Here is a 72,089-nt window from a genome sequence, read left to right as displayed (position 1 = left end):
GGAGTTTTGCCCTCACGGACAGTGAGTTCCAAATTCTCACCACCCTCTGGGTGAAAAACATTTTCCTAACATCGCCACTAAATCCCTTGCCTTAAATCTCCCCCTCCATCCCGCCATCACCACCTTCCTGGCTTCCCAATTTATGCCCCACCCCCATAATTTTATACTTTACAACAACCATGAGCCTTTTCAAACGCTTCTGCACTAAGGGAAACAAGTACAGCCTATCCAATTTTTTCTGAAGAAGGGCCCCGACCCGAAGCATCAAGCTTTCCTGCTGCTCGGCCTGCTGTGTTCATCCAGCTTCACACCGTGTTATCTTAGATTGGCACCTCATTGTCATTCTCAAAATGTGGCTACCATATGTTTACAGTGGCTGTTAATTCATGTAAATACCAATGTATAGAATGATGCAACAAAAATGAAGGCCATTTATCTCATTATGCCTATGCTAGCCATTCAAAAGAGTCATCCATTTGATCCTACCCAACCTGAACTTCATCGCTGGCATTACAGATGTTTCCTTTTTTAAGTTTTTTTATGTTAGTTATGATTTAATCTGCTTCCCCCACCCTCTCAGGTACTGAGGCCCAGACCTGCTGCATAAAACACATTTTCTTCCTCTGATCCCTTAATTTTGTCACCTGGGTATTTCTAAGAAACAGAACATGTACAGCATCAACCAGCCTGGGTGTAAATCTTCATCAGAATTGTTATGCTAAATGCTTACACTTGAGTGTAAAGCCACCTCATTCAGATGTTAATGATTGCCCTATGCATCTCTGGCACTTTTTGATTAGAGATGCAGTATTTCAACTATTATCATCAGTTGGGTCCTCTGTGCTGCACACTGGGTTATTTGAAAATTGTATTGAATTCTGTGGGAACTCTGTATAGACAATATGCTCCTTTTCTGTTCTCACTGCATTGAGAAACTGCCTCTCCCACTGGAAACCTATCTATCTCCGTGGAGCGCATTCCTGCCTGGAGCGACTGTCAATAGAAACTGTCTACCATCAAGTGCATGACAAAGTCAAAACGAATAAATGCAGGATTGTTTGACTTAAGAATTATTTAAAGTTTACCATTGATAACATATGGGAGGTGTGGTTGAAAGCAATGATCATTGGCAGAGAGCCTTTCATTGACTGCTTGAAGTCAGTCTGTATGAATCATAGGAGAGAGCGTTACTATGGGCGAGCATGTGGGATTAGATGCAGGTGGGAGATTAAATCAGAAAAAAAATTGCAAGTGTGCCTTTTGGGTATTACAGAGCTAGGCCTGCTTTCAGGAGGTAAGTTGGCATTTTAAACATGGACCTAATATCTCTGCAACTTGGTTTAGAAGTTTGAGAGCGGGGCACAGAGCTTTGCCAGGCTTTGGGGCAAGGTGAGAAGAAGGTAAGGGCATTTGCATCACTGCTTGTGGAGCAGAGAAAGCAAAGCTTAGCAATCAGGATATCAGGCAGACCTCCAGGTGGGGAACCCTCAGGGCCACATGCTCATGTTATAGTGGTAAGACTTCCAGGTTTCCTGAAATGTAAAACCCACCCTCATTAAGAAGACTGTTAAATTTCCAGACCACAGAATCACATGGAACAGAAGATGGCTATTCAATTCATTGAGTGTTTTCTTTGATGGAGATATACGTTAGTTGCACAGTGCCAGGAACCAGGGATCAATTGGGCTGCTGTCTGTGTGGAGTTTGCACATTCTCCCCATGTCTGCGTGGGTTTCCTCCGGGTGCTCCAGTTTCCTCCCACAGTCCAAAGATGTGCAGGTTAGGTGGATTGGCCATGCTAAATTGCCCTGTAGTATTCAGGGATGTGCGGATTAGGGGGATGTATCTGGGTGGAGTGTTCTGAGGGTCGGTGTGGATTTGTTGGGTCAAAGGACCTGTTTCCACACTGTAAGGGTTCGATGATCTAAGTTCCCTTCCTTTTCGCTTGTCACACTAAATTATGATTTTTTTTTGTTATGAAGTCATTCAGAATGGAAACAGATCCTTTAGTCCAATCAATCCATGCCGAACATAATCCAAACTAAACAAATTCCCCCTGCCTGCTTCTGGCCCATATCCCTCCAAACTTTTCCCATTCGTGTACTTAGCTAAGTGTCTTTTAAACATTGTAGTTGTGTCCAAATCCACCACTTCCTTAGGAAGTTCATTTCACATGCAAACCACCTTCTGTGTAAAAAATGTGCCCTTCGGGTCGTTTTTAAATCTCTCCCTTCTCACCTTAAAAATGTGCCCCCTAGTTTTGAAATTCCCTCATCCTAGGGAAAGAAACACTTCCCATAAACCCTATCAATACTCCTCATGACTTTATAAACTTCTATAAGGTCACCTCTCAACCTCCTAAGGAACTTAAACACAAAATTAGGAAGGCTAAAAGGGTCCATGAAATGTCTTTAGTAAACAGGGTCAAGGAGATTCCAAAACTTTTAATGCATATAACAGAAGAAAGAGGATAGCGAGGGAAAGAGTAGGTCTCCTCAAGGACAAAGGATGGAAGTTATGCATGGAGCCACAGGAATGGGAGAGACCCTTAATGAGTACTTTGTATCAGTATTCACTGAGGAGAAGGACATGACTGATGTTGAGGTCGAGGATGAGTGTGTGAGCACTCTAGAGAATGTCAATACATTAAAGGAAGGAACTTTGGGTATCCTAAATTGTATTAATGTAGACAAGGAACCAGGGCCAGATGGGATTTATCTCAGGTTGCTGTGAGAGGCAAGAGAAGAAATAGCTGGGACATTAGCAGATATCTTCGCATCCTCTTTGAGCACAGGTGAGGTTCCAGAAGACTAGAAATTGGCCAATGTTGTTCCCTTGTTTAAGAGAGGAAGCGGGGATAATCCAGGAAATCATAGGCCGGTGAGTTTGACGTCTGTGGTGGGGAAGCTCATTAAGAAGATACTGAGGATATATGCACATTTGGAAGAAAACAGATTAGTAAGGGACAGGCAGCATGGATTTGTACGGGGAAGGTCATGTCTCACTAACCTGATCGAATTTTTTGAAGAGGTGATAAAGATAATTGATGAAGGGAAAACTGTGGGAAACGGTGATGTTTTCTAGTCTTTGCATGACTGCCTCTGCGATGATCCCTGAGATGGGTGATCCCATGGGTGTGCCATTTATCTTTTTGTATACTTGGCAATTGAAAAAGAAGCGTGTGGTGGGGCACAGGTCTAGTGGTTTGAGTATGTTGTCGTTGCTGATGGAACTGCTGGTCTGCATTCCTGCTTCTTCTAGTAATGTGGCCAGTGTTTCTTTAGCTAGTGGGATGTCAAATGATGTGAATAATGCTATGATGTCAAAGGATATCATAATCTCGTTGTCACTGACCTTTATGCTCTTGAGGATATTGAGGAATTCTTCAGTTGAGGGGATGGAAAGGGGTGATCTGTCAACTAGATGTTTCAATCTCTGTTGTAGGACCTAGGCCAATTTGTGTCAAGGTGTGCCTGGTAGGGGTCTGAGGGGGTATCTAGTTTGTGTACTTTAGGAAGTTCATAGAAGCGGGGAGTGTTTGTGCCTTCTGGTTTCATTCTCATGTAGTCCATCTTAGTTATCTGTCCTGCATCATTTAATTTCTTCAATGTCTCGGTGATCCTATTACCTGGCTGCAGTGTTGGGCCTATCTCCACCTGTCGGTAAGTGTTTGTAATGAGAAAGCATGTGCTTTCTCAACGTAGTCCAAATTGTTCAAAGCAATGGTTATGCGCCCCTTGTCTGCTGATAAGATTATAATGTTCTTGTCTTTCTTGAGTTTATCTAGTGCTTTTCTCTCTGATATGCTCAGGGTGTCCTATTCATTCTTTTGGTTTAGTATGGCGATTATAGTTTGTCAGATGGCTTGTTGTATTTAAATCCGTGAGCCTGTGGTCTTTTAATGTAATTTCCAGGGTGGCCATGAAGTCTGAGATAACACGGTGTGAAGCTGGATGAGCACACAGCAGGCCAAGCAGCATCAAAGGAGCAGGAAAGTTTGACATCAAACTTTCCTGCTCCTCTGATGTTGCTTGGCCTGATGTGTTCACCCAGCTTCACACCGTGTTATCTCAGATTCTCCAGCATCAACAGTTCCTACTCTCTGGTCATGAAGTCTGTTCTGTTCACATCTTTGTGGATATAATTCAGTTCATGTAATAGGACAGCTTTCTCAGTTTCTGTGAGTTGCCCTCTGGTTAAGTTTCTTATCCATGTGTCCAGTTTTCTGCTGTCTTTGTCTTTGTGGTGAATCAGTTGGTAAGTTTCTCCTAGAGCTTTTGTCTTTTCTTAGTTTTGGTTTTATGTTGATAGATGGTGATGGCCTGTTCTAGCAGTGTAGTCCACTGCTGGTCCATAGTGTTTAGGTGCTGTGATTTTTGGTGCAAAATTTCCCATTTGTACCTGTGGAGTCAGTTATAGGCATCAGTAGTCATTGCCCATAGCATTCTGAGATAATTCGGTTCAGCTATTTTATATGCCTGTGGGTTGTTGAGTGGAGGTTTTGTGTTTCACACTGTGGAGGCAGTACCTGGTTCCTGAGGCATTCGTGGAGGAAGTGAAGTTATTCATGGGTACAGCTCAATCCGTTGGTGAAGGTTTCCCATTGGCAGGCAATTTTCAGTGTGTTTCGCCCGTAGGACTTGAAAGTTTTAGCAAACGTTTGTAGCTCAGGTCGTGTTGTTGACTTGCTTGCCAAGCTGGCTTATTTTTGTTCGGCTGTTTCATCACCATGCTGGGCAACATCATCAGTGGAACCTCCGATAAAGCTAAGTGGTTCTACTCCGCTTGGAATTTATACTGTCCAGTCCGTTATGGCGAGTAGCGTCATTTCCGGTTTTGATCTATATGGGTTTGTACATGGGGTCCAATTCTATGTTTGTTGATTGCATTATGGGTTGAGATCCATGCCTCTAGAAATTCATTTGCGTGCCTTTGTTTGACTTGGGCATCTATAGTTATGTTGTCCCAATTAAACTGATGGCTTTTATTGTCCGAGTGACTTATACTGTTAAGAGTAGAACCCTTAGGAGCATTAACATGCAGATGGATCTGGGTGTGCAGGTCCACAGTTCCCTAAAATTGGCAACACAGGTGGCCAAAGTGATTAAATTTTTTTTTTGAGTCTTTAAACCTTGAAGGAGTACAGAGTGTCTGTAAAAATTGGAGAAAAGCTGTCAATTGCCTATATGTTTAGTTACACCTTTCAATGCATTTTCCCAATTCAGCTCATCACTTCTGCGTCATGCTTTCATTATTTCTCTTACTCAAAAGTAACACTCTTCCTTCAGATTGAACGACCTCACTTTAAAACATATGTAAAATTCTATCATATTACGGTGTCTCATCCCTGAAAATGCTTTTACAAGGAGGTTATTAAATAGTCTTTTTCATTTGACAATACAAGATCCAAAATAGCCTGTCCTCCAGCCAGATCTTTGACATGCTGCTCAAGAAAACTATGCTTTACATTTTCCAGAAATTCAACCTCCATGGTTTTAGTTCTCAAGTAGATTACCCAAGTTAAAGTTGCCCATGATTACTGTTGTGCATGACACAAGTTTCTCACATTTCCTGATTTCCATCATGCCCCACATTACTGCTACTATTTGATGGCATGGAAATTACTCCAACCAATGCCTGCTGTCCTCTGCTGTTTCTTAGCTCCACCCCAACAGATTCTACACATTGTTCTTCTGATCTGAGATCCTCCCTTACTAATCTATCGATCCCATCTTGTATTTTCAATGCAACACAATCTCCCTCCGGACCAACCTCAGGGAATCTCTCTCCCATTGCAACTCTCTTGTAATCTCTTCGGCCTTGAAACTGCTCGACCATGTCCTGAAGCAAACCAGGTACCACAGCCACATCACCTTCCTCAGCACCTGCCTACGGAACCAGATCATCCCCAAGGGGCTACAGTCCACATTTCAGCCTTCCCAATTTGGCCCCAACCGTGACCACCTCTACACCCAGAACATTCAGACCCTTCAGAAGCGGTTCTCCCTGCGAGTCCTGAAACAGACACTCGCAGCCATGTGCCGGCACCTCCAGGCACTGCAATCCAGCCTGCCCCAGCTCAGAGCCTCCCTCTCCCAGACCTGCACAGGACCCCTGCTGTTTTTTATCCTCCGCAGGATCCACAGACTGAACACCCAGTTCCACTCAGCTTTACTGGACACCAAAAATCGTAAGTACAACAAACTCACGGGCCCCTGCCACCCACAAGAGGATTCCTGCGCCTCCCAAATCCTGACTCTGTCCCTGCCCCTCCCCCACCATGCACCCGCCGCCATTGGCCATGAGGACACGGCCGGAGACCCCACCGATGACGTCACATCCGCCTCCGCCGGCCACAGAACTTCCGGAACCGCTGCTGCAGTCACCACCTCCACGTCCAGGTACTACAGCCCACACACCACCCTCACCTCAGCTGCTGCCGCCCACCCCGATCCTCCAACCGCCGACGCAACCCCGCCCACGGTCGACGCCGACGCAACCCCGCCCACGGTCGACGCCGACGCAACCCCGCCCACGGCCGACGCAACCCCGCCCACGGCCGACGGAACCCCGCCCACGCCGACGACCTCATCGCTCCGCCCACAACCTCCACAGCCTGCAACCCCAGAGGAGACAGCCACACTGAGCCCTGCCGCATCTTCACCATCCCCCCAGACCTCCCATTGACTGAGGACGAACGGTCAGTCCTTAGCAAGGGGCTCACCTTTGTCCCCCTACAACCACACATCAACGAATACCAGTCACGGTCGGACATAGAGCAGTTTTTCCGCCGTCTTCGCCTCCATGCCTACTTCTTCAACCGGGAACCCAACCCTCCTTCCACTGACCCCTTCACCCGCTTCCAACACAAGTCCTCCTCCTGGACACCACCACCAGGCCTCCTACCCTCCCTCGACCTCTTCATCACCAACTGCCGTCGAGACATTAACCGCCTCAACCTCTCCACCCCTCTCACCCACTCCAACCTCTCCCCCGCAGAACGGGCAGCCCTCCGCTCCCTCCGCTCCAACCCCAACCTCACCATCAAACCCGCAGACAAGGGTGGCGCAGTGGTAGTATGGCGCACTGACCTCTACATCGCCGAGGCCAGACGCCAACTCTCCGACACCACCTCCTGCCGCCTCCTCGATCATGACCCCACACCCGAGCACCAAACCATCATCTCCAACACCATTCACGACCTCATCACCTCAGGGGACCTCCCACCCACAGCCTCCAACCTCATTGTTCCCCAACCCCGCACGGCCCGTTTCTATCTCCTTCCCAAAATCCACAAACCTGCCTGCCCTGGTCGACCCATCGTCTCAGCCTGCTCCTGCCCCACCGAACTCATCTCCACCTATCTGGATAATAAAATGTGAGGCTGGATGAACACAGCAGGCCAAGCAGCATCTCAGGAGCACAAAAGCTGACGTTTCGGGCCTAGACCCTTCATCAGAGAGGGGGATGGGGGGAGGGAACTGGAATAAATAGGGAGAGAGGGGGAGGCGGACCGAAGATGGAGAGTAAAGAAGATAGGTGGAGAAGGTGTGGGTGGGGAGGTAGGGAGGGGATAGGTCAGTCCAGGGAAGACGGACAGGTCAAGCAGGTGGGATGAGGTTAGTAGGTAGCTGGGGGTGCGGCTTGGGGTGGGAGGAAGGGATGGGTGAGAGGAAGAACCGGTTAGGGAGGCAGAGACAGGTTGGACTGGTTTTGGGATGCAGTGGGTGGGGGGGAAGAGCTGGGCTGGTTGTGTGGTGCAGTGGGGGGAGGGGATGAACTGGGCTGGTTTAGGGATGCAGTGGGGGAAGGGGAGATTTTGAAACTGGTGAAGTCCACATTGATACCATATGGCTGCAGGGTTCCCAGGCGGAATATGAGTTGCTGTTCCTGCAACCTTCGGGTGGCATCATTGTGGCACTGCAGGAGGCCCATGATGGACATGTCATCAAGAGAATGGGAGGGGGAGTGGAAATGGTTTGCGACTGGGAGGTGTAGTTGTTTGTTGCGAACTGAGCGGAGGTGTTCTGCAAAGCGGTCCCCAAGCCTCCGCTTGGTTTCCCCAATGTAGAGAAAGCCGCACCGGGTACAGTGGATGCAGTATACCACATTGGCAGATGTGCAGGTGAACCTCTGCTTAATGTGGAATGTCATCTTGGGGCCTGGGATGGGGGTGAGGGAGGAGGTGTGGGGACAAGTGTAGCATTTCCTGCGGTTGCAGGGGAAGGTGCCGGGTGTGGTGGGGTTGGAGGGCAGTGTGGAGCGAACAAGGGAGTCACGGAGAGAGTGGTCTCTCCGGAAAGCAGACAGGGGTGGGGATGGAAAAATGTCTTGGGTGGTGGGGTCGGATTGTAAATGGCGGAAGTGTCGGAGGATAATGCGTTGTATCCGGAGGTTGGTAGGGTGGTGTGTGAGAACGAGGGGGATCCTCTTGGGGCGGTTGTGGCGGGGGCGGGGTGTGAGGGATGTGTCGCGGGAAATGCGGGAGACGCGGCCAAGGGCGTTCTCAATCACCGTGGGGGGGAAGTTGCGGTCCTTAAAGAACTTGGAATCCCAGATGTCCAAGTTCTTTAAGGAATCCCAGATGTCCAAGTTCTTTAAGGACCGCAACTTCCCCCCCACGGTGATTGAGAACGCCCTTGACCGCGTCTCCCGCATTTCCCGCGACACATCCCTCACACCCCGCCCCCGCCACAACCGCCCCAAGAGGATCCCCCTCGTTCTCACACACCACCCTACCAACCTCCGGATACAACGCATTATCCTCCGACACTTCCGCCATTTACAATCCGACCCCACCACCCAAGACATTTTTCCATCCCCACCCCTGTCTGCTTTCCGGAGAGACCACTCTCTCCGTGACTCCCTTGTTCGCTCCACACTGCCCTCCAACCCCACCACACCCGGCACCTTCCCCTGCAACCGCAGGAAATGCTACACTTGTCCCCACACCTCCTCCCTCACCCCCATCCCAGGCCCCAAGATGACATTCCACATTAAGCAGAGGTTCACCTGCACATCTGCCAATGTGGTATACTGCATCCACTGTACCCGGTGCGGCTTTCTCTACATTGGGGAAACCAAGCGGAGGCTTGGGGACCGCTTTGCAGAACACCTCCGCTCAGTTCGCAACAAACAACTGCACCTCCCAGTCGCAAACCATTTCCACTCCCCCTCCCATTCTCTTGATGACATGTCCATCATGGGCCTCCTGCAGTGCCACAATGATGCCACCCGAAGGTTGCAGGAACAGCAACTCATATTCCGCCTGGGAACCCTGCAGCCATATGGTATCAATGTGGACTTCACCAGTTTCAAAATCTCCCCTTCCCCCACTGCATCCCTAAACCAGCCCAGTTCATCCCCTCCCCCCACTGCACCACACAACCAGCCCAGCTCTTCCCCCCCACCCACTGCATCCCAAAATCAGTCCAACCTGTCTCTGCCTCCCTAACCGGTTCTTCCTCTCACCCATCCCTTCCTCCCACCCCAAGCCGCACCCCCAGCTACCTACTAACCTCATCCCACCTGCTTGACCTGTCCGTCTTCCCTGGACTGACCTATCCCCTCCCTACCTCCCCACCCACACCTTCTCCACCTATCTTCTTTACTCTCCATCTTCGGTCCGCCTCCCCCTCTCTCCCTATTTATTCCAGTTCCCTCCCCCCATCCCCCTCTCTGATGAAGGGTCTAGGCCCGAAACGTCAGCTTTTGTGCTCCTGAGATGCTGCTTGGCCTGCTGTGTTCATCCAGCCTCACATTTTATTATCTTGGAATCTCCAGCATCTGCAGTTCCCATTATCTCTCCACCTATCTGGACTCCATTTTCTCCCCTTTGGTCCAGGAACTCCCCACCTACGTCCGTGACACCACCCACGCCCTCCACCTCCTCCAGGACTTCCAATTCCCTGGCCCCCAACACCTCATATTCACCATGGACGTCCAGTCCCTGTACACCTGCATTCCGCATGGAGATGGCCTCAAGGCCCTCCGCTTCTTCCTGTCCCGCAGGCCCGACCAGGCCCCCTCCACCGACACTCTCATCCGCCTAGCTGAACTCGTCCTCACAGTCAACAACTTCTCTTTTGACTCCTCCCACTTCCTACAGACTAAGGGGGTGGCCATGGGCACCCGCATGGGCCCCAGCTATGCCTGCCTCTTTGTAGATAACGTGGAACAGTCCCTCTTCCGCACCTACACAGGCCCCAAACCCCACCTCTTCCTCCGGTACATTGATGACTGTATCGGCGCCGCCTCTTGCTCCCCAGAGGAGCTCGAACAGTTCATCCACTTCACTAACACCTTCCACCCCAACCATCAGTTCACCTGGGCCATCTCCAGCACATCTCTCACCTTCCTGGACCTCTCAGTCTCCATCTCAGGCAACCAGCTTGTAACTGATGTCCATTTCAAGCCCACCGACTCCCATAGCTACCTAGAATACACCTCCTCCCACCCACCCTCCTGCAAAATTCCATCCCCTATTCCCAATTCCTCCGCCTCCGCCGCATCTGCTCCCACGATAAGACATTCCACTCCCGCACATCCCAGATGTCCAAGTTCTTTAAGGACCGCAACTTTCCCCCCACGGTGATCGAGAACGCCCTTGACCGCGTCTCCCGCATTTCCCGCGACACATCCCTCACACCCCGCCCCCGCCACAACCGCCCCAAGAGGATCCCCCTCGTTCTCACACACCACCCTACCAACCTCCGGATACAACGCATTATCCTCCGACACTTCCGCCATTTACAATCCGACCCCACCACCCAAGACATTTTTCCATCCCCTCCCCTGTCTGCTTTCCGGAGAGACCACTCTCTCCGTGACTCCCTTGTTCGCTCCACACTGCCCTCCAACCCCACCACACCCGGCACCTTCCCCTGCAACCGCAGGAAATGCTACACTTGTCCCCACACCTCCTCCCTCACCCCTGTGCCAGGCCCCAAGATGACATTCCACATTAAGCAGAGGTTCACCTGCACATCTGCCAATGTGGTATACTGCATCCACTGTACCCGGTGCGGCTTCCTCTACATTGGGGAAACCAAGCGGAGGCTTGGGGACCGCTTTGCAGAACACCTCCGCTCAGTTCGCAAAAAACAACTGCACCTCCCAGTCGCAAACCATTTCCACTCCCCCTCCCATTCTCTTGATGACATGTCCATCATGGGCCTCCTGCAGTGCCACAATGATGCCACCCGAAGGTTGCAGGAACAGCAACTCATATTCCGCCTGGGAACCCTTCAGCCTAATGGTATCAATGTGGACTTCACCAGTTTCAAAATCTCCCCTTCCCCTACTGCATCCCTAAACCAGCCCAGTTCATCCCCTCCCCCCACTGCACCACACAACCAGCCCAGTTCTTCCCCCCCACCCACTGCATCCCAAAACCAGTCCAACCTGTCTCTGCCTCCCTAACCGGTTCTTCCTCTCACCCATCCCTTCCTCCCACCCCAAGCCGCACCCCCAGCTACCTACTAACCTCATCCCACCTCCTTGACCTGTCCGTCTTCCCTGGACTGACCTATCCCCTCCCTACCTCCCCACCTACACTCTCTCCACCTATCTTCTTTACTCTCCATCTTCGGTCCGCCTCCCCCTCTCTCCCTATTTATTCCAGTTCCCTCCCCCCATCCCCCTCTCTGATGAAGGGTCTAGGCCCGAAACGTCAGCTTTTGTGCTCCTGAGATGCTGCTTGGCCTGCTGTGTTCATCCAGCCTCACATTTTATTATCTCTCTCTCTCTCCTCTTTTCCTTGTCCATATTTCCTAAATGTTAAAAATCTTTGAATATTTAGTTCTCAATCCTGCTCACCATTCAGCCATATTTCCGAATGGCAATTATATCATAAATAGTTACCTCTACTAGACCATCTATCTTGTTGCAAAAGCTGTATATTAGGATATCCCAGAGGGTTGAAAGATGTGGCTATAGGAATACCTGATGCATTGTTAATCATTTACCAAACTTTTGCAGATTCTAGGATGATTCCTGCAGCTCACAAACGGCACCTCACTATTTACAAAAGGAGCTAGGAAATTAAATGGGGAACTACAGAGCCGTCAACCCTATTTTGATAGCAGGGAAAATGTTACAATCTATGTAAAAGATTTGATAAATGAACATTTGGGGAACAAATCTATTTAGGCATAATCAGCATAGATTTGTGAATGAAAAATCATATTTGTCAAACTTGGAGTTTTTTGATGATGTTAGAAACAAAATTGATAAAGAGGGATCAAAGAATGTAATATTTTCAGATTTTCAAATTTGTTTCAAATGGGTTTTGATATTGTTTTCAAATGGATTTTGATGAGGTCTGCCACAATAGGTTTGTTAGCAAAGTTACTGCACAATGAATAGGTGGTAATGGATGAAAGATTAGTTAACATGCAGAAAACAGGGTGTAAGAATAAATGTGTCATTCACATCTTGGCAGACTGTGACCAGTGGGAACCTCAATAATTTGTACTTAGGACCTGGCTGTTCATAATATATATCAAGGATTTGAGTGTGAGACCAAATGGAATATTTCTGCATTTGCAGATGAAACAAAGCTCAGCAGGAATGTACATTGTGAAGATGATGTAAAATGTTTCCAGGAGGATATAGACAAGCTTAGTGATTAGATAAGAATATGGCAGATGGAATACGATGCAGAGGAATGTAAAATTATCTTCTCTGGCAGGTAAGAAAGTGTGAAGCTGGATGAACACAGCAGGCTAGGCAGCATCTCAGGAGCACAAAAGCTAACACTTCGGGCCTAGACCCTTCATCATAGACCCTTCATCACCTCTGATGAAGGGTCTAGGCCCAAAACGTCAGCTTTTGTGCTCCTGAGATGCTGCTGGGCCTGCTGTGTTCATCCAGCTTCACACTTTGTTATCTTGGATTGTCCAGCATCTGCAGTTCCCATTTTCTCTGGCAGGTAGACTAGATGTGCAGTGGTGAGAGATTGGAAAGTGTAAATGTTCCATGGACTTCAGTGTCCTTATCAATAAGTTACTGAAGACTAACATGCAGGTGCAGCATGTTATTAGGAATTCTAATGGAATGTTAGATGTGGACTTGAGTACAGGGGTAATGAAGCCTTACTTCAATTCTATCGGAAAACCTGGAGTTCTGTGGGCAGTTTTAGTCTCCTTATCTCAGGGAAGATATGATTAACATAGAGGATGTGCAATAAAGATTTACCAGACTTATAGTGGCATGTCAGGACTATCCTCTGGAGAGAGATTGGGCATTCTGGATTTATATTTTCTAGAGTTTTAAAGAATGAGAGGTGATTGCAATGAAACTTACAAAAAACTTACAGCGATACACAGAGGAGATGCAGGTAAGATGTTATCCCTGCCTGGGGAGACAAGAATCAAGGGGCAGAGTTTAACAAGAGGGAGGGTACCATTTAGGACCAAGAGGAGAAATTATTTTGCTCAGAGGGTGGTGAATCTGAGGAATTGTCCAGCTCAGAAGGCTGTAGATGCTCAGTCTTTGGGTACATTTAAAGTAGAGGCGTGTACAATTTTGATTGTCAAAGCTGCAAAGAGTTAGAACGTTATTCTAACAGCAAACAAATAACTGTTCTCACCAATCCTAACCAATTCAAAAATAAAAGATTAACAAAACTAAGAGGTGAGCTGCATTTAAGTAATTCATACCACAAAAAACGTACAACAGTAGATACATTTAAAAATAACAAAGATAAGTTTAGACCTGGAGTGAGAATGCATCTGTGAGGGTTATTTTGAGGAACTATTCTTTACATAGCAGCCAGTTTAACACTAAAGTAGCAAAATATTTCCATGAAAAACATATCCTGTAAGGATTTTGCAGTAACTTAGGGCTTGAAATTTGGTTTGGAGATTAGTGCATTGAAAATATGAAGGATCACAATTGCATGTTACTTTTTTTTCAGTTAAGCAAGTCTTTAATCCAGATCTGCATAATCAAATGCTTGATTAGTTTATTTTGCTGTAATCACTCCAGGCTATCTAAAGTTCCATAAAAATGATCCAGTTCACTGCTGAGTTACCAATATTAAATTACTGCTGAATAAATCTAAGAAAAATAGAAGATAGGAGCAGGAGGATGCCATTCAGCCCTTCAACCCCCCTCTGCCATTCTTCACGGTCGTGGCTGATCGTCCAACTGCTTTTTCTCCATAACTTTTGATCCCTTTTGTCCTAAGTGCTATATCGAGCCGCCTCTTGAATACATTAATGTTATGATATCGATTACTTCCTGTGGTAATGAATTCCACAGGCTCACCACTCTTTGGGTGGAGAAATGTCTCATTTCCATCCTAAATGGTCTACATCGAATCCTTAGACTGTGACCCTTGGTTCTGGACACACCCACCATCAGGAACATCTTCCCTGCGCCTACTCTGCCCAGTCCTGTTAGAATTTTATAAGTCTCTTTGAGGTCCCCCCCCACCCCACCTCATTGGTCCGATCTCCACAGTAAACAATCCCAACTCAGCCAATCTCTCCTCATACTTCAGGCCCGCCATCCCCGGAATCAGCCTGGTAAACCTTCACTGCACTCCTTTGAGAGCAAGAACATCCTTCCTCAGAAAAAGGAGACCAAAACTGCATGCAATATTCCAGGTGTGCCCTCACCAAGGCCCTGTATAACTGCAACAACACGTCCCTGCTCGTGTACACAAAGCCTTTCACAATGAAGGCCAACATACCATTTGCCTTCTTTACTGCCTGCTGCACCTGCATGCTTACCTCCAGCGACTGGTGCACAGGGACACCCATGTCCCACTGCACACTCTCCTCCCCCAATTTACAGCCATTCGGGTAATAATCTGCCTTCTTGCTTTTGCTTCCAAAGTGAATAAAAGTTTATGTTAATCTCTGTTTGAGTGACATTTCATATTTTTTCTACAAAATTGTCTGCCTGTGTGGTTTTCTCCCTCATACCATTCTGCGGGTCAATTGTGAGTGGGTAGAGGAGAAACTTGCTCGGATAGCACCACCTCATACAGACTAAAATTGCTTTCCCCAGGGGCAGGCAATATCCTGGTCCATACCTGAACAGCCAACATGATATTCTTCATTATTATCCTCAACAAACCTTGAAGGGAATTTTCCCCCAGGGTCTTTGATTTGCTTCTAGTAATCTCACAGGTGCATGTGTGTTTGTTGTGGGGAGAAAACTTGTGTATAACTTTCCCAGTGGGATAAAAAGCTAGTATCTGTAAGAGAGATCACCCAACTGTCAGATTCTTATGACAAGTGATAATGGGAACTGCAGATGCTGGAGAATCCAAGATAACAAAGTGTGGAGCTGGATGAACACAGCAGGCCAAGCAGCATCTCAGGAGCACCGACCTGCTGAACCTTCCCAACAATTTCTGATTTTGTTTCTTATAATAGCCTTCCTGGTTCACGGGTGCTCTGAAGGGAAGAAAAGGGACCATCCTAACTTGGTCCAGCCAATGTGTGACACCATACTCAACCCAAAGTATGCTAATATTGACCCTTTACTGCCTTCTGAGATAATCTAGTGGTTAAGCCACTAGGCCGGCAGAAAGATTCAATATTGACATTGAAGAGGATATTTGTAGTGATTGCAACCATGGCCAGATAGATCTCATTGACTATGAGAATCTTGATTGGGGTTCTTAACTTGGGCCAGTCAGGGAGCTCTGGCTGACATATATAAACAGGGGATTGAGAAGGCCTCCTCAGTCTAAGGACTGGCTCTGAGCTGGCTGGTCATAGCCCATGCACAGTGCACATGTAAATAAAGAAATACTGACAGTTACTTCAGTATTGTATGGTTATTTCGATAGAAGTGGTGTTCAGGGATATGGGGAAATACGACTGGTACTACTTAATGGTCACATTCACAGTCAAAGGATACAGAGTAACTGGTTTAAGACTGAGATGAGGCAAAATTTCTTCACCTAGAGAGATGTAGGCCTCTGTGCCATACCACCAACATTTTTTAAAAGGGTTATTAGTGGGCAATAAATGCTTGCCATATCAGTGAGGCCCACGCCCTGGGAATTCATTTTTGAAAAGAAGGTAAGGGAGAGGAATGCAAGATTTCCTCTGCTGCCTCTCTTTCACGCACAGAAAATTGAAAACACTCTCTGTGACCGAACAGCATGATGTAGTATGTTGGATCATGTAGGTGGAGCGCCAATGTGTGCCATATAGAAGCATAAGAATGCAGAAAATAGAAGCAGCAGTAGACCATTCAGCCCCTTGAGCCTGCTCTGCATTCAATATGATCTGATCATTCACTCAGTACCTTTTTCTGCTTTTTTCCATACCTTTGATTGCTTCAGCCTTAAGAAATATCTAACTCCTTCATGAAAACATTTAGTATTTGACTTCAACTGCTTACTGTGGTAGAGAATTCCACAAGGTCACCACTCTCTGGATGATGACATTTCTCCTCATCTCTATTCTAAATAGCTTGTCCCGCATCCTTAGACTGTGACCCCTGGATTTCCCAATAATCAGAAATTTCCTTCCTGCGTTTGTCCCACCTAAGTCCTATTAGAATTTTACAGGTTTCTACAATTACCCCTCATTTTTTTAAACTGCAGACAATATAGTTTAACTGAGATAACAAGGTGTAGAGCTGGATGAACACAGCAGGCAAAGCTGCATCAGAGGAGCAAGAAGGCTGCCTTTTTGGGCCTGGACCCTTCTTCAGAAAATTCTAACTGATCTGGCTGGGTGGTTAACGCTGCTGCCTCTCATCGCAATGGACCTGGGCTCAATTCCAGCCCAACTGACTGTCTGTGTGGAGTTTGTACATTCTCCCCATGTCTGTGTGGGTTTCCTCCAGGTGCTCTGGTTTCCTCTCACAGTCGAAAGATGTACAGGTTATGTGGATGGGCGATGGGAAATGTAGGGTTACAGGGAGAGCATAGGATGCTCTTTGGAAGTTTGTTTCAATGGGCTGAAGGGCCTCTATCTGCACAGTATGATTCTGTGATTCTTCTATGATCTGTCTTTGATGACAGTCCTGCCATCCTAGTCCAGAAAACCTTTGTTACAGTCCCCCCATAGCTGGAATATGCTTCCTCAGATAAAGAGAACAAAATCACACGTAATATTCCAAGTGTGGTGTCTCCAAGGCCCTGAACAATTGCAGCAAGACTTCCCTACTCCTGTATTCAAACCCTCTCACCATGAAGGTTCTGTTTGCCTCTTCACTCCCTGCTGCACCTGCACACTTATTTTCACCCAACTTTCATTGCACCATTCAGATTATATTCTGCCTTGCTGTGTCTGCCACCAAAATGGGTAACCTCACATTAATCAGCATTTTACTGCAACACCATGCATTTGCTCCCTCACTCAACTTGTCTAAATTGCACCGAAGAATCTCTGAACCCTCCTCACAGTTCACCCTCCCTCAATATGAATGAGTACCTTAGATTCATCACAGCCTTCTGATACAAGAACAAAGGACAATGCAGCGCATGAACAGGCCCTTAGGCCCTACAAGCGTGCGCCGACACATTTTGTCCCCCCAAACCAAAACTGTCATCACTTACAGGATCTGTAGATCTCTGTTTCCTTCCTATTTATGTGTTTGTCCAGGTGTTTTTTGAATGTTGCTACTGTGTCTGCTTCCACCATCTTCTCTGGCAGCACGTTCCAGGCACTAACCACCCTTTGTGTGAAAAATCTGCCTCACACATCCTTTATAAAACATCCCCCCACCACCGCCTCCACCTTGAACCTGTGTCTCCTAGTAACTGACCTCTTCATCCAGGGAAAAAGCATCATACTTTCCACTCTATCCATGCCATTCACAACCTTACACACTTCTATCAGGTAGCCCCTTGATGTCCTATGTTCCACTGAAAATGAGCCCAGCCTATCCAACCTTTCTTCATAGCTAAAATCCCCCTTTGCAGAAAATCCTCTCCAAAGCATCGGCAATATTCACCTGCACATCTGCTAATGTGGTATACTGTATCCACTGTTCCCGATGTTGCCTCCTCTACATCGGGGAAACCAAGCAGAGGCTTGGAGACTGCTTTGTGGAACACCTACGTTTGGTTCATGATAAACAATTACACCTCCCTGGTGTGAACCACTTCAACTTCCCCTCTCACTCTTTGGACGACATGTCCATCCCGAGCATCCTCCAGTGCCACAGTGATGCCACCGGAAAGCTGGAGGGACAGCACCTCATATTCTGCTTGGGAGCCCTGGCAGCCCAATGGTCTCAATGTGGACTTTACAAGCTTCAAAATCTCCCCTTCCCCGACCTCATCCCAAGACCATCCCAGATTGTCCCTGCATCTTTGACCCGTCCATCTTTTCTCCCAACCATCCATTTCTCCCACCCCATTGACCAACCCCCAACCCCACTTCCTACCTACTAGCCTCATCCCCACCTCCTTAACCTGTCCATCTTCTCTCCCGCCTACCCACTCCTCCCTCCTCATTGACCAACTCCCATCCCAACTCCCTACCTACACTCACCTTTACTGGCTTCATCCTTGCCTCTTTGACCTGTTTGTCTTCTCTCCACCTATCTGCTCCTCTATCCGCCTTCTATCATCGCCCCTCCCCCATTTATATCAGAGCTCCCTTCCCCCCCCCACCATTTCTGAAGAAGGTTCCAGACCTGAATCGTCAGTGTTCCTGCTCCTCTGATGCTGCTTGGCCTGCTGCGTTCATCCATTTCCACACCATGTTATCTACATCATTCTGGTAGTGTAGTGACCAGAACTGTACACAATATTCCAAGTGTTGCCTAACTAAAGTTCTATAAAGCTGATGTGCTGAGATTAATGTTACCCATAGCCTTTGGTATTGGAGAAATAACACACCTCACAAAATATGCAAGGCATTTTATTTTAGAGACACCCAGCTAGTTATTATTGGAATCAAATGTTAGTTGCACTGTGACAGAATGACATATGTGCTCAAACCTCACTCCAGATTCTTAAGCATCATAAATTTAAGGCTGGTGCTTCAGTACAAGGACATGAATTAGGCCACAGATCATCCATGACCTCATCAAATGGTGAAACAAGTTCGAGGAGCTGAATGGCGTCCTCCTGTTCCTTGTCTTGTCTACCCTCTCAGGTGGCGATGTAACCCCATGGAATATTTTTGAGCTGGAACAGGAGTCCATGCTATACAAGGCAAGTACTCTGCGTTACCAATTCCATCTGCACCCCCAGTAAGTGGACCAAGGTGCCCCCCCGCCCCCCGCCAATCCAGTATGGAAAGGAGAATTCAGTTTGGGATCAATTATTCTCAGTAGCTAAAGGATAGAAGCATGGGAGCTCCGTTTTTTTTATTCATTCACTCATTCATCCCTGGCTGCGCCTGCGTGTATCCCCAATCCTTAATTGCCCTTAAGAAGGTGGTCATGAGTTGCTGTATTGAAACACTGCAGTCCTTGGGGTGTAGCTACACCCATAGTTTTGTTAGGAAGGAATGTCAGGATGGTGAGCCCCCTGCTGGGACAACTTGAGGCGGTGCAACTCCCATACATCAGCTGCCTTCCCAAGTAGCGCAGGCTATCAGTTTGCAAGGTGTCATCTAATACTTTGGTAAGTGACTGCAGTGCATCTTGTAGCTGATTTGATTTGATTTCTTATTATCACTAGATATCTAGATACAGTGAAAAGTTTTGTTCTGCATGCAGCACAGGCAGATCATACAATGCAAAGTGCGTAAGAATAATAGAACAGAGTGAGGAATACAATGTTGTCGATGCAGAGAAGGTGCACAAAGTGTGGGATCAACGCCAAATTTAAAATTTTAGAAGTCCATTCAGTATTCGAACAATAGCAGGGTAGAAGCTCTTCTTGAATCTGTTGATACATTATGTTTAAGCTTTTGCATCTTCTGCCCGATGGAAGAGATCAGAAGAGATTATAACTGGGGTGAGAGGGGTCTTTGGTGAAGTTGGCTGCCTTTCCAGGGCAGTGGGAAGTTTCGATGGGGTCAATGGATAGAAGGTTGGCTGATGTGATGGACTGGGCTGTGTTCACAACTCTCTGTAGTTTCTTACAGTCCTGGGCAGAGCCATTGCTGTACCAAGTCATGATGCATCTGAATAGAATGCTCTCTGTGGTGTATCTATGATGTAGCTGAAGCACACTGCTGTCCCTGTGCATCAGTGGAGAATGGAGTAAATGTTGAGTGTGGTGGATGTAGTGCTAGTCAAGCTGCTTTGTTCTGGACGGTGTCAAGCTTCTTGACTGTTGTTGGAGCTACACCCATCCGGGAAATTAGGCAGTATTCCATCATTCTGCTGACTTCTACCTTATAGATGGTGAGCAGGCTTTAGGGAGTTAAGGGGTGAGCTAAGAATCACAGCCCTTGACCTGGTCTTGTGTCTGCAGTATGTACATTGTTAGCCCAGGTCAGGTTCTGATCAATGGTAATCCCCAGGGCATTGATAGCTGGGGATTCACTGATGTTAATTTCAATTGAATATCAAAGCTCAGTGGATGGAATGTCCCTTCCTGGGGATGGCCATTGCCTGCTACTTTTGTGGTCCAAATATCAGCTCATTCCTGGATATTGTGCAGGTCTTGGATCATATGGACGCAGGCTGCTTCAGTATCTGAGGAGTCACAGTGTCATCTGGTGTCAAACAGTAAATTTGCATTTGAAAGGGTGTACTTGAAAAGTGTTTTGTAGTGGCTAATATGTGTCATTAATGGGGTGAGGGAGAAGTGGCATTTAATTTTATAGCTCTGGACATTTTTACCAGGCAGGGACTCCCAGGAGCCCAGCATTCCAAAGTCAATTCCAGACTGTGTGGAATTTTCACTCCATGTGGCGTTATTGGCTCCTCCCATGCAGAGGTCAGCCTGGTCAATAGACTTGGCTCTGAGTCACACATGGAATATTGGAGAACAGGCCATTGAGATCTAGCCAGTCTGATCTCCTACCAAGGAGAGGGATGGTTTGGGAGTTGTGGTCACATGTTTGGGTCCAGTCCTCCAGAAGATGGGGATGCAAATGTGGGTAGGCTGGGGTTTAGGTTGTCTGACTCTGGGGGTGAAAATTGACCTCAAATGCAGGTAGGACAGGTAGATGCTTTGAGGAGGGAAGTGTGCATGTCTGAGAGGGTAGGATACAAGTCTGAGGAGTGCAGAGGATGGATCATAGAATTTGGGATGGGTGGGGATTAGGCTCAGTGTCATTGGGATCAATACCTTTTAGTTTGTAATGAGTGATCTTGGACATGAAGATCAGGCATTGTAGGTTTGTCTTCTATAGGAAGGAATTTGTGAAATTTGAAAGGCTTCAGAAAGGACTCACAAGGATGATGCCAGGGTGGGAATGTTTGAGCTGTAGCGAGAGGCTGACTAGGCTGGGGCTATTTTCCCTGGAACATCAGAGATTAAAGGACCTTATTAAGGTTTATAAAATCATGAGGGGCCTGGGTAGGGTGAATAGCCAAGGTCTTTTTCCCAGGGCAGTGGAGTCCAAAACTAAAGGACATTGGTTTAAGGTGAAAGGGAAAAGATTTAAAAGGAACCTAAGGTGCAATTTTTTTCCCATAGAGTGTGCTATGTGTATGGTATGAGCTGCCAGAGGAAGTGGCGGAGACTGGTACAATTACAACATTTACAAGGCATTTGGTTGGGTATATGAATAGGAGTGGTTTAGTAGGATATAGGCTAAATGCTGAAACATGGGACTAAAAAGATTATTATAGGATATCAGGTTGCCATGGATGTGTTGGACCTGAGGGTCTGTTTCCATGCTGTACAACTGTATGGCTGTGACAATGACTGGAGTCCTTGGGATGGTGGGTCAGAGAACTCAGTGAGGAGATGTGAATCATCAGGAATTGGAGAGGTAAGGAGGAAATTGAAGGTTTTGACAAGGGTGGCCAGAGGGAGATTGGTGAGAAGGGTTGGTGGGTAATGATGGACCCAGGCAGAGAGTTGATACTTATCTACTGAATCCAAACTTCACTTCAGGAAACCCAACTTTGCAATTATGTGTAAAATCCTGCCTGAAAATAGAATATGCAGTCCTATTATGCTGCTCAAATTACCAATTTTGTTTTAGGTTATACTATTCCAATTCTCTCAGTGTGTTTCTTTCAGGTGAGTATATCAGGGTTAGGGTATACAAAAATATATACCTATTAGAGATTGTTTTCACATACAATGTGTCAGAAAAAGCTATACGCCAGTCATTTGCTTATTCATCAGCGTCATTATCATCAAAAATTGACTGCTATGAATCTCCATCTCTATCTAAACTTGGGAACAGGGAACATAGAAGTTGAAATAGGCCATTCTGCCCCTCGAGCCTGTTCTGCCATTTACCTTGATGCCATTTTCCCGTGCCACCCCCATATCCCTTGACGTCATTATTATTGAGAAACTTATTAATTTGTGTCTTAGACATGGCCAATAATTGAGTTTCCACTGCCCTCTAAAGAAATACAAAGATTTACGACTTTCTGAATGACAAAGCTACTCCACACCTCAGTCCTAAATGAATTTCCTCTAATTCCGAGAAGTTATCTCTTGATTATAGATCCACCCCTATCAAGGGGAAACATTAATTCTAGTGTGTAAACTCAGTGATAGAAGTTTAATCATGGAAGTGATGCAGCTGTACAGGTTAGCTAAATAAGCATTTGTACATATAGCATTGAATATACGAGTTGGGAGGTCATGTTGCAGCTGTACAGGGCATTGATTAGGCCACTTTTGGAATACTGCATTCAATTCTGGTCTCCCTGCTTTAGGAAGGATGTTATGAAATTTGAAAAGGATTCAGAAAAGGTTTAAAGGATGTTGCCAGGGTTGGACGGTTTGGGCTATAGGGAGATGCTGAATAGGCTGGGGCTATTTTTCCTGGAGTCTCAGAGACTGAGCGGTGACCTGAAAGAGGTTTATAAAACCGTGAGGTGCACAGATAGGATAAATAGACAAGGTCTTTTCACTTGGGTGAAGGAGTTCAAAAACAGAGGGTTTAAGGTGAGAGGGGAAAGAATTAAAATGGGCCGAGGGTGCAACTTTTTCACCCAGAGGGTGGTGCGTGCATGGAATGAGTTGCAAGAGGAAGTTTTGGAGGCTGGTACAATTACAACATTTAAAAGGCATTGGGGTGGGCATATGAATAGGAAGAGTTTAGAGGGATATAGGCCAAGGGCTGGTATTTAGATTAATTTAGGACATCTGGTTGGCATGGACAAGTTGGACTGAAGGATCTGTTTCCAAGCTGTACATCTCTATGACTCTATATTATTTATTGATGGCTGCAATGTATAATGAATCAGATTTGTTTGAGTGCATTTTGTTTTATTCAAAATGAACAGCAGGCAATGATGCAGAAAGAAGATTACCACTTCCATTGGCGTACTGTAACACATTTCAGAATTAATGGAATCACAGAAACATTATGCCAATATCAAAAATGAGCCAAGGATGCAAGGTTAGTTAGGCATTTTGGAGTTTGCTGGATTTTATCTTGGGTAAGGAAAACTACATAGAACCTAACTTCAGAGTGTTGCATGTGTTGGCTTGAGTCCAAAATGGATTAGACTTTGTACAGTCCTTAGAAAGAATGGACTTGGTCAAAGAAATTCAGATGTTTCCTTTTAACATTTGTTCACACGATGTAGACATCACTGAATAGACTGACATTTATGGCCCCTCCCTAATTGCCCAGGGGCTTTTAAATGTAAACCATATTGCTGTGGGTCTGGGGTCACATGTAGACCTCAATGCCACCACTCACTCCATGTCCTTTTCTTCAATCACCACAAACCCTTTATGGTTTCGCTAAGCTTGGATCAGTGCCTAAATGCTTTCATTCTTTTTTCTGACAGGACGAGCTGGAACCTGATGCTCCTCCCAGGTCATTGTTTGCTATTTTAAGCAGCCGTAGTTTCCTTGGATGGATCACTCAACATGGGGAAAATGGCGACATTTTAATATTTCCTGAGAGCGTAAAGGGTAGAATTTGTACCACATCCGTACTTCAAAGTGGACACCGTCGTCCTTCACTTCGAGACACCCCTCGCAGAAGTTCCAGCATTTCTTTCGGCAGAGCGGCGAAGATGCCAGAGAGTTTGTGCAATATGGTTAATGCAGCGATCCTCTCATTGGCTCTGATTTTGTCTCTGGGATATCCATGCCTGACCCTCTCCTGTCCTAGTGCGTGTACCTGCTACTTCTCAACTGAAGTCCACTGCACGTTTCGGTCACTGAAAGCTGTGCCCCCCAGGTTACCGAAGAATGTGGCAAGAATCAATTTAGGGTTTGTACACCTCTGGATATGCTAAAAACATAATTGTTTTGTTGGAATGTCTACAAAGAACATTTCCACAGGCCATACAGACCATCAATAATTAATTCCAAGGGTGTATAGATTGTACACTGAACAGTCTCTACTGGGCGTGGACGTCAAACTGAAGAGAAAAGTTTTGACCAAATAAGCTTGTGTGACAATCCAATAGTCATGTAGTCACAATAATTGAGATTGACTGACTTTTAATTCTGATCTATTTAATTAACTGAATTTAAGTGGCAGGTTTAAGAACTCATACCTCTATTTTAGTGGGTTGCTGGTAACCATCATGCTGATGTTCCCAAAAACGTTTCAGAAGAACGTAAGAAATAGGAACTTTCTGCCATTGAACCTCTTTCTCCATTCAGTGTGATGATGGCAGCCCTTCAACATCGATTCTATTTCCCCAACCACCCCCATATCCCTTGATCTCCCTTAAAACCAAAACACTGCCAATCTCAGCCTACCATATATTAAATCAAGGAGCATTTGTGAGCTCCTGAGGTAAAGAATTCCAAGGATTCACAACTCTTTGATGGAAGAAAATCTTTGTAACTTTAGCCCGAAACAATTGGCCCCTTTAACCTGAGGCGGTATCCTTTAGTTCTCTGCCGGGGGATCTGCCTCTCAGTATCTCCCCTGTCAAGCCCATTCAGAATCTTGAATGATTCAATTAATTTAGCAGTGATAACTCCAGAGAATATACGTGCTCAGTGTACTTAAGCTCTCATCAAAGGGCAACCCCTTTATCCCAGATAGAAAGGATACCCCTTCCACCCAATCAGGAATTGGTGAGGTCAGGAGGAATTTGCTAACTGTCTCCAATACAAGAGCAACCGTCCTAAAATATAGTGACCACAACTTGACAGCAATTCAGATGTGGTCTCATTAATATCCTATGTAAAGGCACAGTATGCATTATTGCATTTCTAATGACTTACACCTGCATACTAACTTTCTATTCTGAAAATTGCTCTCTGGAATCAAAACATTAACTCTGTTTCTCTCTCCACAGATGCTGCCAGCCTTGCTGAGATTTTCCATCACTTGGTGTTCTTGTTTCAGGTGTCTAGCATCTGCAGTTTTTTGTTTTATTTTATCATACTGACTTTCTGTGTCTTGTACAAAATTTGTAGTGTTTTTTATAACTTCGCACAAATGCACCCCATTTCTCTGAACATAACATTTAGAAGCTGCCAGTTTGTCAAAAATATTCTTACAGCCAAAGTGAATAACCTCACACTTCCGACATTCAACTCAATCTGCCACACTATTGTGCACTGACTAACAAAGAATGGTACAGCACAGGAATAGGCCCTCCAGCCCACCAAGACTGTAGCCAAACACAATGCCTTTTGAAACAAAAAAAACTTTTATTTTGATGCAATTTGTATCCCTTAATTGTCTGCCAATTCATGTATCTGCCAAATTGCTTCTTGAATGTTGCTATTGTATTCTCCTGCACCACCTCCTTTGGCAGTACATTCCAAGCACCCACTACCGCCAGTGTAAAAATCTTGCCTCTCACATCTCCTTTAAACTTATCCCCTTTTTCCTTAAACCTATGTCCCCTATTAATTGACATTTTTCACCTGGGAAAAGAATCGAACTATCCATTCTATCTATTCCTCTCATAACTTTATCTACTTCTGTCAGGTCGGCCGCTCATCCTTTGACGTTCACATGAAAACAAACCAGGTTTGTCCAATCTCTCCTCATAGCTAATACACTCCAAGCCAGGTAACATCCTGGTAAAGTTTCTGTACCCTCTCCAAAGTCTTAACATCTTTCTATATAACAACCAGAAATGTACTCGATATTCCAAATACAGCCGAACTAAAGTTCTTTACAACTGCAAGATAACTTGTTAATTTTTATATTCTATGCCTCAACCACTAAAGGCAAGCATGCCATATGCTTTATTGACCATTTTATCCATTTGTGCTGCCACTTTCAGAGAACTGTGGACCTGTACACCTAGGTCCCACTGCGCGTTGATGCAACGAACGGTTCTACCACTTACTGTATACTTCTCTCTTGCATTAGATCTTCCAAAACACTTCATCTTGCAATTGCCCAGATTGAACTCCATCTGTCATTTCTCTGTCCAAGCGTCCTGCATATTGATATTCTGCTGTATCCTTAGTCAATCCTCCTCACTATTCACAGCTCCCCCAATTGTTATGTCATCTGCAAACTTACTAATCAAGCCATCTATATTTCCCTCCAAATCATTTATATATATACAACTGGGGTCCCAACAATGGTTGCTGCTGAACACCACTGGTCTCTGGTCAGAAGGAAACCCATTCACTGCTACTCTCTGTCTTCTATGACTAAGCCAGTTCCGTTTCCATCTTATCAGCTCACTGCAGATCCCATCTGACGGCTTTTAGTATCAGCCAACCAAAAGGACCTTGTCAAAGGCTTTGTTAAAGTGCATGCAGACAATATCTATTGACCTGCTTTCATCAATCATTTTTGTCACTTCCTCTAAAACGTGATCAAATTTGTGAGACGCAACCTTCCCCACATAGATAGACTGGAGATTTGGGCAGATAAATGGCAGATGGAGTTCAATCTGGGCAAATGGAAGGTGATGCATTTTGGAAGATCAAATTCAAGGACGAACTATACAGTAAATGGATGTGGATGCTTTCGAGACAGTGCAGAGGAGGTTCACCAGGATGTTGCCTGGTATGGAGGGTGCTAGCTATGAAGAGAGATTGAATAGATTAGAATTATTTTCATTAGAAAGACGGAGATTGAGGGGGGACCTGATTGCGGCCTACAAAATCATGAGGGGTACAGACAGGGTGGATAGCAAAAAGCTTTTTCCCAGAGTGAGGAACTCAATTACTAGGGGTCCTGAGTTCAAAGTGAGAGGAGGAAAGTTTAAGGGAGATATGCGTGGAAAATTCTTTACACAGAGGGTGGTGGGCGCCTGGAACGCGTTGCCAGCGGAGGTGGTAGACGCAGACATGGTAGTGTCTTTTAAGATATATTTGGACAGGTACATGGAGGGCAGAGAGCAAATGGACACAGACGGTTAGAAAATAGATGACAGGTTAGACAGTGGATCTTGATCGGCGCAGGCTTGGAGGGCCGAAGGGCCTGTTCCCGTGCTGTAGGTTTCTTTGTTTCTTTGTAAAGCTATGCTGCCTTTTGCTAACAAGCCCATATTTTTCCAAATGTGTGTAAACCTTTTCCTAAGAAACTTCTCCAATAATTTCCCTACCACTAACAGATGACTCACAGGCCTGTAATTTTATGGGTTATCCCCCTTCTTAAACAAAGGATAGACTTTGGCTGTTCTGCAGTCCTCTGGGACCTCTCCTTTGAGTAAAGAGGATACAAGGATTTTGTATCATTGCCAGCACAGACATGATGGGCCAAAGAGCCTGTTCCTGTTATGTACTGTTCTACATCCTGCATTCTTTGTACCAAACTATATAACCCCACACTTTTCGGCACTGAACTTCATCTGTCACATATCTGCCCACCCCACCAAACTTTTCAGTGTCCTTTTGCAGTTCTATGCTCTTCTCACAATTTGCCATTCATCCAAGTTTTGTGTCATCTTTCAATTGTGAAATTGACCCAGGCATACCAAGACTTTGACCATTGATGTAGATATCAGAAAGTGCAAGGACCCCCAAGGAACCCAGATGGTATTCCATCCCAAAAAATACACATTAATCTTTTCTCACCATTTCTTCATCGTCAACGAGAACCCCAACTCCTGGGCATGGGTTGCAGCCTTTCTTCCATCAAAACCTGAGTGCATTGTTTTTGAGATTAAGGTTTTTAACTTCTGATTTCCCATACAACAGCAGCACTCCCCAGTTCTTTCAGATGTTAAAATGTTGGTCAGTAAGTCTTCAATTGGCTGGTACTGTTTCAGCTGCAGTGTAGTTGCTATCTCTCTCCTATGAGTTAGAAAGATGAAGGTTTTGAGCTTTAGTCCAGAGTCTTGAGCACAAAGCCTAGTCTGACACTCCCAAGACTGAGGAAGTACTGTCTGTCAGTGATGCTGTCTTTCATGTGTAATGCCTGGCCTCAGAGATGGATGTAAAAGATACTTGAAGGAGTCCACAGAGGGCAAGGAATGTCCTGATCTGTTGGCCAATATTTATCCCCCAGCTAACATCAGTAAGGCACTTTATGTTAACAGAGCTTGGCAACACAATTTGAATATTAATGGTCACCTTATTAAGTCAGAGACCAGGAGGATTTTTTTTCTCTGAGGGCTGTGTAACTTTGGAACTCCCTGTCTCAGAAGGTAGCAGAGATGAGGGTCATTGAGATAATTTTAAGGTACAGCGAGTTTTAGGAATCAAAGTTTTTATTGGGGGGAAATGGAATTTGAAATGAAAACAGGTCAGTTATGATTTTATTCAATGGGAGAGCAAATTTGAGGGGCTGAATGATCTATGTCCAGTCCTAACTTATCTGTCTGTATGTTTCTGTATATGATCACTTATTTCACTGTTGTTTGAGAATTTTCTGTGGCATTTCTGACATTACAAGAATGTAAACAACTGGCTCAGTGGTTAGCATAGCAGCCTCACAGTGCCAGGGACCCAGGATCGATTCCAGCCTCAGGCAACTGTCTGTGTGGAGTTTGCACATTCTCCCTGTCTGTGTGGGTTTGCTCCGGTTTCCTCCCACAGTCCAAAGACATGCAGGCTAGGTGGATTGGCCATGCTAAATTGCCCGTAGTGTTCAGGGGTGTGTGGGTTATAGGGGGATGGGTCTGGGTGGGATGCTCCAAGGGGCAGTGTGGACTTGTTGGGCCGAAGGGCCTGTTTCCACGCTGTAGGGAATCTAATCTAAACATATTTCCTTTTGGTCTGTCCTGAAGCCAGAAAAAGAGCTATATAAATGCAAGCATTTATTTTCTTTAACAACAATTGATTCCACCATCTAAGATAAAGATTATACTTTTTATACTAAGAACTCTGTCGTGTTGAACTTTTTAAACTTATTCCTTTATTTTTCTACTATTTTGTTAATAAGATTTTGCACCTAGATATTTTGTACCTAAGATGTTGGTGATGTTGTACACTTTTCACTGTTCTCTTGTACACTGTACTTGGGTATACATGACAATAAAACCCAAATTTAAATTTTTTAAAAATCTAAGATAAAGATTAGTGGACAATGAGATAGACAACACCCTACAGAACTCTGCTGTAAGTGCAAATGTCTAGTAACTAAATTTTGGACATTTGCTGGGCTGCTTTCATTTTTATTTTGACCAAGATGCTGGAGTTGGAGATAACACAGTGATGAACGTAGCAGGCCAGGCAGCATCGGAGTTACAGAAATGTTGACGTTTCAGCTCGGGGCCCTTCTTCAGAAATGGGGAAGGTGGCTCTGAAATAAGTAGAGAGAGGAGGGGTGGGGCTGCAGAAGGTAGGTGGGATGGTGATAGGTGAGTACAGGTAGGCCGTGGTGGGCATTAGTCAGTGGATAGGTGGGAGAGAAGTTAATCTGCCAGAGAATGATCTGCATCTCTGTTTTCTTGCAGCTTTAACAATATCCAATCTGTGACCAATTCTTCGTTTCATGGACTGGAAAAGCTGGAGCTTCTGATGCTGCATGGCAATGATATCCACACTCTTATGGATGGAACTTTTAAAAGTTTGCACTCGTTGCAGGCAAGTGCTTACTTCGTGGAAATAGATGCTTAAATTATCACATGCATTTAACATTGAACTTATGCTTTCTTTTTATCTTTGTACATGGATTAATGTCACAAATACATGTTAAACCAGGCAAGGCTTGGAAGGATGTTTGAGTGAAGACCAGCTATTCAGTCACATATTCTTCTCCTTCGGAAATTGGGTTGATGGTCCAAATATTGATCGTTGACGAAGTTGTGCCAAAGATTTTTAATCAACATGTAAACTAGTACATGTTACATACCTGGGATTGGAGGATTTGAGTTAGATGGAGAGGTTAGATAGGTTGGCATTTTATTCCCTGGAGTATAGGAGATTAAAGGTGACTTTAGTGAGGTTTATAAAATCATGAAGGGCATAGACAATGTGAAAAACAGAGGTCTCTTCCCTTGGGTAGGGGAGTCCAAAACTAGAGGACATAATTTTCAGGTGAAGGTGAGAAAGATTTAAACAGGACCTGATGGGCAACGTTTTCACTCAGAGGGCGGATAGTGTATGTAATGAACTGCCAGAGGAAGTAATAGATGCGAGGGCAGTTTCAACATTTAAAAGACATTTGGACAGATACATTAATAGAGGGTTAGAGGATGTGGACCAAACACAGGCAAGCCGGACTAGTTTACATTTAGAAACTTGGTTGATATGGATGAGTTAAACCAAAGGGTCTGTTTCCATGCTGTATCACTCCCGGGCTGTGGCTATTCACCTGATGCTTCCTTTTCAGCAATACTGAAGTGGCAGTGTCTACACTGGTGCACTGCATATCGAAGTGACTTGCTTTCTATGCCGCCTGTTTTCCCTTCTGCTCCACAATCTCTTTACTGAACACCACCTTTTCTCTTTCCTGCTCTCATGGGTGACCTGAGACATTAACTCAGTTTCTTTCAGTATAGACGCTGCCCAATCTGCTGAGTATTTTCTGCTTTCATTTCAGGCCTCTCAGCATCTGCAGAATTTTCCCTTCGTGTTAGAGGGTTACTCTTTGTCCCTTAATCTACAACATTGAAATAGATTGCTAATAGCTGGGGTCTAAGTACTGATACTTAAGATACCTCACTGTCCTCCCAACAATAAAAATTTCTTCATATAGCTCATTTCAAATCATAAATTATGGCAAGGCACTCCACTGAAACAAGCTAAAACAATGGATGAAATTGAATCAGAGATGGAGATAATAGGACTGATGAGAAAAACTTCTTAAATGATGTAGGTTTAATGAATGTCTTTAAGGTGTAAGGTGGTTCAGAGGCAAGAGAATGGACAGGGAATATCCAGAGCTTGAATTTAGGCAGATGATGGCAAAGCTGTCAATAGTGGAGCATAATAATTGGTATTTTTTTCATTCATTCATGGGATGAAGGCATCACTGACTAGGCCAGCATTTATTACCCAAAGGGAAGTTAAGAGTCGACCACATTGCTATGGGTCTGGCGTCACATGTTGGCCAGACAAGGTAAGGATGGCAATTTCCTGCCCTAAAGGACGCAGCCAGAATTAGAGCAATGCTGATGTCTTGTAGGACTGAGTGGCTGGAGGAGATTAGAGAATTGGGAGGAGCAGGGAATGGAGAGACTTTTGACAACAAGGTAAGCATTTTAAAATTAAAACATTCATTGATCAGGGCCCTGAAGTGGGTCAATGAATATAATGTGGAAATAACTCATTTATTCTTAATTTTTTTTTCTGCCCATGAATCAACCCCAGCCCATGCTGAAAGGTTGCCTGTCCTCTCATGATCCCCGATTTTGTGGAATAACTCCTGTGTGGCACCTTATCATTTTCTTTCAAAAATCTGAAAGCACTGCATTTAATGATCCCTCCTCATTGACCCTACTAGGCTCCAACTCAAAAAGCCTCCGACAGACTTAGCCTTTGTCATAGTTCCTCACTGACCCAACCCTTTTTGTTGACTCTACCCCAATCATGTTAGCATTTAATAGTATTGTGTTACCACAGACCTAATAAAAATCACCCTACTCTATTAGATATTAGATTCTGATATTAGAAAAACTGACCTTAGTTTTGTATTTCCTTTCATCCTTTTTTCTGGAATAGCAAGATTAGATTTACTACCTTCTAATCATTGAGGAATTCTTGGAATCTAAGAAAAACATCTGAACAGTCAAAGGTAAATAGATGATTCCTCTTGTGAGGCAGTCTAGAGACAGAGGTCACAGTTTCAGGATACAAGAGTAGCAGATTTAAAACAGAGATGAGGAGAAATTACTTCCCTCAAATAATCATGAATTCTGTGGAATACATTACCCCAGTGTGTGGTGCATTGAGGAAATTTAAGAAGGAAATAGACAATTGTTTAATTAGTAGCAAGTTGAAGGCTTATGGGGACCAGGCAGGAAAGGGTAGTTGAGGCTGAGATGAGATCAGCCATGAGTGTATAGTATGATAGAGCAGGCTGAATTGTCCACTCCTGCTGCTAATTCTTGTGTTCTCATGTTTTAGACAGAAGACGGGTATTCACTTGTTCCCTGGATTCTGTTCAGTTTGCTCCTTGTGATTAACTTTTTCAGCGTTCCCTATTAGTGTCTTTTCTCTCTAATGCTTCCTTCCTCTGTCCCGTTTAGCCCCTCAAACCTCCCAAGATGATCCAATAAAGTCCAGTAAATCTCTGTGCGGCCATCGCAGGAACAGCTGTCTCAATGGCCTGAGATAGTTATGCATGTATTTCTCATTAATATTGTGCTTTGGTATACATCCATCTTCGTGCTGAACCAATTTAGTCTTTTTACGAATCACCCCTTATTGTTGAACCTAATTATCTTTCTCTTTTAGGTACTTAAAATAAGCTACAATAAACTGAGTTCCATAAAAGGGCAGACATTTCGGGGACTGGTGAATTTAGTACGCTTGCACTTAGACCACAACAAGATTGAGTTCATTCAACCGGGTGCTTTCCATGGACTGACCTCTTTGAAACTCATCCATCTTGAAGCGAACCTGTTGAGGCAAATCCATCCCCGCACCTTTGTGACATTCTCGTTTCTACAGCATTTTACGTTTTCATCAATAAAGCACCTCTACCTCTCTGAAAACCTCATTCAAACACTGCCCAAAGACATATTCCATTCAATGTCCGAACTGGAAAGCGTCTACCTCCATGGGAATCCGTGGTCATGTGACTGCAGGTTAAAGTGGCTCCTGGACTGGCAGAAAGAGGCTAGAGGTAATCAGTGACTTTACACCAAGTGGGAATGTAGATGTTATTGTTGCCTTCTGTTTCTTTACCAAGGTGAGGATTGGCAGTGCTGGAATTGGAGAAACCCCCAACCTCAATCCTGGATGAGGTGTGTTGTGTATTATTCATGTTTGATTTTTCTTCTGGCTCTGCCGAGATCGTCAACATGCAAGAAATTTTTATTTGCAGTGGTTTAAGTATCTCTGCAGTCACTTGAGGGATATTGCTATATGGGAGGTGGCAAGGCTGGCATGATGGGCACTTTATAAGGTGGGTTGGTGATGTACACCGACCCACCACCTCCTTGATGCCACTACAATGTAGCTAAGGGGCAGGTCCATAATCAGCCATTCTGTCTTGCCACCAAGTAAGGCCTTTATGTGGCCACTTAGGAATCTAAAGTGAGCTTAGTCCAAAAATGCCAGAATTAACTCAGCTGTAGATGTGATGTGGCATGCCCAATAGGTCAATTTGTGGAGGCAGCCCATTGAATGGGAGGGGAAGGGATATTGCAGCGTCATGTCTTTGACAGTAAGACCATAAAACATAGGAATAGGTGTGGACCATTCGGCCCCTCGAGCTTTCTCTGGCAATCAATAGGATCATGGCTGATCCAACACTGCTCACATTCACTTTCTTGTCCTTTCCCTGTAATCCTTGATTCCTCTCGTGATTAGGAATGTATCTATCTCAGGAGTAAACATACTTAAGGACTCTACCTCTCCACAGCTTGCTGCGACCAGGACTAAGGCAATTGGAGCCCACTTGAGGGAGTGGGCATTGGACCATATCATCCCCAAAGCTCTCTCTTCCAAAGACCCTTTTCTGAAGAAGGGTCCAAACCCAAAATGTCAGCTTTCTCGCTCCTCTGATGCTGCCTGGCCTGCTGTGTTCCTCCGACTCCACACAGTATTAGCCAAAGGGGAGTGCTGACTGATTAGCTCTCTGCACACTCAGAAGAGAAGGAAAGAAAGGTTGGAACTGGTAAAAGAAAAGAAAAATGCCAACTAAAAGAATTGCGGATGCTGGAAATCAGAAACAAAAACAGAAGTTTCTGGAAAAGCTCAGCAGGTCTGGCAGCATCTTTGGACAGAAATCAGAGTTAATGTTTCAGGTCGAGTGACTCTTCCTCAGAACTGATGGTAGCTGGGAAAATGTCACTTTATATGTAGAATAAAGGGTAGGGGAAGGGGAGAAGGAGTGAAGGATAGCTGGAGATAAGAGACCAAAGAGAGAGAAGAGCAGTTGGACGCACACAGGAGTGAATAATGATCTAGCTGGGAGGGTGAATAGCTGTTAATGAGGACTGTTAGTAACTAACAATGGGTTGTTAACAGTAGCTTACGTGAAAACAAGGCCTGGTGTGTGGCAGTTGGGGTAAGGATGTGAGAGAGCTCATGCCTTAACGTTATTGAACTCAATATTGAGTCAAGAAAGCCGTAGGGTCCCCAAGTGGAAAATCTAAGTGCTCCTATTCCAGCTTATGTGAGGTCAGCTGGAGCACAGAAGCAAGCCGGGGATAGAGATGTTGGCCAGGGAACAGAGCAATGTGTTGAAGTGGCAGGCAACTGCAAGTTCAGGGTCTTTTTTGCAGAAGAAAAGAAAAAATGACCTTTGCTCTTAAAAAGAATTCAGGAATTGGCACTCTCCAGTTCTCCCTTTTATCAAATTCAGTGATGGGTCTTTTCTTCCTATTCACAGGTGTGGTTAAATGTAAAAAGGACAGAATGTATCCAGGAGGCCGAGTATGCTCTCTGTGCTCGGAACCCAAACAATTTACCAAAAAAGAGCTTTTCAAGCTGAATTCCAATGCCCCCACTTGTATGAAGCCCACAATCATATCCCCATTGAAGAAGAGCAACAACAGTGAATGGGAAGATGAAGGTGAAGATATATTAAATCAAAGCTACCAAAATCCATTTGGCAGCATGACTTTGAACTTAACGGACCAGCAAGGAAACCACAACCATTTGGTCTGTCAATCCAACAGGCTGAGGAACGGTACGAAGATTCAATGGCATCGTCCAAATCAGCAGGTAGTTGCTGTCAATATGACCCTTTCACTAACCCTAACGTGCTATATGGATCAACAAAACATGGAAAGGTTGTGGAAACTTATTGCTTATTACTGTGAAACTCCTGCAAAATTAGAAAAAGACTTAATGCTGTCCAAAGAACCCAACCTGAGCTATCGATATAAACAAGTTATTGACGACCACGCTTACTATTACACTGGTGTAAGAGCAACTATTATGACTAAACCCTCATGGTTAATGCAGCAGCACATCAATATCCAACTTGACAGAAGACTAACAACAACAGACCATGTCGTCCTTGTGTTCTCAATGTTTCTGTCTCAACGCTTTCAAATCAGTGACAGCCCAAAAAGAGAGAATAGCTGGGTATTAATAAAGGACAATGATGGGTCAAAGATGCATCATGTTTTAGTTACAGGGACTATGCTGCAGTTAAACTGTCCAGTCACTGCGTCAGGGAGCCCGTCTATAAAATGGGCATTTCCAAACGGCACCCATATGGAAGCCCCATACACTAGTGAAGATAACCGTGTTTCCATCTCCAAAGCTGGCAAGTTAATAGTGAAGGCAGTGGGTTATGGCGATTCAGGTCTATATCAGTGCATCGCGTCAGTGGAAGGTGATATGGATGCAATGTCCTATCGGGTTGTTGTGCAACCCACAAGAGTCCATCCAAGCCAAGTCGAAGAAAATGGCATCACTGTACATTCCGGAGATACCATTTCTCTGCCCTGCACTGCCACTGCAGCACCAAATGCCCAACTGAGTTGGATCCTGCCAAATAACAATGTCCTCAGTGGCTTAACAAACACTACAAGTGGATCTATAGTGGAAAATGGAACTCTAGTCATTAAATCTAGCCATGTTAGTAATAGTGGCCACTACAGGTGTTTAGCTGTCAACACTTATGGAGTCGATTCGCTGACTGTTAATGTGGCTGTTATTAAAAAGTTGCATGGCCGGCCCATCAGAAAGAGGAAGAAAGACCATACAATGCCAATTCTCAATGCCTTTTTCAGAAGGGGTAATCCAGAGGCTGAGGAACAAGATGGTTCAGGTAGAGGGACAGCATATGAAAGTCAGAAGCAGGTAACCTACAACAAATACACTGGCAGAATTCTGGCTGGACGTAAACGACTTCATGCTGATGACACACATGACCGTCCCCAAATGGAATCCAATAGGAACATTCAAGTAAGGCAGGGGTCACAATGGGGCAGGGGGAAGACAACCCTCAATGGCAGGAGGCGATGGGATTCACGTAGGAGGGTCAGTATGTCCAATAAGAAGATTGACCCACTGAAGTGGGCAGACATTCTGGCAAAGGTGAGGGCAAAAACTGCTCCTAAAGTCACAGCAAAACCTTTACTCCAAATCTACAAAACAACCACCATCCCTCCAGCTACGAATGGAACTCCAAGAAATCCCTTGGCAGTGAATCGCCCAGAAAGTTTCAAGCTGGCCTCAGAAGAGGAGTCGGTTCTGGAGGAATCATCAGGAAGCAATGATCTGAATTTTTCAGAGGACCAATTGATACAAGTAAGCTCACATCACAGTGCAATAGCGAAGGATTACGATCCACCAGAGAACACCACCCTTAACAATTCCCCGAGAAACCAAACGTTTAAGGATCCTGGCTCTGCTCTCAAAAATGCCACTGAGTTTGACACTGTAGCCAAGATCCTTTCAAAGCCGGGGAATGAATCAGAGGTTTGGGAAGTGCCAATAACCTCAACATCAGCTTTGGAACAGGGTAGTATTCAGTCAACAGTGGAAGTGATTGGGATGCAGCCAAGACAGGAGTATCCAAAAGATGATGATGTATCTGTCATAAAAAGCAATACTCAGGCTCCAAAAACAGATGGACATGAGAGTTCAGCAGTATCTTGGATCACTGAAGCAGTTACTGATCCAGTAAAGAAACTTGCTTGGAAGCACTCGATAATGGATATTTCAGAAATAAACTTGAACAGTGATAATTACAGTATGTTTCACATCGGAAATGTGACCTTAGCGAGCAAAACAGTTACCACTTTAACCATGACCAAAGCCACTTCAATGATCACCAGAGCCTCCAGCCCCTCAACAAATGCTGGAACAACTGCCAAACTGGGTCCCACTATGAGACCAAAAGCCATTACAACCATGGCCCACAGCACCATAACCAAATCAACTCTCATCGCAGTTGCTACTACCATTCCACCCACCGCTACAGTCAAAGCAACTACTGGGAAAACCAAAGTGCCCAGGATGATGGTAAAGCCAACTGGCACTGTGAATGCCAATGCTAGGGCTAGCCAAAGCCAAAATACCTCTATTACTTCTCGAAACTATCCAAAGCGAAGACAGCCTGGCAGAAGGAGGTATCGGCCGAACAGGTATAGGCAAAGACAACATTTATACCCAATAACCAGGGCCAAAGAAACAAAATCTACCCGTGTAAATATGACATCAAGCACTTGGCCAAGTATGAAAGCTGTTCCAAGAGAAATGAATCATGGCCAAATCAAAGTCAACGCTACATTGGAAAGGGAACCAGATTCAAAGTTAGTTTCTCGCAAATTTAATTTGCCTGCTTTAGAACTACTCACAACAAAGGAACCAAAACTAAAATCAATGAATGTAATGACTATTGTAAAATCTTCACATCAACCCAACCATTCAGAAGCACCTATTACTCCAGGGCCACAAACTTCAGTGTCACATCAACCAAAATCATTAATTTCAACAAAACAGACAATACTTGAAACTACAGAAGCCACTTCCTCAAAGCTTCCTGAGCCAAACCCAACCAATCTTGAATCTTTAACCAAACCAACAAAACCATTGTATCTTCAAAAAGATTATAAGTTGCACAATGCTACAAAACTTGATGCTACAACCATATCACCTCTGATATCTAATACATTTGGAAAACCTACAAATCCTGCTTCTCAGTTTGAATCTCTGGGGCCAAGCAATGAACCTGCATCAACCACAACAACCTCAACTTCAGTTGTTCCAGTCAGATCTGGGAAATTAAAGGGAGTCCATGAGACCAGAAAACCATCAGATATCATCTTAAATCCAACACTCCCAATGACAGTCCTTCCAATTGCTACAACAGTTACTTTGATGTCAAAACCTGCAATAGACTACCTTGAAATATTAACTACAACCACTGCTTCTAAAGTACAGGGATCCAAGAAAACTCTAAAATCAAACACTGAGCTGAAAGTACCAACCATGACATTTTTCGAAACTGAGACTGTGTTACCGGAGGTTGAAATGTCTCAGAGAATTTCCACATTTCAAAAAATTGGAAGTGATATTACATCGAATCTACCTTCTTCACCTGACACTGGATCTCCTTCACAATTTCATGACTCAGATGTTCCTGTGTACGGAAAAGCAACAGTTAATATTGTGCCAGAGGCCCAACCGACCAAAATAAACTTAAGACGGGAGCCTACATTGCCTTCTCAAGTCATAGTTAAAATGGCCAAAGAATTTCTGCCTCCAACTATTTCTCCAGAAGGTATTTTGCCCACTCAGAAAACTTTTGGGATGGGACAAATTCAACTGGAAATCAGCAGAACATATGAAAGCACTAATAAACCATCTGGAGACCCTATAAGACAACGTACAGGAACCACACAAGGCAAGCAACAAGTTAAAGCAACATTCATGGAACAATCAAACAACTTAACTTGGCTTTCGAAGTATAAGTGGAATCCAGATTCAAATCTTGGCTCAATTTCCATTCCAAGGCAAGGGTCTCGGCTTAAATCTCCGAATGACATCATGGTAAGAGCAACACCGAAGCTGCTGACACCTGCTACAAGGGCTTGGTCCTACAATTTTACAAATGGAGCATTGTCAAAAGTTACTGGTGATCCTGAGTTGACAGCATTTCCACCTGTAGCAGTGCAAAATGCAACAAAACCTGACAAACCTTTTATCAAGTCAACTTCAGGAACCCCTTTCCAAACAAGTTCAGGGATATTTAACAAGCCAACGGAGAGGGGACGTGCTGATGTAGACAATTATTCAAAAACGCCTTCAGGCCATTCCATTGTCCGAACACCTACCACAAATCAAGGTAAACAATGGCGTCATCATGTGGAGATCCCAATTCAATTTACTAAAGAGAAGACATCCGGGTCTATACCCAAAAGAACCGTATCCATTAGTTCCCCAACAACTATACCCACCACAACTAACATTGCTGAAAAGTTTAGAAACACCTCGTGGAGCAAATTTTTGTTTCACACCCCAGTCCTTTCAAAGTTCGATGGAAACTCATCCAATGCTGCTCAACCATCTCCCAGTTTCAGGACAACAAAGAGGAAGCCAAAAATTATAACCGGGCACCCTCTAACAGTTGCAGTGAAAGCAGAGATGGATGCTTATCTCCCTTGCGATGCAGTTGGGGAGCCCAAGCCTTTTATATTTTGGACAAAAGTTTCAACAGGTAAGAGACTCACAGTCATTGTACAGCCTTAAATAAAATTCAAAAAAACCTTGCTGGAGAAACTTAGAAGGTCCACCAGCGTCTGTGGAGAGAAAAACAGAGTTAATGTTTTGTGTAATTGTGTCTCTGCTTCTGAAGAAGTGCCATACTGGACTCGAAATGGTGACTCTGTTTCTCTCTCTAGGGTGCTGTCAAACGTGTGGAATGTCTCCAAAATTTTCCGTTCCTATTTCAAATTTTTAGCACCCGCAATATTTGTCTTCCATTACTGTACGGCCTTGCAGTCAGTAAACTTTAAAAAAAAGTAAAAACTTGACATGTCTAATTATTCAGCAACACTGGTGTCAACTTGCAAAGGCTTTAGGTGAGAGGAAAGGGTTTAAAAAGAACCTGAGAGGCAATTTTGGTGGGTGTGTGGAATGAGCTGCCAGCTCATCTAACATGAGCTCCTCTAACCAAAAAAAAAGGTTCTGTGTGCCTGATTGGTAAGGTAACAAGTTTATTTTTTATTCTTTATTTTTTTTAACAGTCTCTTTGGGAATTTAGAATAATGGGAATGGAGGTCAGGGCAATTGAATGTTCCTCCTGCAGAATGTGGGAGGTAAGGGTCACCACTAGTGTCCCTGCTGACCACCTCTGCGGGAAGTGCACCCAACTCCAGGCCCTTGAAAACCGCGTTAGGGAACTGGAGCTGGAGCTGGATGAACTTCGGATCATTCGGGAGGCAGAGGAGGTTATTGACAGGAGTTACAGGGAGGTAGTCAGTCCTCAGGTACAGGAAAAAGGCAGATGGGTTACGGTCAGTGGACGGAAAGGGAACCGGCAGGAAGTGCAGGGATCCCCTGTGGCCATTCCCATCAACAATAAGTATACCGTTTTGGATACTGTTGGGGGGGCGACTTACCAGGGGAAAGCATTGGGGCACAGGTCTCTGGCACAGAGTCTGTCCCTGCTGCTCAGAAGGGAAGAGGGAAGAGGAGCAGAGCAGTAGTCATTGGGGACACCATAGTTAGGGGGACAGATAGGAGGTTCTGTGGGGACGAGTGAGACTCATGGTTGGTGTGTTCCCTCCCAGGTGCCAGGGTGCGTGATGTCTCTGTGTTTTTGGGATCCTTAAAGGGGAGGGGGAGCAGCCCAAAGTCATGGTCCACATTGGCACCAATGACATAGGTAGGAAGAGAGATGGGGATTTAAGGCAGAAATTCAGGGAGCTAGGATGGAAGCTTAGAGCTAGGACGAAAGAGTTGTTATCTCTGGTTTGTTGCCTGTGCCACGTGCTAGTGAGGCAAGGAATGGGGAGAGAGAGGAGTTGAACACCTGGCTACAGGGATGGTGCAGGAGGGGGGTTTTGGATTCTTGGATAATTAGGGCTCTTTCTGGAGTAGGTGGGTCCTCTACAAGCAGGATGGTCTTCACCTGAACCAGAGGGGTACTGATATCCTGGGGGGAAAATTTGCTAAGGCTATTCGGGTGGGTTTAAACTAATTCAGCAGCGGGATAGGAACCAAAATTGTAGTTCGACTATAGAAAAGGTTGAGAGTAGGGAGGTCCGAAATAAAGCTTCAGGGACACGAGATGGCACCGACAAGCAAGAAGTTGGTTTGAAGTGTGTCTACTTCAACGCCAGGAGTGTCCGGAATAAGGTGGGTGAACTTGCAGCATGGGTTAGTACCTGGGACTTCGATATTGTCGCCATTTCGGAGACATGGATAGAGCAGGGACAGGAATGGTTGTTGCAGGTTCCGGGATTTAGATGTTTCAGTAAGAACAGAGAAGATGGTAAAAGGTGGGGAGGTGTGGCATTGTTGGTCAAGGACAGTATTACAGTTGCAGAAAGGATGTCTGGGGACTCGTTAACTGAGGTAGTATGGGCTGAGGTTAGAAACAGGAAAGGAGACGTCCCTGTTGCGATTTTTCTATAGGCCTCCGAATAGTTCCAGATATGTAGAGGAAAGGATAGCAAAGATGATTCTCGATAGGAGTGAGAGAGACAGGGTAGTTGTCATGGGGACTCCAACTTTCCAAATATTGACTGGAACACTATGGTTCGAGTACTATAGATGGATCAGTTTTTGTCCAGTGTGTGCAGGAGGGCTTCCTGACCCAGTATGTAGACTGGCCAACAAGGGGCGAAGCCACATTAAATTTGGTACTGGGTAATGAGCCTGGCCAGGTGTTAGATTTGGAAGTAGGTGAGCACTTTGATGATAGCGATCACAATTCTGTTATGTTTACTTTAGTGATGGAAAGGGATAGGTGTACATCACTGGGCAAGAGTTATAGCTGGGGGAAAGGCAATTACGATGAGATTAGGCAAGATTTAGGGAGCATAGGATGGGGAAGGAAACTGCAGGGGATGGGCACATTAGAAATGTGGAGCCTATTCAAGGAAAAGCTCCTGTGTGTCCTAGATAAGTATGTACCTGTCAGGCAGGGAGGAAGCTGTAGAGCGCGGGAACCGTGGTTTACGAAGGAAGTGGAATCTCTGGTCAAGAGGAAGAAGAAGGCTTATGTTAGGATGAGATATGAAGGCTCAGTTAGGGCGCTTGAGGGCTACGAGATAGCCAGGAAAGACCTAAAGAGAGAGCTCAGAAGAGCCAGGAGGAGACATGAGAAGTTGTTGGTGGATAGGATCAGGGTAAACCCTAAGGCTTTCTATAGGTATTTAAGGACTAAAAGAATGACGAAAGTAAGATTAGGCCCAATCAAGGATGGTAGTGGGAAATTGTGTGTGGAGTCAGAGGAGATAGGGGAAGCACTAAATGAATATTTTTCAACAATATTCACTCTAGAAAATGACAATGTTGTCGAGGAGAATACTGAGATACAGGCTACTAGACTAGGTGGGATTGAGGTTCACAAGGAAGAGGTATTAGAAATCCTACAGAGTGTGAGGATAGATAAGTCCCCTGGGCCGGATGGGATTTATCCTAGGATCCTCTAGGAAGCCAGGGAGGAGATTGCCTGGATGAGAGCGTAGAAGGATGGATTAGTAAATTTGCAGACGACACTAAGGTCGGTGGAGTGGTGGATAGAGACAAAGGATGCCGTAGGTTGCAGAGAGACATAGATAAGCTGCAGAGCTGGGCTGAGAGGTGGCAAATGGAGTTTAATGTGGACAAGTGTGAGGTGATGCACTTTGGTAGGAGTAACCGGAAGGCAAAGCACTGGGCTAATGGTAAGATTCTTGGTAGTGTAGATGAGCAGAGAGATCTTGGTGTCCATGTACACAGATCCTTGAAAGTTGCCACCCAGGTTGACAGGGCTGTTAAGAAGGCATACAGTGTTTTAGCTTTTAATAATAGAGATCGAGTTCTGGAACCAAGAGGTTATGCTGCAGCTGTACAAAACTCCGGTGCAGCCGCTCTTGGAGCTCACAGGTCTATAATTACCACGGTTGGCTCTACTCCCCTTCTTGAACAGGGGAACCACGTTTGCTATCCTCCAGTCGTCTGGCACTATTCCTGTAGGCATTTGTCAATAGAATCCCACATTGCTTTCGTATAAGTGTCATGTTAATTCGATGTGTGGTTATCAATATGGAGTCGGATATGTTCCTGGGTGTCATCATGTGACATCCTGTGGCTAAGTGCCCCATTCTCTCACTATACATCGGAAGGGGAGGAGGCCATTCAGCCCTTCAAACCTGTTCCGCCACTCAATGAAATCATAGCTGACCTGTGATCTAACTACATTTATCTGCCTTTGGCCCATATTCCTTAACATCTTTGCTAAACAAAAGTTTGTCAATCTCAAATTTAAAATTGACAACTGAGCCAGCATTACTGCCATTTGTGGAAGAGAGTTCCAAACCTCTATCACCCTTTGTCTGTAGAAGTGCTTCCTGACATCTCTCTGGAATGGTCTGCATTTAATATGTAACTATTTCCTCTAGGTCTAGAATCCCCAACCTGTGGAAATGGTTTATGTTTATCTAGCCTGTCTTTACCTGTTAATGCCTTGAATACTTGGTTCAGATCACCCCTAACCTTCTAAATTCCAGAGAAAACAGGCTTAATTTGTATAATCTTGCTTCATAACTTAACCCCTAAAGTCCGGTCATCAGTAGCCATTAATTAGCTATGATAGCCAGACTTGTTGTACATCAGATTCCCATGTAACAGCTAATGGTTCCTTCATTACTTGATTAGGTGGTCGACTATTCTGTCTTTAATTGCATCCTCAATGATTTTAGGGCTAGTAAGTAAAAATGCACTGAGCTATTACTTAAAATAAACATTTTGCCATTCACTGGATGGCACAGTGGCTCAGTCGTTATGCACTGCTGCCTCACAGTGTCAGGGACCCAGGCTCAATACCACCCTTTGGTGACTGCCTGTGTAGAGTTTACACGTTGTCCCTGTGTCTCTGTGGGTTCCTTCCCACAGTCCAACAATGTGTAGGTTAGGTGGATTGGCCATGCTAAATTTCCCCGCAGTGTGTAGGCTAGGTGGCTTAGCTTGAGGAAATTACAGGATGGGATGCTGGGGAGAGTGGTGGATGTTTTTCAGAGGGTTGGTGCATACTCAATTAACAGAATGGCTCCTGTCTGCACCGTAGGGATTCTGCAACTTTTTTTCTCCCTCCAACAACCCAGAAAGTAGTGCCCTGGAGTTTGGTCATTCCTTCCAGGGAACTACAGGGCAATTCTGAAAGTTTGGCAAACCTTGGTTTTGTGGTAGAACATGTAGTTCTGAGACAAAGTTGGCCTGGATTTAAGCCCAATGATAGACATAATTGAGGCTAAGATGGAGTGCTATGTTATCAGGTGCAGAACTCTCAGTGAAACGCTCAAGCAGATTTGAAAATATTCTATGGAACAATTTGGAGTTATCATGTCTTCATGCACTCATCATGTCTTCATAACCTTTAAATTGCCATTCATTGTTCATGAAGTATGTTGGATTTGTCATAAGGTCTATGTAAGTGACTGTAGTTGCTTAACATTGCATGAGGTCAATACACTTTATCAACATGAATCCCCAGATGTTGGATCATAGAATCACTACAGCTTGAAAACAGGCCATACAGCCCATTGATGTCACGCCACCCCTCTGAACAACATCCCACCCAAACACATCTCCGTAACCTGTCCCTATAACCCTGCATTTACCATGGTTAACCCACCTTGCCTATAGATTTCTGTACACTGCAGAGCAATTTTTCATGGCCAATCCACCCAACATCTTTGGGCCGTGACAGGGAACGCTCGCAGACATGGAAAAAATATGCAGATTTCACACAAACAGTCAGCTGAGGCTGGATTTTAATTAAGATTCTAGATTATCAAGGGGATCAGGGGTTACGGGGAGAAAGCAAGAGAATGGGGTTGAGGAACTGATCAGACATGATTGAATGGTGGAGCAGTCTCAGTGGGTCGAATGGCCTAATTTCTGATCCAATGCCTATGGATTTGAACTTGAGTTTGTGGCATTGTGAAGCAGCAGTGCTAACTACTGAGCCACCATGCCGACCCTAATCATATGAGATAATTTTTAGCAGACTAAGCTCATGGAATTGAAAACAAACTATTGACCTGATTAAGACTGAGCTGAGTAACAGAAGACAAATTGTATAGAGAAAGGAAGGTTACACTCATTGGCAGGATGTTACTGCTGGACCTGCACCAGAACTGGAATTGGGGCCACAATTACTCACCATACCTTTCCATGACAAAGATCAATATTCTGGGAGTTTCCAATGAAAAACTGAACTGAACCAGCCATATTTACATATAGAATTGAGACATTTTTTTGGTAACTAGAAGAGCAGGTCAGAGGCTGTGAGTTCTGAGATGAGTAAAGCACCTCCTGGTTCCCCAAAACTTGTCCATCATCTCCAAGACACGAGCCCAGAACATCTCACAAGGACTCAGCAGTTATTGACGTTAATGTTAGATGCTAAAGTTGCCAAATAAACATCTATGCAGGGTTTTCTCAAGAGATCTTCTTCAATGGAATTTGGTCATTGCTAGCTAGATCAGCATTTGTGCCCATCTTTAATTGCTCTTGAGAAGATGGTTTGAGTTGCCTTCTTGAGCTGCTGCAGTCCAGGTGCTGTAGGTACGACCACAATCGCAGGGGAATTCCAGAAGTTTGAGCCACCAACAGTGAAGCAGTGGAGCACAAGAACATGAGGTGTGTGAGATGCTGGTTAGTGCTTAACTGGAGAACTGCATGCAATTCTGGATGCCCTACTTTAGGGAGGATGTGAATGCATCAGAAAAATACAGAAGAGATTCGCAAGAATGCTTCCAGCATTGAGTGACTTCAGTTTTGAAGATAGATTGGAGCAGTTGCCCATAGTGCTTTCTTTGGAGAGGTGAAGGGTAAGATTTGATTGAAGGTTTTGAAGTCATGACAGATCTGGGTAGAATATGTTGAAAGAAACTGTTTCCATTTGTAAAAGGATCAGGAACAAAAGGGCGCAGGTTTAAATAAATTTGCAAAGAAGCAAGTGTAATATGAGAACTAGAAGTATCATTTACGCAGCAAGTACTAAGAGTTTGGAATAGATTGGCTAGATGTGTGGTGGAAGGAGATTTAATTGAGGCGTTTAAGAGGGCATTACATGAATATTAGATAGACGATATACAGGGTCCTGGGAAAAGGGTGTGCATTCCAAGACTGAGAGCAGATACAATGAGCTGAATGGCCTCAATCTACACCATAACAGTTCTATGATTCTGTGATAAGCATATAGTTCCAAGTCAGGGTGGTGGGTACATAGAAGGGGAACCTGCTGGCAGTGGTTTTTCCATGCCTCTGCTGGTCTTGGTTTTCTGGATGTTGCAAGTCGTCAGTTTGGCAGCTGCTATCAGAGAACCTCAGCAAATCACTGAATACCTATCAAGGGTACAAACTACTGCCAACATGTGGTTGCAAATGTTGGTGTTTTATCATCCACCTGTCTGTACAACACTGTCATGACAGGTGGGGTGAGCTGTTTAAGGGAATATATCAAAAGAATCTGATTTTGGGATCCTTACTGATACATCCAAGATTATTTTGAGGTTTCAGAGATTGTGGGAACTGCAGATGCTGGAGAATCTGAGATGACAAGGTGTAGAGCTGGATGAACACAGCAGGCCAAGCAGCAACAGAGAAGCAGGAAGGCTGACATTTCAGGCCTAGACCCTTCTTGGCCTGCTGTGTTCATCCAACTATACACCATGTTATCTCTCTTCTTTTAAGGTTTGACAGGATAGGTGTGGACAGTTTGCTTTCCCTTGCAGGAGAGTCTAAAACCGAGGGGTAAGATATCAAAATGAGAGGCAACACATATAGACAAAGATGAAGATAAATTTCTTCTCTCAGAGGGTAGTGGAACTGAGGAATCATTTACTGCAAAAGGCTGTGGAGTTTGGACTCAAATGATACAAATATGTGCAAAATAAGTAAATGATTCAATAACCTGTGATGTCTAACGGGACTAGACAGGATGAGTGCAGGAAGCATGTTCCTACAACATGGATTCCAGAACCATGGGCCACAGTCCTAGAATACAGGGGAAAACCATTTAGGACTGAGATGAGAAGAACTTTAATCATCCAGGGAGTAGGCTCAGTGGTTAGCACTGCTGCCTCGCAGTGCCAAGGACCCAGGATCGATTCCAGCCTTGGGTGACAGTGTGGAGTTTGCATATTCTCCCTGTGTCTGTGTGGGTTTCCTCCGTGTGCTCCGGTTTCCTCCCACAGCCCAAACATGTGCAGGGTAGGTGCATGACCATGCTAAATTGCTCATAGTGTTGAGGGATTGCAGGCTAGGTGGTTTAGCCATGGGGAATGCAGGGCGAGGGGAATGGGTTTGGATGGAATGTTCTTCAGAGGGTCAGTGTGGACTTGATGGGTCAAAAGGCCTGCTTCCACACTGCAGGGATTTTATAGTGACCCTGTTGAATTTGATAGCATTGAAAGCAGTTGTATGATATCAAGAAGGAATTGGATATATCGCTGAGGCTAAGGGATTCATAGGATATGGAGGACAAACAGACGGAGTGATGGAGATGGATGATCAGCCATGATCATTGTGAATAGTGGAGCATACTTAAAGGGCTGAAAGCATCTGCTCCTATTATATGTCATAAATTCTGTAAAAGAATAATATCCTTGCTAATTCTATGGCTGAAATTAAGTCAGTCAATATTAATATTCTCCTGTTTTTATTTTCCCAGGAGCTGTGATGATGACAAGCAGCAGAACACTGCGATTTGAAGTTTTTGACAATGGAACCTTGGGAATTCGCAATGTCCAAGTGGAGGACCGTGGACAGTACCTGTGCACAGCACAGACCCTGCACGGCACAGATAAGATGGCAACCACATTGATCGTGCTGGCACAGCCTCCACGGATAGTTGGATCCCGCTACAAGGACAGCACCGTGTATCTAGGAGAACCATTCCTGACGGAGTGCAGGGCAGAGGGGCTGCCTGCTCCCCAGGTCTCCTGGCTGCTGCCCAGCAGGAAGCTCCTGCGGACCCCTGGCTTCGGCGGAAGAGGAGGAGGCAGCTTGATGTTGTCGCAGAATGGGACCCTGTCCATCAGGGAGACCGCATTCTCAGACCGCGGGGTCTACAAGTGCATCGCCAGCAATGCCGTAGGAGCAGACACGGTCACGGTGAGGCTTCACGTGGCAGCACTACCACCCATGATCCAGCAAGAAAAGACTGAGAGCCTGACAGTCACTCTGGGCCAGGGCATTCGTGTTCATTGCACTGCCAAAGCTGCACCCCCAGCCAACATCCGCTGGATCCTTTCCGATGGGACACAGATTCGACCTTCCCAATTTATCAATGGCAACCTGTTTGTTTTCCCAAATGGGACCCTTTACATACGTAGCATGTCAGAGCGTGACATGGGAAATTACGAATGCGTGGCGACGAATATAGTTGGTGTTGCCAGGAGGACAGTCAGAGTGAACATTCAAAAACACTCAGCAACTGCCAAGATCACTGTGTCGTCTCCCCAAAGGGTTGATATCAGCTACGGAAGCACTTTGCACCTAGACTGTGTTGCTGCGGGAGATCCAGGCCCAAGGATACTCTGGAGACTGCCATCAAGATTGCTTGTGGATTCACGCTACAGGTAGCTTTCATTTCCATTTATTCTTTCATGGGATTGAGATCATAGAGTCATAAAGCTGTAAAGCATGGAAAAAGACCCTTCAGTCCGACTCGTCCATGCCAACCAGAAATCATAAATTAATCTAATCCCATTTGTCACCGTTTGGTCTGTATCCCTCTAAACCCTTACTATTCATCTACCCATCCAGGTGTCTTTTAAATGTCGTAAGCAACCTCCACCACTTCCTCTGGCAGCTCACTCCGTAAGGTACCACCCTCTGTCTGAAGAAGTTGCCCCTTTGCTCCCTTTCAAATCCCGCCCTTCACACCTTAAACCTGTACCCTCTAGTTTTGGACACCCCCACCCCATGGAAAAGACCTGGTCTATTTACCCTATCCATGCCCCTCATGATTTTATAAACCTCTGCAAAGCCTCCGACGCTGCGGGGAAAATAGCCCCAGCCTATTCAGCCTCTCCCTATAGCTCAAGCCCTCCAACCCTGGCAACATCCTTGTAAATCTTCCCTGAATCCTTTCGAGTTTCACACCAACCCTTCCTATAGCAGGGAAACTAGAATTGCAAACACTATTCCAAATTTGTTGTATTTCCATGATTGAGTGGGCAGGCCTTGTGCACACACAAGGATCAACCAGTGCCCTTCTGAACTCATACAAACAAGATGTAAGGGAGGCAGATTGCTTTCCGTACAAGGCATCAGTGAACCTATTGGAGTAGCAGATAGTGAAGGGGACTGTCAGAGATTACAGCAGAATATAGATAGACTGGAGAGTTGGGCAGATAAATGGCAGATGGAGTTCAATCCGGGCAAATGCGAGGTGATGCATTTTGAAAGATCTAATTCAAGGGTGAACTATACAGTAAATGGAAAAGTCCTAGGGAAAATTGATGAACAGAGAGATCTGGGTGTTCAGGTCCATTGTTCCCTGAAGGTGGCAACGGAGGTCAATAGGGTGGTCAAGAAGGCATATGGCATGCTTTCCTTCATTGGGCGGGGTATTGAGTACAAGAGTTGGCAGGTCATGTTGCAGTTGTATAGGACTTTGGTTCAGCCACATTTGGAGTACTGTGTACAGTTCTGGTCTCCACATTACCAAAAGGATGTGGATGCTTTGGAGAGGTTGCAGAGGAGGTTCACCAGGATGTTGCCTGCTATGGAGGGTGCTAGCTATGAAGAGAGGTTGAGTAGATTAGGATTATTTTCATTAGAAAGACGGAGATTGAGGGGGACCTGATTGAGGTCCACAAAATCATGAGGGGTATAGATAGGGTGGATAGCAAGAAGCTTTTTCCCAGAGTGGGGGACTCAATTACTAGGGGTCATGAGTTCAAAGTGAGAGGAGGAAAGTTTAAGGGAGATATGCGTGGAAAGTTCTTTACACAGAGGGTGGTGGGTGCCTGGAACGCGTTGCCAGCAGAGGTGGTAGACGCAGACATGTTAGTGCCTTTTAAGATATATTTGGACAGGTACATGGATGGGCAGGGAGCAAATGGACACAGACCGTTCGAAAATAGACAACAAGTTAGACAGAGGATCTTGATCGGCGCAGGCTTGGAGGGCCAAAGGGCCTGTTCCTGTAATGTAGGTTTCTTTGTTCTTTGTTCTTTTTTCTTAATATCTTGGGTGGGAGGTTTGCTGGAACTCTTCGAGAGGGTTTAAAGTTGTGTGGCAGGGAAGTGGAAACTAGAACAACAGACTGGTAAGACTGGGGGCAAAGGAGAGACTGAGATATGCTTAGTGCAGAGTAAGAGCAAGCAAAGGGGAGGGACTGACGGTCGGGATTGCATTTGTTCATTGCAATAAGTAGAGCAGGCAAGTCCGATGAACTAAGAGCATGTATTACTGCATGGAATTATGATGTTACTGCCATTACAGAGACATGGTTCAAGGAGGGACAGGATTTGCAGCTTAACATTCCTGCGATAGCGCTGGTTTAGAAGGGACAAAAAGAGAAGCAAAAAGGGTGGGGGTATTGCATTGCTGACTGGGGATCACATCACGGCAGTGTTGAGGATACATTGGAGGGATCATGCAGTGAGGCATTATGTGTGCAACTCAGGAATAGGAAGGGTGAAATCGCCATGTTCTGAGTTTTCTATAGACCTCCCAACAGCCCACGGGAGACAGAGGAGCAGATATGAAGTCAGATACTGGAAAGATATGAGAAAAGCAGGGTAGTTGTGGTGGGTGACTGACTTTGCTCTTTCTGAATGGAACTCCCTTAGACCCAAGGGCTCAGATGGAGATTAATTTGTTGGATGTGTCCAGGAGGGCTTTTTGACACAGTATGTTGACAATCCAACCACAGAGGAGGGTATACTAAACTTCGTATTAGGGAATGAGCCAGGACAGGCGACCAATGCTTCAGTAGGAGATCATTTTGGGATTAGTGACCATAACTCCATAAGATGTCAAGTGGTTGTGGATAAGGACAAGGGTGGCCCTCGGGTGAGGGTGCTTAATTGGGCAACAGCCAATTATATCCACATTATACAGGGACTTGGGAATGTGGATTGGGAGCAGCTATTTGAGGGCAAATCTATGTCTGGCATATGGGAGGCTTTTAAAGACCCGGTTGATTAAAGTGTAGGACCTGCATGTCCCTGCAAAACTGAAAGACAGGAATGGCAGGATTCAGGAACCATGGATGACATAGGGAATTGTAAACTTAGCCAAAAGCAAAAAGGAAGCATATGACAGGTCTAGGTATCTGCAAACTGATGAAGCCATTGAGGAGAATGGAGAAATTAGTAAGGAACTTAAACACAGAATTAGGAAGGCTAAAAGGAACCATGAAACGTGGTCAACAGACAGGGGACAAGGAGAATCCTAAGGCTCTTTATGCATATATAAAGGAAAGAGGGTAGCAATGGAAAGAGTAGGCCCACTCAAGGACAAAGGACGGAAGTTATGCGTGGATCCACAGGAAATGGGAAGATCCTTAATGAGAATTCTGTATCAGTATTCATTGAGGAGAAGGATATGACTGATGTTGTGGTCAGGGATGAGTGTACAAATACTCTAGAGAATGTCAATATATTGAACGAGGAAGTTTTGGGAACCCTAAATTGCATTACAATAGGCAGATTCCCAGGGCCAGACGGGATCTATTCCAGGTTGCTGCAAGAGGCAAAGGAAGAAATGGATGGGTCACTAGCAGATACCCTCACATTCTCTTTGACTACAGGTGAGCCCCAGAAGACTAGCGATTAGCCAGTGTTTTTCTCTTGTTTAAGAAAGGAGTCAGGAATAATCCAGGAAATTATGTGCCAGTGAGCCTGACGTCTGTGGTGGGGAAGCTCTTGGAGAAGATACTGAGGGACAAGATATATGCACATTTGGAAGAAAACAGACTAGTTAGTGACAGGCAGCAAGGTTTTTAATGGGGAAGGTCATGTCACATCAACCTGATTAATTATTTTTGTCACCTCTTCAAAAAAATCAATGATGGAAGGGATGTAAATGTAGTTTATGGTATCAATGTGGACTTCACCAGTTTCAAAATCTCCCCTTCCCCTACTGCATCCCTAAACCAGCCCAGTTCGTCCCCTCCCCCCACTGCACCACACAACCAGCCCAGCTCTTCCCCCCCCCCACCCACTGCATCCCAAAACCAGTCCAACCTGTCTCTGCCTCCCTAACCGGTTCTTCCTCTCACCCATCCCTTCCTCCCACCCCAAGCCGCACCCCCATCTACCTACTAACCTCACCCCACCTCCTTGACCTGTCCGTCTTCCCTGGACTGACCTATCCCCTCCCTACCTCCCCACCTATACTCTCTCCACCTATCTTCTTTACTCTCCATCTTCGGTCCGCCTCCCCCTCTCTCCCTATTTATTCCAGTTCCCTCTCCCCATCCCCCTCTCTGATGAAGGGTCCAGGCCTGAAACGTCAGCTTTTGTGCTCCTGAGATGCTGCTTGGCCTGCTGTGTTCATCCAGCCTCACATTTTATTATCTTGGAATTCTCCAGCATCTGCAGTTCCCATTATCTCTAAATGTAGTTTATATGGATTTTAGCAAGACAGTTGAGAAAGTGCCACATGGCAGATTGGTACAAAATACTAAATACACATTGGATTCTGGGTGGGCTGGCTAGATGGATACAAAACTGGCTTGGTCATAGAAGACAGAGGGTAAAGGTGGAAGGGTGTTTTTCAGTATGGAGACCGGTAACTAGTGGCGTTCCACAGGGATTAGTCCTAGATGCTCTGTTTGTGGTATATATAAATGATCTGGAGGAAAATGTGGATGGTCTGATTAGTGAGTTTGGAGATGGCACTAATATTGGTGGAGTTGCTGATAGTGCCGACAATTGTGAAAAGATACAACAGAATATAGATAGATTGGCAACTTAGACACAGAAATTGCAGATGGAGTTTAATCCAGACAAATGCGAGGATCAAATTTAGGTGTGAACTATACTGTTAATGGCAGAACCCTTAGGAACATTAATATACAGATCAATCTGGGTGTGCAGGTCTATAGTTCTCTAAAAGTGACAACACAGGTGGCTAAAGTGATAAAGAAGGTACGTGATATGCCGCCTTCGTCAGCCTGGGCCTGGAGTACAAGTCTTGGCAAACCATGTTAGGCTACATTTGGAGTATTGTGTGTATTTTTGGTTGCCACAAAATCAGAAGGATGTGGAAGCTTTGGGAAGAGTGCAGAGAAGGTTGCCTGGCCTCAAGGGCATTGGCTATGAGGAAAGGTTAAAAAGACTGGGATTGTTTCCACTCGAAAGACGGATGATAGGATTTCTGATGGAGGTCTACAAAGTTATGAGAGGCATAAATAGTCTCTTACTATCCACCCTTTCTCCCAGGGCTGAAGTTTCAATTACAAAGGGCACAGGGTGAAGATGAGAGGGGGAAAGTTTAAGGCAGATGTGCGACGGAAGATTTTCATGCAGAGAGTGGTAGGAGCCGGGAATGCACTGCCAGAGGAGTTGGTGGAAGCAGGCATGTTGGTGATATTTAAGAGGAATCCGAATGGTTACATTAAAAGGGAGGGAATAGAGGGATATAGACCGAATAAGGGCAGAAGGTTGTTTTTTTAGTTTTGGTTAGGACATGATGATCTGCACGGTCTTGGAGGGCCGAAGGGCCTGCTCTTGTGCTGTACTTCTCTTTCGTTCTTTTGTACTTTTGGATTTGAATTCCACCACCTGCTATACTGGGATTTGAACCCTTGCACCACAGCATTGCATGGGCCTTTTACTTCTCAAGGTCAGGTTAGAAGCTTGGAATACTGTGGCAAGTAACTCCCCTCCTGAGTCTCCAAAGCCTGTCCACCATCTAGTGGAGGCACAAGTCAGGAGTGCGATGGAATACTCCCACTTGCCTGAATGAGTGCAGCCCCAACAACACTCAAGAAGCTTAACACCATCCAAGACAAAGTCCACTTGTTTGGCACTACATCCACAAGCATTCACTCCCTATACCACCGATGCTCAGTTGCAGCTGCGTGTACTATCTACAAGGTGCACTGCAGAAATTCACCAAAGATCCTCAGACAGCTCTTTCAAGAACACTTCCATCTACAAGGATAAGGGCAGCAGATATATGGGAACACCACCACCTTCAAGTTCATCTCCAAGCCACTCACCATGCTGACTTGGAACTATACCGCCGTTCCTTCACTGTTGCTGGATCAAGATCCTGGAATCCCCTCCCTAACAGCATTTTGGGTCAACCCACAGCAGGAGGACTGCAGCGCTTCAAGAAGGCGTCTCACCACCACCTCCTCAAGGGCAACTAGGGTTGGGCAAGAAATGCTGGTCAGGCAGCAACACCCCTCACAGCCCACTTTCTAAGAAGGAGAAAATGGAGTTGCACTTGTATTGCATCTTTTATGTCCCAAAGTTCTTTACAGATGATGCAGCAGTTTTGTAACACATTCACTGTTATGTTGCATCAAATGGATGACCATGTGTGCGCAGCAAGCTCTCAGTCAATGTGATAATGACCAGATTTTTTTTTCTTTTGCACTGTTGGCTGAGGGATAAATTGAGGCCAGAATACAGAGGAGGAGTCCTCTGCCCTGCTTCAAAACAGTGCCCCAGGATCATTTACATCCACCTGAGCAGCCAGAAGTCACTAGCATTTTATCCACAAAACAGAGAGGAGGGAACTGCTCCCTGATCTTCTAGTTAATAGCTATCCCGCCACCAACACGACTAGAAAAAGAGAGACTATCTGGTTATTTGCCACCATATTTCTTCCATCTCAACAATTCAAAAATATTCATTGGCTGTAAGTGCTTTAAAGGGACCTTCCGAGAATATGAAAAGTACTATATGAATCCAAGTCTTTCTGTTCTATGTTAAGTGTCTTTTCTTGGCTCCTTTTATTCATTGGATCTGGGTGTTGCGGGCAATTTGCCCATCCTTTGTTTTCCTGGAACTGATTGGCTTGCTAAGCCATTTCAGAGGGAAGTTAAGAGCCAGCCATATTGCTTTGCATCTGGAATCATGCGTAGGCCAAACCAGGTAAGGATGGTAGATTGTCCTCCTGAAAGGACATTACTGATCCAAATGGGTTTTTACGCTGGTTGAATATTGTTGCCATGGTTACCATCACTGCGACTCTTCTAACAGAAAGTTGGGTCATGCAGGTGTGATCGGACAACAAAACACTTTGCTTTGCAATGACAATTAAGCAATTTTAGTTGAGGAAAACCCCCTCACAAGATGAAATGTTTAATTGAGTGGATGAGTGAGGAGATTTGGGGTCTGTCAACAGACATGGCTTTAACCTGAACTGTGATGTTTTGTTTGCTCAGATCAAAATCGATCCTTCACTGAAAGACCAGAAGGCCAAAGGGCAAGAAGCAGAGGCTGAGCACACTGCTTCAAATTCATTCGCACCAGCCAACTGTTCAAAACCTCCCCATATATCCTGAGAAAGTGGCTGTGACCCAGGTCTAACACTAACAACAACTGTTTATATTTGTATAGCGCTTTTAAATTAATTGGTTTGCATTGCCACAAGTCATGTAGCTCATGGTTTGATTCAGCACATTGGGCCGATGGCTTTTCTTGTCACTGTTGGTGGTTTGTGGCCCTGTAACAGTTTCTCCTCATCTATGAGTGACTGCTCTCTGACTCAAACAGGTTTCCACAAACTCTTTCAGTTGCAGTCTACTACATAATTTTTGTAAATGTGTCTCTCACTAATATTCTCCTTTTTCTACCACCTCTTGCTCATGACTGCAGATGTCACAATTTCTGTGAAAGAAATAGAAATGGGAGTAGGCCATTCAGCCCCTTGAACCTGCTTCCCATTCAACAGGATAATGGGTGATTCAACATTCCTCACGTCCACTTTCCTGAACTTTCCCAATAATCCTTGACTCTCCGATGGATCAAGAATCTATCTATCTCCGCCTTAAATATACACAAGGACTCTGTCCCACGGCTGTCTGTGGCAGGCGTTCCAAAGGCTCAAAGACCTCTAAGTGAAGTAATTCCTCCTCATCTCAGATTTAAATTTTGGGGCCTCCTAATTCTGAGACTATGTCTTCTGGTCCTGGACTCTCCCTCAATGGAATCACCCTCTCAATATTGATCCTGCCAAACCCCTTTTAGAATTCTTTATGTTTCAGTGACTTCACCTCTCATTCTTAAAAATTCCAGTGAGTAGAGTCCCAAACTTTGATCATATGACAATCCCTCCACCTCAGGGTCATCCTAATGAGCCTTCTCTGAACCACTTCCAGTGGAATAATATCCTTCCTTAAATAAGGGTGTGAAAACTACTCTCAGTACTCCACATGTTGCCTCACCACCACCTTGTATGGTCACAATATGACTTCTCTACTCTTATACTTCAGCCCCCTTGAATAAGGACCAGCACTCCATGAGCCTTCCCAATTACCTGCTGCATCTGTGTGCTAGTTTTCTCTGTTTTATGTACAAGTATTCACAAGTCCCTTTGTGTTGCAATTTTCTGCAGTTTTTCACCATTTAACAGTTTCACGAAGATAGCCACCATCATCCCATTATAATTTATTAAGCCACATTCATTTTATTATGCTGCAGTAAACACTTTGCAAGAACAATGTGAAGCAAAATTTGATTCCAAACCAATAAGAATGTATCAGATCAGATGATCAATAACCTGCTCATATTGTCTCAATGGAGAAAAACACAGACCATGCTCTAATTCTTCTAAGTGTTGCATCTGACATCGAGATGGTCAGAGATGAACTACCCAATGGTTAATGAGTGGAACTACAATCTAGAAGAGCAAGGGTTAGCGGTCACATGGAACAACGACAGCTACAAGTTCTTTTCCAAATTGTGCACCAACCTGACTTGGAAATACATCACCATTCCTTTAGTGTTGTTGGGTCAAAATTCTCGATACCCTCGCAAACAACATTGTGGGTCTACCAAAGCCAAATAGATTGCTATGTTTTAAGAAGAGCTCACTTCTACCTTCACAAGGATAATTAGGGATGGCCAATAAATGTTGGCCCAGCCAGCAATGCATACTTCCCACAAGTATATCAAGAAAAAAAGAGTTAGGCAGCCAGGCCTGGACAGCATCTAACTTTAGCCACCCAGGAGCCGACCACTGGGGATAACATTTCACCACCAGTAAAATGATGGTTAAACTGTAATTTTCAGTCATTTTGCTCTTATAGTCAAGAATTTATTTCCAAAAAGTTGCACTTTATTCCCTCTGTCATCATTTTCATAGCATCCTCAAAACCTATTTCTTTTACAATGTCTTTAGCAGCCTTCTCTAACTATCCCCCCAAGATGTTTACTTGGTGCTCATCTGTTCACTGCTATGTTTTGTAAACCACACCAGGATTTCATTCCACATTAAAGGGGCTCTGTGAGTGGAGTTATCAGAACATCTCAAGAGTTAAGGATTAAACTTGCTGTTTGGCTGCATCATGAGTTAAGTTTTACTCAACCCGATATTGGGTCAGGAATGAGGAAGTAGGTGGACAGCAAGAAAAATAAAAACAGTTACTGCAGATACTAAGATAAAAAATTGGAGAAACTCGGCAGGTCTGGCTGCGTCTATGGGGAGAGCTAAGATTTTTAAGCCCAATGTGACTCTTCTTCAGAACTGGGCAACAAGGCTCAGCCTAGATCCAAAATGAAGATGATATATAAATTTCTCAGACTGTTGTTCTTTCTCTACTTCCTTTCTAGGAAGTAGTGAATCATTTTAGAGTACAGTTCAATGGTTAACGCTGTAGTACCATAGTCAAAAAGCAAACCTTAAGCCAAGACGAGCAGTCATTTGCATGAATTGGAACAGCTCGAATTCCAAACATAGCCCTCACAATATAAATATTAGATATTAAAGGTATCAAGTGGTATGGAGAGAAAGTGGGAATAAGGCATTGGGATATAGGATCAGCTATGATATTATTGAATGGTGGAGCAGGCTAAAGGAGCTGAATGGTCACCTCATCCTCCTAATTTCTATTCTTTTAACTTGGCCCAACTGAGATCAGCTGGGTAGAGAACCAGAATGACAAATTGAGGGTCAGTCCTAGGACAGTTTCTTTCTTGTATAAACATGATTTGGGAAAATGGCTTATTAAGCTGTCTGGGATGCCATCAAACCTGTATACTGCACAAGGGTTAAATCATGCCTTTACACTGAAATGCCTCCTCCTCCATGGGAAACGTATATAGCAAGCTTCTAACTGCCAGAATCTTCCACTGAAGGTAAAATACTGCAGATGCTGGAAATCTGAAACAAACACAGAGAATGCTGGAGAAACTCAGAAGGTCTTGAGATTAGAAGGCATCTGTGGAGAGAGAAATAGAATTAATGTTTAGATCCAATATGACCCTTTGTCAGAACTGAAGAAGTGTCATACTGGAATTGAAACACAAGTAAAGTCTTCTATTGTTGGTCACTAACTTCTAAATGTGTTTGTTCTGCGTTTCAGTTACAGCAAGAGAATCAAAGTGTACAACAATGGCACTCTCGTCATTCAATCGGTTACAGACAAAGACGCTGGAGATTACCTTTGTGTAGCCAGGAACAAGATAGGAGATGACTTCATGGTGCTCAAGGTGAATGTGATGATGAAGCCAGCCAAGATTGAGTATAAGCAGGATGTCAAGCAGAAGGTTATGTATGGTAAGGACCTCAAAGTTGATTGCATAGCATCGGGACTGCCAGACCCAGAGATCTCCTGGAGCCTCCCAGATGGTACCATGGTCAACAGCATCATGCAGTCCGATGACAGCGGGACAAGAACCCGCAGGTACACGGTTTTTGATAACGGCACATTGTACTTCAACGAGGTTGGGTTGAGAGATGAAGGTGATTACACTTGCTATGCGGTAAACCAGATCGGCAAAGACGAGATGAAAGTCAATGTGAAGGTTGTAGCAGAGCCCCCAAGTTTCCAGAGTGGCACTTCCTCTCTGGTTCAGGTGACATACGGTGAGTCCTCTACTATAAAATGTGGAGCTAAAGGAGAACCAACTCCCTGGATCAGCTGGTACTCCCCGAATGACAGATTCATCCTGCCCTCCACAAAGTACAAAGTCACAACTGATGGTACTCTTCACATACACAAGGTACAGAGATCAGACAGTGGAAACTACACGTGTGTCGCAAGAAATACTGCAGGAGAGAGTAGAAGAGTCATCACTGTGCAGGTAAACATCGAAGCACCCAGTATTAATGGGCAGAAAGGCATGAATACTGTGATCAAGGAAAAAGCAATGAAAGAAACCCGTAAGCAAATAGACTGTAAGGCAGAAGGGGTGCCTCCTCCACGGGTCATGTGGGTGCTGTCAGAAAATGTGGTTGTGATGGCCCCATATTATGGAAATAGAATTCGAGTGCATCACAACGGAACACTTGACATCCAGAGCTTGAAGAGGTCAGATGCAGATCAGTTAGTGTGCATTGCTCATAATGAAGGAGGAGAAGCCAGGCTGACTGTGCATCTTGAAGTATTGGACAAATTGGAGAAACCTTCGTTCACCAACCCACTTAGTGCCGGGGTCGCTATCGTGATCGGCAACAGCGTGAACCTGAACTGCTCTTCCAGAGGGAACCCAACTCCGGAAACAACTTGGATTCTCCCGGATGGAAACAGGCTCCTGAGTGGTCAGCGATGGCAAAAGATGTACCATGGGAGAGACGGCACCTTGCACATCAGCAGTCCTTCTACTGCAGAAGCTGGAGCTTACCGCTGCATAGCCAGAAACACAGTGGGCTCTGTTGAGAGGCTGGTGACCCTGGAGATTGGCCACAAACCTGAAATACGCAACCGGTACTCAAGTTTGGTTCGAATTCTGCCAGGCGAAAGAATGAGACTGGATTGCATAGTCGGGGGAAATCCGCAACCTGAGTTATCATGGATTTTACCCAATGGCATGGTGCTGAACAGACCTCAAAATGTAGGCCGCTTCTCTGTCCTGCAGAATGGCTCGCTCATTGTTCACGATGCCTCCGTGTATGACAGAGGGACTTATTCCTGCAAAGCCATGAGCGACCTGGGCCTTAGTTTCATGAGTGTCTCAGTGATCGTGTTAGCCTACCCTCCCCGCATTACCAATGGGCCAAGCCCTGTAACTTACGCTAGACACGGCATCTCAGTTCAGCTGAACTGCATGGCCATGGGGATCCCAAAAGCGGAAATAAACTGGGAACTTCCAGACAAGACCCGAGTCACAGTTATGAATCAGGCTCGCTTGATTGGGAATAAATACCTTGATCCTCAAGGGTTACTAATCTTACAGAATCCATCCAACAGAGACACTGGCTTTTACAAATGCACTGCTAAGAATCTGCTGGGCAGTGACTCGAAAATGACCTACGTCCATGTTTTTTAACGGGCAGTTTCCTTTAAATTGCCTCCTTCCCTGGCCCCCTTCCCCCTAGCAAATGCCCAAGGAACTGCCTTCAATGACAGTGCCAGTTGTGGACCACCATGCTGACCTTCACGAAAAAGTGGCACCAGATGCACAAAATATTTCTTCAACGTTCTTTCAAAGGTTTTCCATCACGTTTCTCTTCAATTTCAGCAATACGAATTTCTGCTGACTTGTGCTGTTTTAAAAAAAAAGTGATCGATTTTAAATTTGTGCTGAATGGATTGAAACATTGATGGCTTCAAGCCAGGTCCATCTAGAAGGACAAGGAACATCAGATATGTGGGAAAGCCACCAACTTCAAGTTCCCCTCCAAGCCACCCGCCATCTTGTTTTGGAAAAGTATCGCCCTTCCTTCAGTGTTTCTGGGCCAAAGGCCTGAAATTCCCTCCCTAACTGTATTGCAGGTCTACTTTACAGCACACAGACCGCAGTGATTCACCACCACCTTCTGAGGGCCAACTAGGGATGGGCAATAAATGCTGGCCAGTTGTCCACAAATGTACAAACAAAAAGGGGTTGATTGTCCCCTCAATCTTCAGTTGGAGGTTATGGAAAATAGCTGGCACACCAATAGTCAGTATGTGGGATTTTCTAAATGCAAATGTTATTCGTGTCTAATTGTCACTGCTCGCAGAAAAAGAGAAATTTTGACTTTGCTCAATGAAAAACTTGTCTCAGCAATTAATCCTAATGAATTTGAGCTGTTGATAATGAACTCTGTCTTGAATCGTTGATCATTGTGGGTAAAGTAACATTGGTGCCAATGGTGTTCCTAACAACCTGCTGTAACTGTGGAAATTGTGACTTGAAGCTTGTCTATACTAATGTGACATGAAGTCAATCAATTTTAGAAGCCAGATAATGTCAAGCAATGCATTTTATCCAGTTATTAGTGCTAATTGTTTTAATAACCAAATTTGATTTTACTGAGTACTTTGTGTCACAAGCAGCAGTGTTTATCAAATGGAAGGTCCCTTTTTCAAATAGCTTCATGACATGAAATGGAGGTCATGCTTGTGCTGGCTCTTTGAAAAAGTTATTCAATTAGTCCCACCCATCTACTCGACTGCTATCATCCGGTGATTCCTTTTCCTTCAAGTATTTATCCAATTCACTTTTGAAAGAGACAATTGAAACTGTCTCAGTTTCAACTAGCATACTACAAGGCACAATGGCTCAATGCATTAAAAACACTTGCTCTCCTCTCTGATTCTTCTGCCTCTTAACGTAAATTTGTGTCATCTCGTCAACAAATGCCCTACTATTGAAAACAGCTTCACCTCTTTCATCCAACCAAAACTCTTCATTTTCAACATCTTTCGAAGCTGCCCTAAATCCTCTCTGCTCCAAGGAAATGATCCCAGTTTCTGTAGCCTTTCTGCATAAAGAAGTCCATCATTCTTTGTACAAACTTAAGTTAATCTTTCTGTGCAACCTTTCCAAGGATTTGGCATACAATGCAGTGCCCAGAAGTCAATGCCAACGTTGAACCTGTGGTTTTAATGGTTTTGCGTCATTTCCAGACTTAATTGTACATAAATAAATAATATTTTGTAGTAAGTTACCATGAGGACCATTGCCATTACACAGCCATGTAAATAAAAATAACTGTCTTTTGAACATTAATAGCTTGCAAGTTTTATGTAAATCTTAGGATGTTATTAAAAGCAGGGATACCTACTTACGTTCTCCGCTCAGTGATCCACATCGATTTATGTGCAACACTGGTACTGTGCTATCCTGGCCACAATGACCCAGCTCTGTGATAAATTAGCTGAACAACATGACAGAAGGAGCATCATAATCAGCCACATTCCCCACATGTAGTCATTAGAGTACAGGACTGTCATGGTTACACTGCATGACTAGCATCCAGATGCTTGCATAAAAATCCAAAGAATGTACGGTCAGATCAAAATGATTTTTGAGAATTGGAATTCAGTTTTACAAACCAAATTACTAAAAAGATAGCCAATCTCGGTAAAAGTGATCCATAATATTGTCATATTTTTAATAAAATAAACCCAATTTTCCCATTAATTCAGGGAGAGAAATTTGTTGCCCTTAGCTGGCGTAGTCTACAAGGTATTGCAGTCTCACACCTATGGACCCTCAAGAACCATGCAGGTTTATCAAAGAAAATCCAGTGGGGCACAATGCCAAGGGTGGGAACCACCAGTGATTCCTGTAGCCTGAGAATTGTATTGTGGCAAAAGTCTTGGGAAAGCCAATAAATAGTCATTTATGTCACAGAACAGCCAAATTTACTCCAATATTCTGCATTTCGGACAAAGAAGGATGATACTTTCAACATTGGACTGGTACCTAAAACCTATCATTAATCTTTTTATTCTCAATTGTCACCAGTGCATTGGGAAACACAACGATTTATAACATCCATCATATTTCTGAGAAGCAGCAAGCCAAGCATGCACACCCAGATACATTGTTCATACTGATGGCCCATCTTGTACATCAGCACAGACCTTGCACAGAGGTTTGGTGGGATAGCTGGGTCACAATGCAAAGTGTTGCCAACAGTGCATTTGGGCTCTGACTGAGGTCACCATGAATGCCCTACCTTCTCAAATTTGCCCCTCACCTGAGGCAGGGTGACCCTCACATTAAGCTCACCACCAGCAGTCTCCCTACAATGAGGGAGAAGCCCTTTGAGAGTGTAGTGACTTTTCTCCATACACTGTGCATTAGAATAAAGGGACAGTGTAGACCATTTAATTCCTTGAGTCTATTCTGTCTTTTAATGAGATCATGGCTGATCTATGACCAATTTATTTAAAATATCCCTTGATATCTTGAAGTTAACAGAAAACTATCAATATCAGATTTGAAATGAGCAGTTGTCTATGTATGAATTGTCATTTGCATATATAACTAACCCCTAAATTCACCCCTGAAAAGGTATGACTCTAACTTTGAGATTATGTCCCTAAGTCCTCAAACAAGCAGGTGCAGATGCTGAATATCTGAAACAAAGACAGGAATTTCTGGAGAAACACGGGTCTGGCAGATCTGTGGAGAGAAGACAGAGATAACATTTCGAGTCCAGTGACCCCTCTTTAGAACAAGGTCTGATGAAGGACCACTGGACTGAAAACATTAAGCCTGTCCCTCTCTCCACAGTTGCTGGGTCTCTCCAGCAATTTCTATTCTTATTGAAGCAGAATTAATTTCTTCCTATTCACCTTATCTTTTCCCTGTAGTATCATGAAAACTGCAACAAATACCATCACTAGTCCCCAGTGACACAAAGGAGTACACATCAAGTTGACTTCTGCTATTTGTCTCCAACCTTTCAGTTCATCAACAAATAATTAACTGTTATTGATGTATATGTGACTCAGATCTAGCTAGTGCAAGGGTAATCTAAAAGTTGGAGATTGAGCCAGGTTATTTCATGCATTTTAAATTTGCTGAATGATTTGATGCATCAAGTAGGAAGGTATAAATGATAAGCAGCCTTCCACAAATGGAAAAATTTCAAGTGAGCCTTAGAATTCCTACAGTGCAGATAGAGTCTATTAAAAATACCATCTGAAGAGCATGCCACCCAATCTCACATTTCATAGAATCCCTTCAGTGTGAAAGCAGGCCGTTCGACCTATCAAGTCTACACTGACCCTCTGAAGAGCATCCCACCTAGACCTATCTCCTGCTCACCCCTCTGACCCTGTATTTCCCATGGCCAACCCACCCAACGTGTTCCTCCCTGGGGAGATTTAACACGGCCAGTCGATCTAACCCACACATCTTTAGACTGTGGGAGGAAACCAGACCACTCATAAGAAACCCACATGGACACAAGTAAAATATGCAAACTCCACAAAGATCATCACGCAAGTCTGGAATTGAATCTGGGCCCCTGACACCGTGAGGCAGTAGTGCTAACCGCTGAGCCACGATGCCACCTTTGCTTGGCAAGCTGGAGTAAAATTTAAAGAGCAAAATCATCCTTAGAAGTTAAAATCTATTCAGGAAATTAAAATCTCTTAAAATAAAATCTATTAACTTAAAGCCTATTCAGTTATAGAACATTCACCACAACCTTTTCAAGGGTGACTCAGGGAATTAACAATCAATGTGCATGCAGCCAGCAAATCCCATGAGTGCATAAAAAGGAAAAAAGTCAAATCAGCCATAAGGCATAGGAGCAGAAATTAGGCCTTTCGGCCCATTGGATCTTCTCCACCATTCATCATGGCTGATAAGTTCTCAACCCCATTCTACCGCTTTCTCCCTGTAACCCTTGATCCCCTTGACAATCAAGAACCTATTTATCTCCATTTTAAATATACTCAAGGAGGTGGCCTCTGCAGCCTCTCTGGCTGAAGAAGTACAATCTTCCTGAGATATGGGGCCCAAAACTGTGCACGATACTCCAAATGTGGCCTGACCAGAGCTTTATGGAGCCTCAGAAGTATATGACTGCTTTTATATTCAAGTCCTCTCCAAATAAATGCCAAAGTGGCATTTGCTTTCCGAGCTACTGACTTGACCTACAAGTTTATCTTGAGAGAATCCTGAACTAGAATTCCCAAGTCTCTTTGCACTTCAGACTTCTGAATTTTCTCCCCATTTAGAAAATAGTCCGTGCTTTTATTCTTCTCACCAAAGTGCATGATCTCACACTTCCCAATGTTGTAGTCCATCTGCCACTTTTGTGCCCACTATCCTAACCTGTCCAAATCCGTCTGCAAGCACACTTATCAGATGCATGTCCCAATAGCCATCCCTGGAGTCAAGCTAAAAGTCAGAAATGTGGACAAATGTTCCTCCTTGTTTCCCCAATGCAGGGATGACAATTCAAGACTACAATACCAGTATCAGTCAAACAAGGGCATGGGAGCAAATCTGCGATATTTGTCAGAATCATTTATGCTCTAAGCAGTGGATTTACGGTCAGCCATAAATGAAGCCCTAAGCTGCAATCCTTCTGAACTAAGTTGAAAGACAAATTTGATGACAGAGATTTCATTTTATGTTTGAAGGAATATATTCTGTTAGCAGCTGGTGAAATTGAACATCTCTCAGTTGAGAAGGAATTGGATTTCCATTCAAATAATTAAATGATCAATCATGATGCAAAGAAACAAAAATATAAATGTTGCATTGAAGCTTACCTAGCCATTGTTAGCATTAAGATAGCACTGGAGTGAATAGCACATATAAAGCAGAGCCTTCTAATGTATAGTTATATTTATAATGTTAATTCAATATGCTGTACATCTTGTAATAAAGAATATTTTACCACAAAATGAACGATGGTTGCATTCACATTAATCAAAGATTCACATCAATTAATAAGTATTTACAATGATGGATCAGCCAATCTATTTCACAGCTAAAGTTCAGCGATCGGCAGGTCTATGTGTCACTACGTTATGGCCCATAAGGAGGTCATTTAGCCTGTTATGTCTGTGCCTTCAATAAATGGCACGTTGCAGAGACATGTTATAAGGAACTGGTGACACATCTGATAATCCACTTTTTTGCCTTTACTTCAAACCTCCTTGATTCCCTCCCTGTCTACCCTCACCTTGAATAAACTTAATGACCTAATTCCTACAATCTATCTACTTCACAGTAAATATGTGTAATGACCACCGTCACCACCTTCTGTGACAGGGATCCAAAGGCGCACAACATGTTGAGAGAATAAAATTCTCCTCTCTTTCTTAAAAGGTCAACCCGTCAGTTTAAAACCGTGCAAATTCTGGTCTCACTCACAGAGAGGAAATATCATTTCCATGCCTATCACATCAAGACCATTTAGGGTCTTGTATACTTTGATCAAGTCACCCCTCACGCTTCTGGCCTCCCGGGGAGCCTGTTCAAACTTTCCTCTTGACTCAACTCACTCACTCAAATTATCCATAGAGTAAACCTGCTCTCAACTGCCTTCAAGACAGTTACATCATTTCCAGCAGAGGTGTGGTCAAGAGCTTACATCATAAGACATAGGAGCAGAAGTCAGAAGGGCAGCATTGTGGCTTAGTGGTTAACACTGCTACCACACAGTGCCAGGGAGCTGGGTTCAATTCCACATCCAGGCCACCATCCTCCCTGTGTCTGTGTGAGTTTCTGCTGGATGTTTTGGCTTCCCCCCACAGTCCAAAGATGTGCAGATTAGCTTGACTGGCCATACTAAATTGTCCCGCAGTGTCCAGGGATGTGTAGGTTAGGTGGGGTAGCCATGGGAAATGCAGGGGTTTATGGTAAGGGGATGGGAGAGGGCTGGTGTGGACTTGTTGGGCCAACTGGCCTCTTCCCTCACTGTAGGGATTTTTTAAAAAAATCAGCCATTCAGCCCATCAAGTCTGTTCCACCATTCAATGACATCATTGGCTGATCTGGTAACCCTCAACATGACTTCCCTACCTTTTCCTCAAACTCATCTGATTCCCTTACAGATAAAAAAATTTCTCTCTCAGCCTTGCATATACTTAACAACCTAACCCTTCTGCCTGAAAGAATTCCAAATAATTAATAACCTCTGAGAGAACATATTTCACACATTTCTGTCTTTAACGTGTAACCCCTTACACTGAGATTATGCCCTGTGGTCTTAGACTGCCCCTCAAGGGGAGATAACCTCTCAATATCTTCACTGTCAAGCCTCCGAAGAATCTTGCATGTTTCAATAAGGTTTATTCTCAGTTTTCTAAACTCCAATAAGTATGCGTTTAATGTCGCCTCATATGAAAATCCTTCCAAACCCAGGAACAACCAAGTGAACCTCCTCTGGACTGACTCCAATGTCAAGTAACAGGTCCAAAACAGCTCACAATATTCCAGCTGTGGCCTGACTAATTATTAATGATTAATAAACTTAATGCAATGTTGTGTTGGGTTGTGGAAGTAAAAGTCTTGGGTTGATAAAGAAATAACTTGATTAGGCAAGATGAGAACCTCTAGTATCTTTTTCCAATGGCCTTTCTCTGTCCTGTATGGTCCTATGTTACACTCCTATTCCATTTGCCTGTTGGAAAAAATAATTGCAAGAAAAATAACACATGATCCATAAAGATAGTTAAATACTTTTATTCTGCTTACCGCCTGTGTTCTAGTCACTGCCCATCTATGATTTTTCATTCTTTTCAAGTGCTGAACCTACTGCACAGTGATTGTGCCAGAGGGCAACAGTGTCTGCATAGGGTCCTGAGGCAGGATCTGTATTGGAACCATGGACAGGCGGTCTTTGTTTTGCAAGATGTTATGTGAATGGTCTTATAGGGTCATAGAGTTATACAGCACAGGAACAGACCCTTCGGCCCAAGTTGCCATGTTAACCAGATATCCTAAATTAATCTAGTCACTTTTGACATTTATTTGGCCCATATCCTCTAAATCATTTCTATACACGCACCAATCCAGATGCCTTTCAAATGTTGTAACTGTACCAGCCTCCACTATTTCCTCTGGCGGCTCTTTCCATGCACACACCACCCTCTGTGTGAAAAAGTTGCCCCTTAGCTCCCTTTTAAATCTTTCCCTTCTCACCTTAAGCCTATACCTCCAGTGTTTTGGACTCCCCTACTCTTTGGGAAAAGACTTTGGTTATTCACGCTATCCATGCCCCTCATTTTTATCTACACCTGTATAAGGTAACCCCTCAGCCTCCGACGGTGCAGGGAATACAGCCCCAGCCTTATTCAGCATCTGCTCACTGAGCAGTTTATTGAGCAGTTCCACAAGCTTCTGTTTTCGTTTGGGAAAAATAAAACTCCTAAACCCTTGAAGCAAACTCCCAATGGAAATAAAAGTTCTCATAAAAACAGGAACCTGGGAACTCCTGATGAGCAAATATGAGAGTATTTGTCCATATTGTGCTTTCATGGTTCTGGAATAGGTCTTGAACTCACAACCCTTAACTCAAGATAATGGTTGTGAACATTGAGGTGACACTGTTGCCAAAGCTCTATTAACAGCTGCCCTACCAGTGCAGCAGTAACTTGGCGAGGGTGTTGTGCATGGTCCAAGATTCAGAACCATTAGGACAGTGGTCACAGAGAGTATAACCATTGCTTCCAAATCCTCTCCCCTTTAGTTCGCACAAGTGGCCATAGAGATAAACCCAGAGCAATCAACAAGGACAGCTCCATTTGAATGTACACATTTCAAGGACTTAAGCACCAAAACTAGGCTTGCAGTCCTGATTAAGCACAGAAAAAGTATCTCGCTGTCAGACATTCCATCTCACGGACAGCAATGGAGCGAAATTGCCCACTGTTGGCTTCAATTCAAACTGCGCACTTACCTTCTCATGAGACCCATAAGACATAGGAGCAGAATTAGGCCATTTGGCCCATCACGTCTTATCCTCCATTCGATCATTGCTTGTATGTTTCATAAAGTCCGTACAGCGTGGAAGCAGGCCATTCAGCCCATTCAGTCCACACCAACTTTTCTCAATCCCCTTCCTTCTCCCTCTAATCCTTGATCCCCTTATTAATCAAGATCCTATCTGTCTGAAATACACTTATTGACTTGGCCTCCATAGCCTTCTGTGGCAATGAGTTCCACAGATTTGCTACCCTCTGACCGAAGGAATTCCTCTTTATCTTAATTCTAAAGGGTCATCCCTTCACCCTGAGGCTTTGCCCCTGGGTCCTGGTCTCTTTACCTAATGGAGCCAGCTTTTCCAAACCCATGATATCCAGGCATCTCAGTACTCTGTAAGTTTCAATCAGATGTCACCTTATCCTTCTCAATTGTATCAGATGCAGACCGAGTCCTCAACCATAGATTCATAGATTCATAGAACAGTACAGCACAGAACAGGCCTTTCAGCCCACGATGTTGTGCCGACCATTGATCCTCATGTATGCACCCTCAAATTTCTGTGACCATATGCATGCCCAGCAGTCTCTTAAATGTCCCCAATGACCTTGCTTCCACAACTGCTGCTGGCAACGCATTCCATGCTCTCACAACTCTCTGTGTAAAGAACCCGCCTCTGACATCCCCTCTATACTTTCCTCCAAGCAGCTTAAAATTATGACCCCTCGTGTTAGCCTTTTCTGCCCTGGGAAATAGCCTCTGGCTATCAACTCTATCTATGCCTCTCATTATCTTGTATACCTCAATTAGGTCCCCTCTCCTCCTCCTTTTCTCCAATAAAAAAAGTCCAAGCTCAGTCAACCTCTCTTCATAAGATAAGCCCTCCAGTCCAGGCAGCATCCTGGTAAACCTCCTCTGAACCCTCTCCAAAGCATCCACATCGTTCCTATAATAGGGCGACCAGAACTGGATGCAGTATTCCAAGTGCGGTCCAACCAAGGTTTTATAGAGCTGCAACAAGATCTCATGACTCTTAAACTCAATCCCCCTGTTAATGAAAGCCAAAACACCATATGCTTTCTTAACAACCCTGTCCACTTGTGTGGCCATTTTAAGGGATCTATGTATCTGCACACCAAGATCCCTCTGATCCTCCACACTGCCAAGAATCCTATCCTTAATCCCGTACTCAGCTTTCAAATTCGACCTTCCAAAATGCATCACCTCGCATTTATCCAGGTTGAACTCCATCTGCCACCTCTCAGCCCATCTCTGCATCCTGTCAATATCCCGCTGCAGCCTACAACAGCCCTCTATACTGTCAACGACACCTCCAACCTTTGTGTCATCTGCAAACTTGCTGACCCATCCTTCAATCCCCTCATCCAAGTCATTAATAAAAATTACAAACAGTAGAGGCCCAAGGACAGAGCCCTGTGGAACACCACTCACCACTGACTTCCAGGCAGAATATTTTCCTTCTACTACCACTCACTGTCTTCTGTTGGCCAGCCAATTCTGTATCCAGACAGCTAAGTTACCCTGTATCCTATTCCTCCTGACCTTCTGAATGAGTCTACCATGGAGAACCTTATCAAATGCCTTGCTGAAGTCCATTTACACCACATCCACAGCTCAACCCTCATCAACTTTTCTAGTCACATCCTCAAAGAACTCGATAAGGTTTGTGAGGCATGGCCTGCCCCTCACAAAGCCGTGTTGACTGCATTTAATCGAGCCATGCTCTTCCAGATGGTCATAAATCCTGTCCCTCAGAATCCTTTCGAACACCTTGCAGATAACAGACGTGAGACTTACTGGTCTGTAATTGCCGGGGATTTCCCTATTTCCTTTCTTGAAGAGAGGAATTACATTTTCCTCTCTCCAGTCCTCAGGTACGACTCCAGTGGAGAGCGAGGATGCAAAGATCTTCACAAGTGGCGAAGCAATTGCATTTCTCGTTTCCCAAAGCAGCCGAGGACAAATCTGGTCCGGGTCTGGCGACTTGTCAATCTTAATGTTTGACAAAATTTTCAGCACATCAGCTTCCTCTATCTCTATCCATTCCAGCATGCACACCTGCTCTTCAAAGGTTTCATTCACTACAAAGTTTGTTTCTTTTGTAAAGACAGAAGCAAAAAACTCATTTAGGGCTTCCCTACCTCCTCAAACTCCACACACAAGTTCCCTATGCTATCCCTGATCGGCCCTACTCTTTCTTTGACCATTCTCTTATTCCTCACATAAGTGTAAAATGCCTTTGTGTTCTCCCTAATCCGTTCTGCCAAGCCTTTCTCGTGCCCCCTCCTGGCTCTCCTCAGACCATTTTTGAGCTCTTTCCTTGCCTGCCTGTAATCCTCTAGAGCTGAGCTTGACCCTAGCTTCCTCCACCTTATGTAAGCTATCTTCTTCCTTTTGACAAGAAGCTCCACCGCCCTCGTCATCCAAGGTTCCTTTATCTTACCCCTTCTTGCCTGTCTCAGAGGGACATATTTATTCATCACTCGCAACAACTGTTCCTTAAACAGTCTCCACATGTCTATAGTGCCTTTACCATGGAACAATTGCTCCCACTCCATGCTTCCTAACTCATGTCTAATCGCATCATAGTTACCTCTTCCCCAATTAAATATCCTCCCACTTTGCCTAATCCTCTCCTTCTCCATAGCTATGTAGAATGTGAGGCAGTTATGGTCACTATCACCAAAATGCTCTCCCTCCACAAGATCTGATAACTGCCCCGGCTCGTTTCCGAGCACCAAGTCTAGAATGGCCTCTCCCCTCGTCGGCCTGTCAATGTACTCCTGAACACACCTTACAAAAACAGCTACATTCAAACCTTCTGCTTGAAGGAGGTTCCAATCAATATTAGGAAAGTTAAAGTCACCCATTACAACAACCCTACTACGTCCGCACTTTTCCAAAATCTGCCGACCTATGCTTTCTTCAATCCCCCTGCTGCTATTGGGGGGCCTGTAGTAAACCCCTAACGAGGTGACTACTCCCTTGCTGTTCCTAATTTCCACCCACACTGACTCGGTAGGCAGATCATCCTCGACAATGGAAGCTTCTGTAGCTGTGATCCCCTCTCTGATTAGTAGTGCTACACTCCCTCCTCTTTTTCCCCCTCCCTATTCTTTTTAAATGCTCTAAACCCCGGAACATCCAGCAACCATTCCTGCCCCTGAGAAACC

The 72,089-nt window shown here is 44.6% G+C and overlaps 1 protein-coding gene across 1 annotated transcript; it reads left to right on the top strand.

Moving 5' to 3' along the window:
* The first annotated feature begins 23,314 nt into the window (after positions 1-23,314).
* mxra5a (matrix-remodelling associated 5a) lies at positions 23,315-65,857 on the top strand. Its single transcript, XM_048533636.2, has 7 exons — positions 23,315-23,420; positions 23,818-24,248; positions 29,812-29,941; positions 32,756-33,146; positions 34,860-39,647; positions 47,820-48,729; positions 58,650-65,857. Exons 1-7 carry the CDS (start codon positions 23,388-23,390, stop codon positions 60,553-60,555), a joined length of 8,589 nt encoding a protein of 2,862 aa, XP_048389593.2. The 5' UTR covers positions 23,315-23,387; the 3' UTR covers positions 60,556-65,857.
* Positions 65,858-72,089: the final 6,232 nt, after the last annotated feature.

The sequence above is a fragment of the Stegostoma tigrinum genome, chromosome 6 (genome assembly GCF_030684315.1).
Source record: "Stegostoma tigrinum isolate sSteTig4 chromosome 6, sSteTig4.hap1, whole genome shotgun sequence".
In the NCBI taxonomy this organism is placed as follows: Eukaryota; Metazoa; Chordata; class Chondrichthyes; order Orectolobiformes; family Stegostomatidae; genus Stegostoma; species Stegostoma tigrinum.
The sequence above is the reverse complement of the archived record's forward strand: the minus strand, read 5'-3'. Positions and strand labels throughout refer to the sequence as shown.

Coding starts and splice junctions, on each gene's coding strand:
- mxra5a (XM_048533636.2), top strand. CDS start 23,388: ATGCCAATATCAAAAATGAGCCAAGGATGCAAG. Junction 24,249..29,811: donor GTGGCAAGAATCAATTTAGG/GTTTGTACACCT, acceptor GTTTTCTTGCAG/CTTTAACAATATCCAATCTG. Junction 33,147..34,859: donor CTGGCAGAAAGAGGCTAGAG/GTAATCAGTGAC, acceptor TCCTATTCACAG/GTGTGGTTAAATGTAAAAAG.